Source organism: Poecile atricapillus, chromosome W (genome assembly GCF_030490865.1).
Source record: "Poecile atricapillus isolate bPoeAtr1 chromosome W, bPoeAtr1.hap1, whole genome shotgun sequence".
Lineage (NCBI taxonomy): Eukaryota > Metazoa > Chordata > Aves > Passeriformes > Paridae > Poecile > Poecile atricapillus.
Window position 1 is genome coordinate 87,336,790 of NC_081288.1, and position 72,089 is coordinate 87,408,878.

At 46.7% G+C, this 72,089-nt stretch overlaps 1 long non-coding RNA gene across 1 annotated transcript; it reads right to left on the reverse strand.

The window, feature by feature from the left end:
• Positions 1 to 32,365: 32,365 nt before the first annotated feature.
• Positions 32,366 to 44,622, reverse strand: LOC131592515 (uncharacterized). Its single transcript, XR_009280635.1, has 4 exons — positions 44,409 to 44,622; positions 36,016 to 36,083; positions 34,975 to 35,049; positions 32,366 to 32,679 (listed from the first exon to the last, which is right to left on the reverse strand). It is a non-coding gene; the product is annotated as an uncharacterized LOC131592515 (long non-coding RNA).
• Positions 44,623 to 72,089: the final 27,467 nt, after the last annotated feature.

Sequence of the window (72,089 nt, forward strand, 5' to 3'; positions counted from 1 at the left end):
GTGCCCCCAGGTGACAAGTTCATAGGGGCCTTTGGTCTGCCAAGTTTCTGGGTCCCTGATTAAGACTGGTGGACGCTGTGACAACTTAAATTGATCACCACTGTTAAAATACCAAGCCACCAGAGGACTCATGTTTTCAAAAGAACAATTCAGAAAACTGATGGTAAACATAGCTTTGCAAAGATTTTGCTGTGAAGCCATCCACACGGTCTCACTACTTTGCCTGGCTAGGACTTGTTTGAGTGTCTGGTGTGTACACTCAATCACAGCTTGACCTGTGGGGGAGTGGGGGATGCCAGTTCTATGTTCCACTCCCCACTGCTGGACAAATTCCAGGAACTCCTTGGATTTTTACGCTGGGCCATTATCTGTTTTAATTTTCTTAGGGATCTTCAGCACTGAAAAGGCCTGTTCTAAGTGTTGTTTGGCATGTATAGATTTTTCTCCTGCATGAGCAGAGGCATACACTGCTCCTGAGTATGTATCAATGCTCACATGTACATACTTAAGGCAACCAAAACTGGGGATGTGAGTGATATCTGTTTGCCACACCTCACAGCTTCCAAGGCCTCGGGGATTAACCCCGATGCCTAATGATGGCACTGCCTGGAGCTGACAATTGGGACAGGTAGCCACAATGGCTTTAGCCTGACCCCATGTCAGCTATAACTGACGGATCAGTCCTGGCACATTTTGATGGTATTGCTGGTGACTTATCTTTGCCTGTTGAAACACATCTGGGAGACATTCCTTTTCAGCTGGGGCAGCAAGGGAATCAGCTTTCCGGTTTTCCTCAGTGATTTCACCTGGCAAATCGGAATGCGATCTTATATGCATCACATAGAAAGGATGTTCTCGATATGAAATCAAATATATCAGTTTTGAGAGCAATCTAAAGAGATGTTCGTTCTTAATGTCCTTGAGAACTGCCTGCTCTGCTCTGGACACCACTCCTGCTACGTAGGCTGAATCAGTAACCAAATGAATCAGTTCTGAAAACTTCTCAAAGGCTCTTACGGCCGCAGCCAGTTCAGCTATCTGGGGTGATCCTTCTACAAACTCAACATCAGCTTCCCAAAGCTGAGTCTGTGGATTTCTCCAAGTCATCACTGACTTGTGAGATGTTCCAGATACATCAGTGAACACTGTAAGAGCTTTGAGTGGCCTTCGGCTCCTTTTCTCATGAGGAATGAGGTGGAATTCCTCATGAAACAATTTGTGTGATGGTGCATGAACTGAAATTTGCCCACTATATCTGTCCATAGCAAACTGGAGGTTAGCATTACTCTGCAGCAGGTGCTCAAACATCTCTTTGGTCAGTCTCTCAGGGGAGTTTTTGCCTTCTCCAGAGAGCCTGACCAGATGGTGAATACACATAAGGTCACAACCTGTCAGTTCTTGCAGCCTTACCCTGGACTTTTGGATCAGCTGAGCCATCAGCTCTTGTGGCTTGGTGATAGTTTTGGGTCTTTGATGGGAGAGGAAGACCCATTCTATTATTAAGAGTGGATGTCTCTGCCCCTCGGCCCACTGGAATATTAACCCATGTAAGTGTGGTAATTTCCCCAGGACAATAAATTTGAAAGGCAGCTATGGTTTGAAGCGATGTGCCTGTCTTCCTGTCAAGGCCTTTTGTGCTTTTTCAATTGCATTTTTTGCTTCTGGAGTCAGCTCCCTGAGAGACAGCAACTCTCTTTGCCCTTTCAATAAATTGAGCAGGGGGCTCAGGTCTTCATTAGTGAGACCTAGCCAGGGCCTGACCCAGTTTAGTGACCCGCATAGGGAATGGAGATCTGCTAGAGTTTTAGGATTGCCAATGATTTCTAATTTCTGTGGAACAACAGTCCGTTTACTTATCTCTAAGCCCAAGTATTTCCAAGGTGGCATCATTTGAACTTTGTCTTCCTCCATTTGGAACCCAACAGAGGTTAAAACTTTAACCACTAGGCCAAGGGTGTCTTGCAGCATGTTGTTATTGGGACAGCACACTAACACATCATCCATGTAGTGCAAAATGATGGCGTCTCTTTTTTCAGCATGCACTGGGGACAGCAATGACCCCACATACCACTGGCAGATGAAGGGGCTCGCTTTCATCCCCTGGGGTAATACTGTCCAGTGGTACCGTTTCATTGGGACTTCTCTGTTAATTGTGGGAATGGAAAAGGCAAACCATGGTCCATCCACTGCATGCAGGGGAATTTGGAAAAAACAGTCTTTAATATCTGGCACTGCTAGTAGCCAATTTTTTGGTAACATAGTCGGGGACAGCATACCTGGTTGAAGAGACCCCATGTCATCTATTTTTTGTTTATTTCTCTCAAATCCTGAAGGAGGCGCCACTTATCCTTCCCTGGCTTTTTTATCACAAACAACGGGGAATTCCAAGGGCTGGTTGTTTCTACAATGTGTCCCTTGGCTAATTCTTCTTCCACCAATTTTTCTAGCGTCCCGAGTTTCTGTTTGCTAAGAGGCCACTGGTTCACCCAAATTGGATTATGTCATGGGGTTACTTTGCCTTTAAGCAAGTTGAAGTTGCTGGGGACTGAAAGGAGTCTCTTCTCCTGACCAATTATTGGTCATTACTGGGGATTGACAGCAATTTTAACCATTGAAAAGGGAGATCAACTTGTGAACCCTACCTTAAGATGTAAAGTCAGGGCACTTAGGCTCTCTTTGTTTCCTGGCTTTGAAGGGTGGCGGAGCTCCAGGCCTCCCGTTCCCTGCCCAGGCCATGCGGCCGGGCGGGGGCTGGGTTGGGCCTGCCGCATCTCCCGGCCGGGAGATGGGGCCTGCGGGGGGCTTGCCCCGGGCCCTGGCCGGGCCGGGCCGGTTCCTGGCTTGGCTGCAGGTTTTGCCGTGATAGAATTCACCAGAAACTGCCGAGTAAAGAAAGAAAGGGACTCTGAACCTGCAGCAAGCAGAGACAGTGACCACACTCTCCGGAGCAGCTATGAAGAACTTTCCATCGCAGACGGCTCCAGCTCCTGCACAGGCCGAGGCCACAGAACTATCCACAAAAGCCTGGGCAAGATTTTAACTCTTTCATTACCCAGATGAGACTTGCGGATTAATCTTTTTATCCAGAGAGAAAAAAAGAGAGTGATCAACATGAAAAGAGACTTTATAAACTACCAGTGACAAGAAAGAAAAGAAGCTTCAGGAAAGGTAGAGAATTAAGACTATGCTTTAATTAAGATGAAATATCTTTCTGTTAAAACTATGGGGATGGACAATGAAGTCCTGAAAAGAACTCCTTTAATTCATGTCGGAGTATGGGGAGGAATAGAGTGTTCAAAGTGTAAAATTTGAGTAAAAAGTAGAGTGATTGTGATATAGTGAAGTGCTGGAAATAGTAAAGCGAAAATTGGAAGCCTTGGGGGGGCAATGAGAAAAACTGTTTTCTGGTGAAGCTCACAGAAACAGATGAAGAAGACTTTTGCTTTTGAATAACTCATCCTTAAAATGCCATCCCTAGACTCATGGCCCATACACACCTCAGAGTGATGTGGAATGGGAGGAGTGGGCTCTGATAACAGCAGCTCTGGGCAGCTGATATCAGGGAAAAGGAAAACTATAACAAAAATAGTTTTCTTGTGAGAAACTCCATAAATTAACAGAAAGAAACTTCTGTTTCTCTACAGAGACTGGTGAAAAGACTGTAGAAGGAATTGCGACTGTTTAAACCATCAAAGTTCTAAAGTTTTTGTCTCTGTTGTCATGTGAACAAAAGAATGGTGGGCAGTAAGAAATGAAAAGGTTTTTCTGGAAGTTTATTCTGGTGTTCTTATTATTGTAGTTTGTTAATAAACTTTCTTTATTCCTTTTAAGTTTTATGCCTGTTTTGCTCTTGTTCTAATCCATATCTCACAGCAAAAAAAAAAGCAATTTTTTTGTTAGTTACTGGTTTAAAACCATGACAGATTCTTATCTAGCCAAGATAGCTTTTGGACCGGACGCTCAACAGTGGCCTCTTCTAAAAATCCTGAGGTGTCTCAGGAATTGTTAATTTCACTCCCCACTGGGACATGGTGTCTCTTCCCCACAGGGGGAACTTGTAGTCAATGATAAAAGGTCGGACACTAGCTATCCTACCCTCCGGACCTTCAATCTGGACGATATTTTTAGAGATTTTTGCCAGTTTCATCCCTCCAACACCCTGTATTTTTCCTGCCACGGGTTGCAGTTCCCAATGTGAGGGCCACACCTTTTCAGGTATGATAGTCACATCTGCCCCAGTGTCAATTAACCCTTCTACATCGAGATGTTCTGATTTATGTGTCAGGTTACACCATATAATGGGTTTGTCTTCACCTACCACTTCTGCCCTGTAGACTCCTGGTGCTTTGTCATCTACTGGGACTTCTGTTGGAACAGGGATCACCTGGGCTATTATCTGCCCTTTGGCTACATAGAAGGGTGGTTGAGGACATCTTGCCAAGAGAGCGAGGTGTGTTAGGTCTCCCCTAATTGTCATGGGAGCAACCTCAATCTCTATTGGTGTGTGTGCTGTGTCTCCAATAACAAAATACCTACTATCCAGTCCAGCCAGGTCTTGTGAATTGTCCTGCAAGTCCACTCCAATGACCATCCAACGGTCAGATCTGAAACAAAAAGCTTTAGAAGTTACAAGTCTGAATTGCTTTTGCGGTTGCCAGATCTTATTAGGAAAACGCCCCGCACAATTATGTTTCTGCAGTCTCCCACCCCGCTCTGTGGGTACGGAGGAGCCCGCTGGGCCCGAGATACTGGCCCTCCCCTGGAGAGGAGATACTTCTCTGTAAGAGCGACACAATGTCGCTCCCAGGGGTCTTTGAGTTAGTTATGTTAAACTGTTGTGTTTCATTGGTGTTCCCCCCTGCTGTCCCACCCCGATACAGGTATCTCGGGCTTCCCCCCGCCCCTCTCCTTCCCCATAAATATCCCGGATTTTCCTCTGTTCGGGAGATTCGCTGTTACCGGCACCCTTTGCCGAAGCTTTGCCTGAATAAAAGCTTGTGCCTCGGTGGAACGCTGGACCAGCTGTCTCGTCCCTGCTTCCTGTGTTGCCTGCCGCCGCTGCTGCCGAGCTGAGCTGAGCTGAAATCACTATACTATTACTGAGCTGAGCTGGAATCACTCGACTGCTCGAAGCTGCTCGCATGCGCTTCGGGCCAGCCTTTCTCAAGGCTGCTTCTGGAGAAGTCGCGGTGTTCCGGGCTTTCCGCCGCCGCGGCAAGTGGCGCCTGACCGTGGGGCTTTGAAGAAGCCCTGAAGAAGCGTCCGCCTGCACCTTCAGCTGTGAGGCGAGCCGCCGTTGGAGCCGCCGCCCCTCGAGGAAGCTTGCTTGCGTTCTAGCAAGAAGCGATCCAAGAGGCTGCGACCGGGACCCTCGCTGACCATCTGGGGCAAGGGAAAGCCCCTGAGGACCGGTCGCCAGGTGACCACCCACCCAGCAGCTTTGTTTTCGCCCGCCGGCATCTGCCAAAGAGAAATTGTAAGTGTATCCCGTGAAAGGTTCCTTTTTTTGGGCTTTTTTTCTTTTTTTTTGCTGTTTTACTGCTGGGTGGGGAGTGAAAAAGGATGGGGAATGAGTCCTCTGTATTGAGGCTGACCCCACCTGAGAGGGACTTTTATATCCAAGTTGTAACTACCTTAAAAGCGGGAAATTTCAAGTTTTCTAAAGGGGATTTAAAAAGATTTATTCATTGGGTTTTTAAACATTTTAAGACTAATTCAGACTCTGCTAAATCAGGAATTTTTTGGGATAATGTGGGGAGAAAGTTATATACAGTTCAAGCTAAAGGGGATTTTTCTGTTGCAAAGTTTTTTCCTGTGTTTCAAAATATTATTTTCTCATTGGAAAAAGAGGGAAAAAAAGAAGAGGGAGTTTTGGGTCCCCAGTTAAACCCCCCAACCCCGTCAGCCCCTCCAGGTGTCCCTGAACCCCTTTCCCTATCTGAGAGCCAGTCGGCGGGTGGACATTGCCCCCGGGCACAGGGCTGCTGCCGTCTCCCTGACACCCCCCCACTGTCTCTCTACCCGCACCAGGGTGGCAATGGCCATGCCGCTCTGAGTCTTTCCCCTACCCTTTCTCCTATGCCCTCACACCCGGTTGTGTCCCCCCCAGTTCCTAGCATTAGCACAGATGGCGCCGGCAGCGTGGCCAGCCCCGCCATTTTGTCCCACTCCCACCCCGGTTTTCCTGCCCTCGATGCCCAAAATGGCCACTTTCCCGCCTTCACCCCTTCTCTTCCTGCCGCGTCCTGCTGCTCCTCCCCCCCCACTGCGTCGTTGGGTGTAACCGCGTCGGGCCCTCCCCCATCCATTGGGAAACCCCTCCCCGTCGCGGGCCCCGCTCCTGTCCCTTTGTGCCGGGGCCCCGTCCCCAGCGGCGCTCCCGCTCCAGGGTCCCTGTGCCCCGGAGGTCGGGACGGCTCCGGCCGGAGCGGGGCCACCCCCGCTTCCCCACGCAGCCACAAAAGGGTCAGCTCTAGACACCTGAGCCGGCCCCGCGCTGCCAGCAAGCAGCCCCCATCTCCACTAGGAGATGAGAGCAGTGAATCTTCTTATTCAGATTCTGAGTATGAAGATCACTGGGCTGAGGTGCAGAGGGAAGCCACACGGGCGGGGAACTCAGCTCTGTCCCAGAAAATACTTGCCTTTCCTGTAATAATGAGGAGAGACAGGACAGGGGCACAGGTTGCTGCATGGGAATCCCTTCACTATAGGGAACTGCAGGAACTTTGTAAAGCTGCCGAGGAACATGGCAGGAGTTCACATTTTTTTAAACACTTGCTGGAAGCCTCCTTCTCTGCCCACGTCATGGTCCCGCATGACATCAAAAATATTATGAACTGCCTCCTCTCTCCAGCAGAATACATGTTGTGGGAGAGGCAGTGGAAAAACATTTAAAGCAATTGGCAGATGTTTATGCAAGAGATGCTAACAGACCCAATTTTACTTTAGAGCAATTAGCAGGAGAAGGAGATTTCCAAAAGCCCCGAGATCAGGCCTGGGATCTGCCTGAAGCAGCTTTACAAGATATAGCTAATGCTGCCAAGATATCTCTTTTTACTACCCCTGATGATAAAGTGCCAACGCAGTGCTTCACCAATATTAAGCAGGGGGCAACTGAGTCTTTTATTAAGTATATTGATAAGTTAAAAATAGCCATTGAAAAACAGATAGAGAGCCCTCAGGCACAAAAGGAATTATTAGTAAAAATAGCAATGGCCAATGCTAATCAGGAGTGCAAAGCAGTTTTGCGAGCCCTCCCTCTGGACCCCGAACCAACCATAGATCAGATGGTTGAAGCCTGCACCAAACACTCCTCTGCCTCAAGTGAGAATACAGTGGCACTTGCAGTGGCTAAAGGAGTGGCAGAGGCGATATCTGGAGCTTATGCTGCAGACCCCAAGAGAAATTGTTGTTTTAATTGTGGTGAGCCTGGACATTTTTTCAAAGACTGTCCGGAGAGACATTCTATATAACCGCCAGCCCACCAACGATTCCCCAGACAGAACTGGCGTTCGGGAAACTTCAAGCAGAGCGCGGGACGGCCCCGCGCTTCGACATCAAATCAAATGCCGCACCGTTCCACCCCTCCTGCCAAACCCACCATCCTGTCTCCACGGGGGCCCCAATATTAAGCCCAGCAGGTGGAGCGCTTCAGATGGGAACCCGGCGTCAACTGGTAACTAGACTCTCTTTATATATGAAAGGTGACTGTGTTTACAAAGTCCCCACAGGGAAACGTGGACCGCCAGGCGGTCCCTCTAACATCTTAATACTTGGGGATCCAACTAATTGTCCAGGACAAATTCATACTATTCCTGAAGTCCAGACTATATACCCTGGAGATGAAATTTCCATCTCTTTGGCCTGCATAGACCCTCCTTATTATTTAAAGGAACAGACTCCTGTGGCACAGGCCTTTTTACTTCCTAGTGACTGCCCAGATCATGTTCCCCTCAACCCCAGTGCTATGTGGACACAGATTGTGGGCTCCAGTAAACCCATTGTGGACTGTAGCCTGTTTTGTTGTGGGGAAAGGATTCAGCGCCCAGGAATGATAGACACTGGAGCAGATGTTACCATCATCGCCCGCTCCAAGTGGCCAGACAATTGGGAATTACAACCTGTAGCAGGCATGATTTCAGGAATTGGAGGGATGACAGCCTCCATGAGGAGCAAACGGAATATTGTCATCGAAGGACCTGAGGGACAAATGGCAACCATCAGGCCATTTGTGGTGAGAGCACCAATCACCCTCTGGGGACAGGATCTCTTGTCCCAATGGGGAGCTTCTCTGAGGATTCCCAGCAGGAATTTTTAGTGGGGGTCACTGAGAAGCGCGCCACGCCTACCATCCCCCAACTCACCTGGAAACAGCACCATCCAGTGTGGGTTGATCAGTGGCCCCTATCTGAGACCAAACTGCGCGCACTGGAAGCTCTCGTAGAAGAGCAGCTTGCCAAGGGCCACATCACTGAGACCAATAGCCCTTGGAACTCCCCTGTCTTTGTTCTGCGTAAACCAGGCAAAGACAGGTGGAGACTCCTTCAGGACCTCCGGAAAATCAACGATGTCATTGAAGACATGGGCCCCCTCCAGCCTGGCATGCCCTCCCCTTCAATGCTCCCCCGAGATTGGAAGCTGGCTGTCATTGACATAAAGGACTGTTTTTTCAACATACCACTCCATCCTCAGGACGCCCCCAGATTTGCATTCTCGGTTCCCTCTCCAAACAGACAAGCACCTTTAAAAAGATACCATTGGCTAGTCCTTCCTCAAGGGATGAAAAATTCTCCTACCATCTGCCAATGGTACGTGGCCCGCATCCTGTCACCTGTGAGGACCCTGTTCCCAGATGCCGTCATCCTCCACTACATGGATGACATCCTGGTTTGTGCTGCTGACGATGACTATCTGCACCGGACTTTACAAAAAACTATCCAGACAATCGAAGACGCTGGATTTGAGATCCGTGAGGACAAGATCCAGCACACCTGCCCGTGGACCTACCTAGGACTCCAGATCCGTGAGCGGACCATCGTGCCCCAGCAGCTGAGCATCAGAGATGACCCCAAGACCCTGCGGGACTTGCATCAGCTCTGTGGGTCCATCAACTGGATACGCCCTCTGCTTGGGGTAACAACAGAAGTCCTTGCACCCCTCTTCAACCTGCTCCGTGGCAGTGAAGCCCTCGACTCACCGCGCTCCCTCACACCAGAGGCTCGAGAATCCATCACCAAGGTCCAGGAGGCCCTGTCTTCACGGCAAGCCCACCGCTATGAGCCCAGCCTGCCCTTCCAACTGGTTGTCCTGGGTAAGGCCCCGCGCTTACACGCGCTCATCTTTCAATGGGACACTGCATTGAAGGATCCACTCCTTATCATCGAGTGGATCTTTACACATAACCAGCCCACTAAGACTATCACCACTCCACAAGAAATCATGGCTGAACTCATTAAAAGAGCTAGAGTCCGTCTCCGCACTCTTGCAGCCTGTGAGTTCACCTGCATCTTCCTCCCATTGGCAACTGGAAGTTTGGAGCCTTTGCTCCAAACCAATGAGAGCCTTCAGTTCGCTCTCGATAGCTATTCAGGCCAAATTTCTATACACCCACCTAGCCACAGACTTTTCAAAACCACATTTAATTTGGTCCCCAAATCATTACAGAGCGAAACACCGCTCCAGGCCCTGACGGTTTTCACAGATGGCTCAGGGAAATCCCACAAGTCAGTCATGACTTGGAAGGACCCCAGGACACAGAAATGGGAGTCTGATGTCCAAGTGGTCGAGGGATCACCACAAATTGCTGAATTAGCAGCCGTTGTCAGAGCTTTTGAGAAATTCCAAGAACCTTTCAACCTGGTGACTGATTCGGCTTATGTGGCTGGAATAGCTATGAGAGCAGAACATGCATTTCTGAAAGAAGTCTCTAACCCAAATTTATACAAATTGCTTTCTGAATTAGTATATCTTATCTCTCACAGAAAGCAACCTTACTATGTCATGCATGTGAGGGCGCACACCGACCTCCCAGGTGCCATTGCCAAAGGAAACAGGAGGGCAGATGCCTTAGCCATGCCTTCTAGAGCAGCCAATGTCCCTGACATTTTCGCACAAGCGAAATTGTCCCACCAGTTCTTCCACCAAAATGTGCCTGCACTGATGAGAATGTTCAGACTACCCAGAGACCAGGCTAGAGCAATAGTTGCCACCTGTCCTAATTGCCAATCATTCCAAATACCTGTTGTTAACTCCGGGGTTAACCCCCGAGGACTTAACAGCTGCCAGATATGGCAAACCGATGTCACTCACGTCCCATCCTTCGGGAGAGTCAAATACGTACATGTCTCCGTAGACACCTTCTCTGGTGCAGTGTTTGCCTCAGCCCATGCAGGAGAAAATGCCAAGCACACCATCCGACATTTTCTCCTTGCTTTTGCTACCCTGGGAGTCCCAGAACAAATTAAAACAGACAATGGACCTGCTTACACCTCTCACAAACTAAGAGACTTTTTCAATGAGTGGGGGGTGAAACACACCACGGGCATTCCTCATTCCCCTACAGGGCAATCAATAGTAGAGAGAACCCACCAAAACCTAAAAAGAGTCCTTGATCACCAGCGGGGAGGAACAGAGATCATTCCTCCCATTGAGAGGCTCTGTAAGACTCTATATGTCATGAACTTTCTAAATTGCTCGCCTACAGAGCCTGACCCCCCTGTAATTCGGCACTTCTCTAACTCAACTCATGCCAAACTCACAGAGAAGCCGCCGGTGCTGATCAAGGATCCTGAATCACAACTGACATCAGGACCCTTCCCACTGATTACCTGGGGGAGAGGGTATGCGTGTGTGTCCACACCATCAGGACCTAAGTGGCTCCCAGGGAAAAATGTAAAACCTTACTTAGGCCCTACAAACCCTGCACCAGATTCAGAACTTTCAAAGTCTCCTGAGACCCACACAGGTCCAGAAAAACAGCAGCCCACTGCAGCCTGGAAGCGGAGACGTCGTCGGAGTCCACAGAACCGACCTGCCACCAGACCAACAACCAGACAGAGGCCAAACCATCCTACCAGAGCTGCAACGAGACGACTGCCAACATCACGCCTGACACCGTGACAGTACACAAGTCTTCTTAACTCCCTCCCCCTTCCCCTTCTTGCCCTCGTTGCCTAGCCCAAATTGCCAGCTTACACCCAAGTGCACCTCTGTGCTGCTGCTGGTGTTGGGTCTTGTGTTCCAAGTACACAGAATAACCTTGCTTATAATTGGTGGTTTTGTTCTTGTTTGGTTTTTTTTTGTTTTTTTTTTAAAGAGGGGGGAGATGGGAGAGGAAAGGGAGAAAGAAAATAGCTCCCCCCCTCTCCAAAAATTAAAACTAATCTTCTATGTCCTGTTGTAGAAAATGGAGAGCAAAACCATCCTTGAGTTCCTGATGTCCCTGATTATCTGGATGCTCCTGAAAACATCAGCTGTGGATGCCTGGCTAGTAGCACAGCCCCAGGAGAACGTGTGGATCACCCTCGCAAAGACACTCCAACAAGACCACATGTGCTTGTCCATGGGCAGTGCCACCAACCCTCTAGACCTTTTGCTCCTGGCCCATGGACATGGCTGCGAGGAGTTTAACGGACTGTGCTGCTTTGACCTCTCCAGCCCCAGTGAAGGCATCCACGCCCGCATCCAGAGACTCCAACACACGGTCCAGGAACTCCAAACTGAAAAGGAGCCCCAGTGGCTTGAGGACCTTTTTGGGAACTAAGGGCTCAAAGGATGGGTTGCCTCCCTCCTCAAAAATATTTTTTTTTTTTCTTGGGTTTTCCTAGTTGTTATTATCTTCCTAAGTATGTTTTCATGTTTTAAGAAGCTATCAGCTAACTCTCTAGGGGATGCCTTTTTAATAAATAAAGAAGTGGGAGTTGTGGGTACGGAGGAGCCCGCTGGGCCCGAGATACTGGCCCTCCCCTGGAGAGGAGATACTTCTCTGTAAGAGCGACACAATGTCGCTCCCAGGGGTCTTTGAGTTAGTTATGTTAAACTGTTGTGTTTCATTGGTGTTCCCCCCTGCTGTCCCACCCCGATACAGGTATCTCGGGCTTCCCCCCGCCCCTCTCCTTCCCCATAAATATCCCGGATTTTCCTCTGTTCGGGAGATTCGCTGTTACCGGCACCCTTTGCCGAAGCTTTGCCTGAATAAAAGCTTGTGCCTCGGTGGAACGCTGGACCAGCTGTCTCGTCCCTGCTTCCTGTGTTGCCTGCCGCCGCTGCTGCCGAGCTGAGCTGAGCTGAAATCACTATACTATTACTGAGCTGAGCTGGAATCACTCGACTGCTCGAAGCTGCTCGCATGCGCTTCGGGCCAGCCTTTCTCAAGGCTGCTTCTGGAGAAGTCGCGGTGTTCCGGGCTTTCCGCCGCCGCGGCACCGCTCCCTTTCCTCCCCTTTTCCCATTAAAATAGAGTCTTTTTTCTCTTTCAAGTCTGTCATTTTTATGTCTCTGCGGTTGACAGAAAAGCGCTGAGAATTCAGTTTTTTGGATTTGTTACATCTTCATTCTGGTGTTTCTCTTGTTGCTGGGTTTGAGTACAGTTCCTTGCGAAATGTCCTGGCTTCTTGAACTGGAAACAGATGATGTGCTGCAGCTGTTCATGTGACATCTGTGACTTGTTCATCCCGTGTGTTACAGCTGCTACAGTCCTTGGGTTGTATGGTCCTGGTTTCTTGTCTCGTGCACTGTACAGATCTGCTTTCTTGGCACATGCTTGACTCATATCTGCTATGGTGGGTGAAGGATGGATGGTCAGATTTAAGATCACTTTACGGCAGGCCTCGTTGGCATTTCTTTGTGCCATTTCTTTAATCAGTTCTGCTTGCACTGCTGGTTCTTGTACTTGTTGTTCTATCTGTAACCTTAGATGATCTACAAAATGCAAGAAACTCTTGGATGGAAATTGGTTAATATTAACATAACTGACTTGGGTTTCTAGTGTTGGTATTTTATTGTAAGCTTTTTCTGCTACTTCACAGATTTTATCTAAAATAGGTTTTGTTAGCACTTGAACCTGATCTTCAGGCTTAGACCACCTTCCCTCCCCACATAGGTGTTCAAAAGTAATCTCATTATTTTCTGCATCTTTTGCATCCTGTATTCTTTGCTTGAGTTCATCTAGGAGGTCTTTTAATGACCTGTTTTGCACAAACTTTCCCAAAAATTAAATTCAGTGGGTGTTAGGAGGCACCTGAAGAAATCTTTGATGTCAGCAGGAACTAACTCCTGAGATTTTGAAGTAGCTTTAATCATTCTTTTTAATATTTCACTATTTTTGCCAAATTCATGTTGTATTTTACATATCTCTCTGATATCATGGTAAGCGAAAGGCTGATATTGTCTATTAGCTCTTTTCTTACCAGTATATATCACAGGTTCAGCTGTAGGCATATCCTTATCTTCCCCAGAGCCTCTATCTCCAGGGTTTCCTTGCCCAGCCCCACCCCCACCGGGCAATGGGGATTTTGTCTCACCCCTGGGCTGATGAAGGGATTTATCTGCTTCTGCAGGGGCCCTAGGGGGCCCTGCATCACTCCCGGGCCGGTGAAGGGGCTTATCTACAGCTCCAGCAGGCCCAGGGGTCCAGCCTCACCCCCAGATGGGTGGAGGGTCCCACCCACAGCCCCACAGGGGCTGGGCAGGGACACATCTCCCCTCCCCAGGGGGCAGGGCCAGGACACCCCTTCCCCCGCCCCCCCACAGGAGCAGGGAGCAGGGCCACCCCTCTCACTCTCCCCCACCCCATGGGGACAGGAGGCAGGGGCATGGAGAGCAAGATTGCAACATTTGGGGGTGTGTTTGTAAGATGATGCCATGCTTGAGCAGGGTATTGCAGGTGGGAGGAAGATGTGAGAGAGAAGGGAGGGGTTATGGGAGGAGTGAGGTGGATAGAGGGAGTCATGGGAAGGAGGAGGGAGATACAAGGGAGGTTCTTCCACGTGTGTAGCTGGCACATGGCCAACTCCATTTTCGATTTTAGGCACATGGAGGCTTGGGGATTTCACGGTTGGAATATTAGGGTAAGATTCTCTGATAGTCACCGCAAGGTTATTAGAGCTGGGGGTCTGAATGAGACACATGGCTCCAGAAATGGCACTATTACAGTGCGTTTCTTGAGTTTCTGGATTTGTTTTATGTATCTTTTTCAGCACAGGAGCAGAAGGTATCGGGAAAAAGGTATGGGATACCGGTGAAGGCTGCAATGGCTGTTTTTTTTATGTCTTTTTCTATGTTGATCAATTCTTTTCTAGTTATAAGAAAAATTGAGAGATATTTTGAAGCATTTTTGTCTCCTTCCTCTATTTTTAGAATGAGAATATTGCCAATTTGATTCCATGTAGAGATAGAATTTAGTTCTGACCAATCTAGCTGTGGATTGTTATGAGATAACCACACTGTGAAACATTTTAACTTTTTTCTAGAGAATTTAACATTTATAGTACTTAAAAATTCTTGCAATTTGGATTCTAATTTTGGTTGGGGTGTAGATGTGTTAGATACCCTGCCTGTTATTAAATTTGTGTTTTCAAAACTCGTTTCTATCTTGTTTTACTGCAAAGCAACAAAGCGGTGTAAAGGCAGCCTTTTTTACTATCCCCCCCCACACACACTGGGTTGAGATAAGCTTTCGTGGCTGTCGCTGCCGAGCCACGAAATGTGGCACGGCCAGCACCGCGTGGGAGCCGCGGCTCGGTCCCCGCGCCGCGCGGGGGGGCCTTCCCGCACCGCAGCCACAGGGGCCGCCACCGCCAGTCTCGCGACGCCCCCGCCGCCACCGTGCACCCACCGTCGCTGCGCGCCCGCCGTGCCTGGCTGTTCCCCGCTGCCTGTGGCGACACGTCCCTGCCGCCGGGTCGGGCGCGCCCTCTGCTGATCCCCGGCTCGGCTCCTGCCCCGCTTCTACGTTGGCCTGCCGGGGCGGCCTGTGTGACTCACCACGCTTACGTTGTCAAGCAGTAGAAAATCTCCTGTGTGGATTGGGTTCTCCTGGGCATGAGGAAGGTACCAATCCAGTCCTTGAAAACTATAATCTTAGCTTTTCAAGGTAGCTGACGTGCCCAGGCTTGTGAAACACTTGTGTTTCCAGCCGGTTTTAGGGGGTCGTGCCCTCCCAGGGACGCCAACTGCTATTATAACTGTGTCCCCAGCCCCTCTATTACCACTGTCCACCTTGCAGCGGGCAGGGAGGCTGGGGAGGTAGTTTTAGCTTGCCAGACGAGGCCCTAAAAACGAGGCTCTTTCCCTTTGCTGAGATGGCAGTTACAACTTTATTTTCTTGGGGTCCTTCGGGGTGAGATGGCAGGAGGGAAAGAGGAAGAGGTATGAGAGGCACCCCTTTTTCAGGACAGGGGAAGGGGGTGTGGGAGATTTACACAACCAATAAGGGGACCTGGGGAGAACAAGATAAGGGAAAGAACTTACAAGTCTACATTTTCGGGGGTACATTCTTTGGGTCATACCATTTTTCCTAACTGCATTACAACATAGGTGTTTATACATTCCATTAAAGATATGCATTTTGATGGATGTCTCTCATGGTCAGTGTGGTTGGGAAGGTGGTAACCTGATTATCCAATCCCTGGTTGTTGTCAAAAACCTATAAATACTGAAAGAACAAATAAACATTCTTCTTTCATCACACTTCAAACTGTGTCTGTGTGAATCATTTCATGTCTGACAGTGACAAAATCACAGCACCCTGTTGATAAGGATGAGAAAAGAGGGCCCTCACAACCTGCAGGGGAGCCAGAAGTTGAAATCATCACCGAGTCCCTGACATATGAGAGTCTCCGTAATCTGCAAAAAGACATTGTGAGGCAGAGGCGTGAGGCTTATGCAACCTGGTTACTTCAGGTCTGGGACCTTATGGGTACAGGCGTGCAGCTGGATGGTGGTGAGGCAAGTGTCTTGGTTCTAGAAGACAGGTGTCTGCTAGGGAGAGCAGGAGCCTCCCTTGGGATGAAAGAATGTAGACCCCCTCCCTCCGAATTATTATAATTTTGAAATCAAGGGGGCTTTCAGGCAGAGATCTGGGGATAGGAATAACAGTTCTTTACTAGTATAACCAGGCAAACAAACAACAATAACTACAGCAATAACAAGAAAACAGAACCAGGGACCCCGGGACAGCTTTCTCGGCTGAGACGGGATGGAGGAGAGGCTTTGTTTTCACAAACCCCTCGGGCAGTCAGTCCCGGTGCTCCTGCAGGGCTCCGAGGAAACAGTCGGCTGGGACAGCAGGGACGAGCTGAGATCCTGGGCTGGTGGATGAGGTGTATCAGCAGCTCCACGGCGATGCCTGTCAGGACAGGGGGTGCGAGGCCACCAACAAAGAGGGGAGAAGGAGAAGCAGCAGCTCCTCGACCCAGCACATGAATGTCCTTCCCCGAAGCCGAGGAAAAGCCAGCTAAAAACTGTCCCCACCCTCCTTTTTCTGCCCCCTTCCCCCCCCCCCCCCCCGGGCCCGGCCACTCTTTGTCCTTTGTGAGCACCCCTAAGTACTGGTAGTTAGGTTGTCCCAGCACATAATGGGTAAAAATTCCCTGGCAGGCCAGAACACAAAAATAAAACAAACAAAAAAAAAGAACACCTAACCCTCAACAGGCAAGGAATGTGGAACCCTTGACCCAGGACTCAGGTGTGAATCAGGTATTCGTCAGGGAGCCAGGGCCCCTTTCCCTCTGGGAGTGGCTTTTGATGAGTGTAAGAGAGAGGTTTGTCCACAGAGAGAGAATGGAGGAGCACTATCATAGAAGGGGCTGGAAAACCCTTCAGGAAGGGATCCAACAGCTGAGAGAAGTGGCGGTATTAGAGGTCCTTTTCGGGAAAGGTAGACAGCATGATAATGACCCTGACAAAGTCAGGTGCATTGGGCAGATGTTGTGGAATCTGAAAAATCTAGGGCCAGGTGAATACACCACATCCATTGCAACAATTAATGCTGATAACAACAGAGACAATGGGTTCTGTCGCCGCCAAGCTTAGAAATTTTGAGAGTATGATCCATGGCCTGCTGCAGGCTCAGGTCTCTGCTGTGATTAAGGAACTCAAAGAGGAGATGAGGGAAATGAGGGAAGAGATGAGGAAGAGCAGTTCCCATATGGCACCAGTGCGAGTCACAAGCCCAAAACTCCAAGCCCAACATCCCCCAGCTAGAGAGAGAGGGTACACCCCACGAGCTGAGCTGTGGTTCTTTCTACATGACCATGGGGAAGACATGGGAAAGTGGGATGGGAAACCCACTTCTGCCCTGGCAGCACGAGTGTGTCAACTCAGGGAGGGAACCATTAAGCAGAAAAGTTCCACTAAGGTGAAGGTAGCCTCAACCTCCCGTGACCAAACTGCCAGATATTACAGAAAAGAGGATGATTCCCTTGAAGGAACCTCTAGCATGTATGCCCAGGGAGGAGAGGATGACCAGTGTTAGAGGGGCCCTGCCTCTAGCCAGGAAGAGGCACGGGAAAACCGGGTTTTCGGATGGTGTGGATCCGATGGCCTGGCACATCAGAGCCACAAAAATACGAAGCTTTAGTTGATACTGGTGCACAGTGTACCCTAATGTCATCAGGACATGTGGGGGCAGAACCTGTTTCCATTGCTGGGGTGACAGGGGGATCACAGCAATTGACTCTTGTTGTCGTGCATTTAAAAAATTATGGTATGTCCCAAGGGAAGAACTCACCCTTGGTTTTGTATAATGTTAGTCCCTACCTAACCTCCCTTTCCTTTTCCCTATCCCATTGGCTGTAACTCCCCTGTATCCCCTGACCACCCCCTCCCCCTAGTTTAAGAGATAGCACCCCAGGCATCTTAGTCTCTTTCTTGCTCCAGGTGATCCACTTAAAATAAACGCAGGACCACGTCGCAAAATTCTGAGCCTCCTGTGTCTAAATAGTTAAGTCCATGTTGTATATATTATGAGACCCGCTTCCGCCCGTGTTCTGTGAAGGGCGGGCACATCCCCATGGGGGACAAGAATGGAGTGGTTCTCAAAATATTTGCAACAGACTCTGTTAGAAGCTGAGGTGGGCCTGACTGGGAAGGAGTGGCAGAAACATCCTATTGTGACTGGCCCAGAGGCCCCTTGTATTCGGGGCATAGACTTCCTTCGGAATGGCTATTACAAAGACCCAAAGGGACTCAGGTGGGCTTTTGGAATAGCTGCTGTGGAGGCAGAGGACATTAAGCAATTGAACACCTTGCCTGGACTATCAGAAAACCCATCTGCAGTAGGACTTCTGAAGGGGGAAGAGCAACCAGTACCAGTTGTTACCTCGACGGTGCACCGCCGGCAGTATAGGACAACTCGAGATGCTGTGATCCCCATCCACAAGATGATCCGAGAGCTGGAGAGTCAAGGAGTGGTCAGCAAAACCCACTCACCCTTCAACAGCCCCATTTGGTCTTGTCGTGGTTTTAAACCAGTAATTAACAAAAGGGGGAAAAAAAATTACTTATTTCTTGTTGTGAGATATGGATTAAAACAAGAGCAAAACAGGCATAAAACTTAAAAGGAATAAAGAAAGTTTATTGACAAACTACAATAATAAGAACACCAGAATAAACTTCCAGAAAAACCTTTTCATTTCTTACTGCCCACCATTCTTTTGTTCACATGACAACAGAGACAAAAACTTTAGAACTTTGATGGTTTAAACAGTCGCAATTCCTTCTACAGTCTTTTCACCAGTCTCTGTAGAGAAACAGAAGTTTCTTTCTGTTAATTTATGGAGTTTCTCACAAGAAAACTATTTTTGTTATAGTTTTCCGTTTCCCTGATATCAGCTGCCCAGAGCTGCTGTTATCAGAGCCTACCCCTCCCATTCCACATCACTCTGAAATGTTTTATGGGTCATGAGTTTAGGGATAGCATTTTTAAGGATAAGTTATTCAAAAGCAAAAAGTATTCTTCATCTGTTTTTGTGAGCTTCACTAGAAAACAGTTTTCTCATTGCCTCTCAAGGCTTCAAATCTCCCAGCACTTCACTATACCATAATTACTCTACTTTTTACTCAAATTTACACTTTGAACACTCTATTCCTCCCCATACTCCGTCATGAATTAAAGGAGTTCTTTTCAGGACTTCATTGTCCATCCCCATAGTTTTAACAGAAAGATATTTCAGCTTAATTAAAGCATCTTCTTAATTCTCTACCTTTCTTGAAGCTTCTTTTCTTTCTTGTCACTGGTAGTTTATAAAGTCTCTTTTCATGTTGATCACTCTCTTTTTTTCTCTCTGGATAAAAAGATTAATCCGCAAGTCTCATCTGGGTAAGAAAGAGTTAAAATCCTGCCCAAGCTTTTGTAGATGGTTCGGTGATCTCTGCTGAACAGGAGCTGGAGCCGTCTGCGATGGAAAGTTCTTCATAGATGCTCTGGAGAGCGTGGTCACCGTCTCTGCTTGCAGCAGGCCCAGAGCCCCTCTCCTTCTTCATTCAGCAGTTTTCTAGTGAATGTAGTTACAGCAAAACCTGCAGCCGAGCCAGAGATCGGGCCGGGCCTGGCCCAGCCCGACCTGGCCCGGGGCAAGCCCCCCGCAGGCCCCATCTCCCGGCCGGGAGATGCGGCAGGCCCAGCCCGGCCCCCGCCCGGCCGCATGGCCTGGGCAGGGAACGGGAGGCCTAGAGCTCCGCCACTCTTCACAGTCAGGAGACAAAGAGTACAAGAGAGTTCTGGTTTTACACTTTAAGGTGGGGTTCACAAGTTGATCCCACTTTTCAATGGCTAAAACTGCTGTCAATTCTCAGCAATGACCGATAATTGGTCAGGAGAAAAGACTCCAGGCAGTCCCCAGCAACTCCGACTTTTCTTAAAGGTAAAGTAACTCCATGACAGGTCTGTGCATAAATCTGAAGGAGAATGGAGATTGACTGTGGACTATCGTGCATTGAATGAAGTGACTCCACCATGGAGTGCTGCTGTGCCGGACATGCTGGAACTCCAGTACGAGTTGGAGTCCAAGGCAGTGAAGTGGTACGCCACTATTGACATTGCTAATGCATTTTTCTCCATTCCCCTGGCAGCAGAATGCAAGCCTCAGTTTGCCTTCACGTGGAAGAGAGTGCAGTACACCTGGAACAGACTGCCCCAGGGGTGGAAGCACAGCCCCACCATCTGCCATGGACTGATCCAGGCTGCCCTGGAAAAGGGTGAGGCTCCAGAACATCTGCAGTACATTGATGACATCATTGTGTGCAGGAACATGGCAGTGGAAGTATTTGAGAAAGGAGAAAAAATCATCCAGATTCTGCTAGAAGCCGGCTTCGCCATCAAGAAGAACAAAGTCAAAGGACCTACTGGAGAGATCCAGTTCCAGGGGGTAAAGTGGCAAGATGGACGGCGTCAGATTCCCACTGAGGTCATCAATAAGATCACTGCGATGTCTCCACCAACTAATAAGAAGGAAACACAAGCTTTCTTAGGTGCCATAGGGTTTTGGAGAATGCATATTTTTGAATACAGTCAGATTGTGAGCCCTCTTTACCTGGTCACTCGGAAGAAGAATAATTTCCATTGGGGCCCTGAGCAGCAACAAGCCTTTGCTAAGATCAAACAGGAGATCGCTCATGCAGTAGCCCTTGGCCCAGTCAGAACAGGACCAGATGTGAAGAACGTGTTCTACTCTGCAGCCGGGAACAATGGCTTGTCCTGGAGCCTTTGGCAGAAAGTGCCTGGGGAGGCTCGAGGCTGACCACTGGGATTCTGGAGTCGAAGCTACAGAAGGTCCAAAGCCAACTACACTCCCACAGAGAAGGAAATCTTAGCTGCCTATGAAGGAGTTCAAGCTGCCTCAGAAGTGATTGGCACAGAAGCACAACTCCTCCTGGCTCCCCAAATACTGGTGCTGGGGTGGATGTTCAAAGGAAAGGTTCCTGCTACCCACCACAGCACTGACACTACATGGAGCAAGTGGATAGCCCTCATCACACAACGAGCCCATATTAGAAACCCAAATCGCCCTGGGATTTTGGAGATAAGTACAAACTGGCCGGAAGGTGAAAACTTTGGTCTCACTGATGAAGAGGAGCAAGAACAAGTGACACGAGCTGAAGAAGCTCCACCGTACAACCAACTGCCAGCAAAAGAAACATGCTATGCTCTGTTCACTGATGGTTCCTGTCGCATCGTAGGGATGAACCGGAAGTGGAAAGCAGCCGTATGGAGCCCCACACGACAGGTCGCAGAGGCCACTGAAGGAGAAGGTGGATCAAGCCAACTTGCTGAACTCAAAGCTGTTCAACTGGCCCTGGACATTGCTGAAAGAGAGAAGTGGCCTAAGCTCTACTTCTACACTGATTCATGGATGGTAACCAATGCTCTGTGGAGATGGCTGGAAAGGTGAAAAAAGGCCAATTGGCAGCATAGGGGAAAACCAATCTGGGCTGCTGATGAGTAGAAAGACATCACTACCAGAGTAGAGAAACTGTCTGTGAAGGTCCATCATGTAGATGCCCATGTTCCCAGGAGTTGAGCTAACAAAGAACACCGAAACAATGAGCAAGTAGATCAGGCTGCAAAGATAGAGGTGTCAAAGATAGACCTAGATTGACAACACAAGGGAGATTTGTTCCTAGCTCGATGGGCCCATGACACCTCAGGTCATCAGGGTGGAGATGCCACCTATAAGTGGGTACGAGACCGAGGGGTGGACCTATCCATGGACAGTATTTCTCAGTTTATCCATGACTGTGAGACATGTGCCACGATCAAGCAGGCCAAGCGATTGAAACCCCTATGATATGGTTGGCGGAGGTCCAAATATAGGTATGGGGAGGCCTGGCAGATTGACTACATCACACTGCCACAAACCCTCCAAGGCAAGCGCTACGTGCTCACAATGGTAGAAGCCACCACTGGATGGTTGGAAACCTACGCTCTTCCACATACCATTGCCCAGAACACCATCCTGGGCCTTGAAGAGCAGGTCTTTTGGTGGCATGGCGCCCCTGAGAGGGTTGAATCAGACAACAGGACTCATTTCAAGAACAGCCTTATAAACACCTGGGCTAGGGAACATGGCATTGAGTGGGTGTACCATATCCCCTATTGTTGCCGCTGAAGATGAATAGATCACACGGACACAGGTCGAGGTGTGGTGAAGAGAAGAGAGAGTTTATTTTTCCCTCCAGGATTTATAGGTTTCTGACCACGGCCAGAGATTGGATGGTCAGGATAACACTTTCTCACAGCACTGGCCATGAGAGATGTCCATCACAAGACGTGTAACAGAAAGAATGTACACATATCTATGTTTACAGTTACTGTCCTGGGAAAGTCTTTAGAAAACTATGTTAGCAAGCTCAGAAGCTGAGTTTTCAGGGCGACATCTCACCCTTTTCGGTTTAATAAAAAGAAAAGAAAAAAGAAAAATGAACAAAGAAACTAGCAACATTATAAACAATCAAAAGATAAATAACAGGAAAAATACAATACTCCATACAATCAGAAGGCTGTAATTTCAGGGTGATATCTCACCCTTTCGTTATTATAAAAAAATCCAAAAAAAAACCCAAAGAACAAAAACCCAAAAAACAAGAACCGGAAAAAACAACAAAACTCAAAAATAAATGACACAATTGTCCAACATCAACACCTGCTTGTGGATGGGTCTCAATTTGGTCACGGAAGCAAAAGCCATGGCCAAACTGAAAGGTGCCTGGGAAAACTTATGAAATGCTATGACAGCAGCCTGTAATTCCATCAATTGGGCTGATCCAGCCTCATGACTCTAAAAAAAAACCAAAAAACAAAACAGCGACATCAATGGAAAGATTAATGTAATAAACTTGAGGAGCAAAGATTAATGTAATAAACTTGAGGAGCAGAAACTGCTTGCAGAACCTCCTCCAGCACCTACTGTGCCTGTGGGGTCAGTGTCAGAGGTGACTTTAAAATCAGAGTCCCCCTTTAATAGACCAAACAAGGGAGACAGTTCTGTCGTGGTCAGTCCCATATAAGGACACAACCATGTAAAAGTCCATTAATATTTGGACATCATTCATGCAGTGTCTGCACTGAATTAAAAAATAAATAATTGCACCTCCAAATGCGGGACTGTTTGTCCCAAAATTATTTTGACCCCTCAAATAATTTCAGGGAGGTTGTAGAGACGAGCAACAGGAAACTGCTTGCAAACTCCAGAGAGGGCTAGAGCCCCATATCATCGGCAAATGCCGGCAAATTTTCACAAGCCTCGTGAAATGGCAAAACCTCCATTGATATCTCTGTGTGGGCTCAGCATTATTGATAGCTGGCACCAGAAAAAACAAATTTTGGTCTGTCATCGGGATGCAAAGGAATTGCAAAGAACAATCCTTCAGATCCACAATGAGGACTAGCCAATCAGCAGGAAGCATGGCAGGTGAAGGCATGCTAGCCTGCAACATCCCCATGCTTTCCATCATAGCAGTAACTTTCTGGAGGTGTAGCAACCTCCATTTCCCAGACTTCTTCTTGATACAGAAAACAGGAATGTCCCAGAGACTGGTTGAAACTCCAGATCACTGTGATCCAACTGTTCTTGCATCAGTCACAGAGGGTGACTAGTCTATCATGAGAAAAGAAAACAGAATCTGCTGAACAAAGAGTCAGTCTCAAGTTCTTCTTTGTGTTGAATGTCTCAGCATCGGGTCCAAGGGTCCATCAGCAAACCAGACAATCGTGATGTCCATGCCAGTGTCAAAACCCACAGAAGCTAATCTCTGACAGCATCTCACCAAGGATGGACAGGGTGCAGACCCGTTCAGGATGATCCCTGGCTGTCAGAACAGCAGTCCATGAGCCCAGGGAGGTCCAGGGAACCCGAAGCCACCATCTCCCCGCAGCTGATTCTCAGCGCTGCAAACACAAGACTCAAAAGGCACAAGGTGAGCAAATCCAGGAACAGGAGGGGTGAGTGTGAAACCCATGGCAGAAATGCACTCCAGGAAATCTGAATCAACATCTCCTAGGTGAACAATGGTGCCCTGAGCAGTGGTGTTCAACCATGCCACAAGAAGAGCACTCACGGCCTCACCCACTGGATCAAAGCATTTGGAAGCACATGGAATGCCTGATATGCTCAGCTGCACAGTCATTTTACAGGAGGACAAGGTCCACAGGCCAGCTGAAGAAGCTCCAGCAGCCTGGGACCCCTGGCCTGTCAAGGCCACCGGCTTCTGTCCCGCGTCAGCACCACCGGAGCCAGTGATAAACAGCTCAGGACCTTGGTCTGGCACAGCCGCAGGAGGCGACGGGGGAGGGCTGGCTCCAGCCGCAGGCTCGGGTGATGCCCGGGAACCTGAGGCGGGGGGGGCTGAAGGCAGCTCGGCACAGCCCGTTCCCGGCGCGGGGGGGGCCGGGGCGCCGGTAAAGGCACAGCCGGCAGAGTCGCGGCATTGTCCTGCTCTGCTGCCAGGGGACAATCCGGGCTCGCAGGGGAGAAATCCGGCAGCACGGGGCCGGCACAACCCGGCCCGGCGTCCGCAGCACCCGCAGCACTCGTGTCCCCGCCCCACGAATCCGGCACGGGGCCCGGGCCCGGCCCGTCCCCCACCGCGGGGCAGGGCACGGCCCAGCCGCAGCAGGGACATGGGACGGACCCCGAGGCATCCCCCAGGGCCGGCGCCGCCCCCCGTTCAGGCACCCCCTCATCGGTCTGTGCCGGGAGGGCACGCGGAGGCGGCGACCCCGCCCCGGGCTTCCACCGCCGGGGCGCGGGCCGAGGGAGGGTCACGCCCACCGGTCCCGCAGCGGCCCCGTTCAACCTGCCGGGGGCCCCAGCGATCCCGGGGGAGCCGACCTCGGGACCTGACCTCAGAAAGCCGCACCTTCGCCAGATCCCGAGCAGCCGGAGCAGCCGGGGCTCATAACCGACCAGCAGAGCCTCGATCAGGGAATCGCCTACAGCGTCCCAAGCCGACTGAGAAAAAATCGCTTCAACCACAGGGAAAAACCCCTCAGTTTTCCCGTACTCACACAATTGCTGAAAGTCAGCATACGAAACATCAATTCCTCTCTGATCATGCACTGCACGCCATATCTCCAAAACCAGGCCGTCTGTAAGAGGAAGCCCAAAACCATCCATAGCCACAGGCTAGACAGTACCCTGTAACACACGCGCAAGACACGTAGGGGTTCACCAGATGTTGCCGCTGAAGATGAATAGATCACACGGACACAGGTCGAGGTGTGGTGAAGAGAAGAGAGAGTTTATTTTTCCCTCCAGGATTTATAGGTTTCTGACCACGGCCAGAGATTGGATGGTCAGGATAACACTTTCTCACAGCACTGGCCATGAGAGATGTCCATCACAAGACGTGTAACAGAAAGAATGTACACATATCTATGTTTACAGTTACTGTCCTGGGAAAGTCTTTAGAAAACTATGTTAGCAAGCTCAGAAGCTGAGTTTTCAGGGCGACACCCTATCATGTACCAGCGGCTGGGCAAGTTGAATGTTGCAATGGCTTGCTTAAAACCAGCTTGAAGGCACTGGGTGGGGGGACTTTCAAGAACTGGGAGATTAATTTTGCAAAAGCCACATGGTTAGTGAACACCCGAGGTTCCACTAACCGAGCAGGCCCTGCCCAATCTGAGCCCTTGGAACAACAGATATAAGTTCCAGTGGTACATATGAAAAGTATGCTGGGAAAAACTGGGTTAATTCTGCCTCCAGCAAAGACAGTCCAATCCATGGGGTTGTCTTTGCTCAGGGACCGGGTTGCACTTGGTGGGTGATGCAAAAAGATGGAGAGACCCGGTGAATTCCTCAAGAAGACCTTGTTTTAAGGTGAACTACCCATGACACTGTGCTTGTATCTGTATCTGCATGTACATATGTATATAGTTAAAATAGTATGTGTTCGTGTATAATTTAAAGGTTTAATATTTGATGTAACATTTTAGTATAGGAAAAAATTTGGGGTAGATAATGTTGGGAGTTGTTTTTTTTTTAGTTCTGGCTTGCCTGTATAATTTTTACCCATTAGTTTCAGGGAAAACCTAACGGCAGGTACTTAGTGAGTGCTTGAGAAAAGAGAGTTCAGCCGGGCCCAGGGGGGAAAGGGAGCAGGAAAAGGTGAGGTTGGGGACAGTTTAGCGGGCTTTCTTCAGCTTCGGAGAAGAACACTTTAAGCGCAGAGCTGTTGCGGTGGGGAGAGGGAAATTTCACCATCACCCAGATGGAGCTGCTGCTTCTTCTCCTTCTTCCCTCTTCGTTTGTGGCCTCGCACCCCCTGTCCTGCCGGGACGTGTGGCAGTGCCAGCCACTGCCGCGGAGCTGCTGATACACCTCAGCCACTGGCCCGGGATCTCAGCTCATCCCTGCTGTTCCAGCCGGCTGTTCCTCAGAGCCCTGCAGGAGCACCGGGACTGCCCGCCCAAAGGAGTTTGTGAAGCAAAGCCTCTTATCCAACCCTTCCCATCTCAGCCGAGAAAGCTGTCACGGGGTCCCTGGTTCTGTTTTCTTTCTAATGCTGTAGTTATTGTTGTTTGTTTGCCTTGTTATAAATATTTGTAAAGAACTGTTATTCCTATCCCCAGATCTCTGCCTGAGAATCCCTTGATTTCAGAATTATATTAATTCAGAGGGAGGGGGTCTACATTTTTTCATTCCAAGGGAGGATCCTGCCCTCCCTAGCAGACACATGTCTTCTGAAACCGAGACATGTATATTTTAACTTTGTCTTGTGCAGTGAAGTTCTCCTAACTAATTATTTTTTAAACCATGAATATATTCTGTAAATAACATCAATTGGAAGGTTGTTTTACTAGCAACTGTAAATCATTCAGTATTTTAACATTAGGTTTTAAAACTAATTACTGCAAGGTAACTTCTACTTCCATCATTTTTCACATCAAACATCTTTTAAAAAAGATCTTTTTTTAAACTTTCTAAAGAATCACAATAATTTCTCTAGTAAAACTCAAAAAAACTGCAACTGCACAAACACAACTATTTAAAACACAAAATTAACTCTAAAAGGGTATATAAAAACATTTTAAAAAACCAGTGAATCATGACCTTTTAACAAACTGGGTACTGTCCCAGTGCTTTTTCTTAGAGAGGGAGAGAGGGGGTGAACTGCCCACTCTGATTCTGCTCTGCTGCTGCTATCTAAAAGGTTTGAGTGAAGTCTTCGTCATCCCCCACATACTCTCGCAGAGGGGAAGAATGGAGAGCAAAAAAAACTTCACAAAGTTGACTTTAACAAATGCAGTTCTTTCTCTCAATATTTATCTCCTTGTTCATAGGCAGTGGGAAAAGGAAGTGGTTTTAGAAAAACAGACAATGTTTCATGAAAAGCCTCTCAGGGCCAGGTAGTAACAACGGTGACCATTGCAATTTATTAACTTTTAATTACAATGATGAATTTCGAACTAGATATCATAGTTAGCGATTTTTTGGCTATTTTGTCTCCCTTTGAAGCTGTCTGAGCCACCTGTTTCTGCTCAACTGTTTCTGTAATTGTTGATATTTGTCCCATGTGGCCTTGGAGCTTTTTCTGCACTGCTTTTTCCCTGGGGGTGCCTTTGCTCTCTGCGCACACTTCAGTGCTCCCTCTATGCCCCACTGGTTCGGGTGGAAACCAATCTAAATCTAGCTTGTCTTCTTCCAGGGTAGTAAAGTTGGAACTTAAATAAGATTGTGGTGTTAAAAGAGTCTCCAAAGGTGGAGCAGATAGTTCAGGACGTATCATATCCTGCTGTTGCTAAACAGATTCTGTTCGTTGTTTCAGCGTTTGCTGTGGAGCTGCTTTCCCTTGATGACGCTGAGCTCCACTTGTACTTAATGACTGCTCACTATGAGCATGTAGCTGTTGCACAAGTTTCTCTATTTGTTGTTGCCACCCTAATAGATCTTTTTTCGATGCATCATTATAATTTACTGGTTTTTCTCCTGCCGGTGATTGCCCATCTCCTGAATGCATCGACACGCCTCCATCTGGAGGGAGAGGGATGTCCTGTGGCTTTCCGCAGTGAACAGTAGATAGTGGCTGGCAATCTAGGGCTCTTATTTCTGCTGACATGTGAGGCTCTGCCCAGCTGGGGCTCGCGCCGTCTCCTTTTGGAGACACTGTCATTTCTACATCCGCATTTGGTGGTGTAACTTCCGGCTTGGTCTCTGCTGATGCTGTCCTGCCTGCCCCGGCACACTCCTGAGTTTTTAAAAGTTCCGAGACCAAGCTACACTTCCTCCCCGTGAGCCCCTTCACTGGCCAAACATGCCCAACCCCAAAGAAAGCACCCAGACGGCTGATTTTCTCCATGATAGCTTTTGACCCTCAACTAATCTCCTATGTCTTTCCATTCTTCCCCTGCAAAAGGCAGCGCCTATCATCTTTAGCCCATAAAACGAGCTTTCCAAGATCCATATCCTTGACTGCTTCGCTTCATTTAACGATAATGTTTAGAAGCAGTTTCCATGCTGCCGCAAACTCAACTTCCATGTTGGCAGCCCCCGGGCCGGCGGAGGGTAGAGACCCCTCCTCAACTCTTCCGCTTTCAGCTTCCCCCAGCTGCCCGCATCCGTGTCCTCCCATGTACGAACTTGCCTACCCGGTACTGATCCACGTTCGCGCCTTCCCCCACACAGATCAGCTCCACTGGCCCTGGCCCACATCCGTGTCTCCCCGTGCACGGACCTGCCGAATCCTTTTGCCCACAAAAGGTTCCTATTGGAGCGCCAGATATTGAGAAACCACTCAGACTATTCACCAGGTCTTCACAGAAGTATGGTGAAAGTAGTTTATTTCTATGTTTAGCACACTTTTATAGGGTCCAACAGGGTCCGCAGGCTTAGCAAGCTACTATTGGTTAATACATATTGTTTACATTCTTTTCCCGGTACACAAGGCTATTGTTTTTCTTTATTCTCCCTGCTCCAGGAAAGTTTCAAGGACACTGTCTTTAATATTGTCACCTGGATTAAAGGCTGGCTTGGGCACACAGGCTTTTTCTAAAATCTCATGCTTTTACTCTGTTAAAATGTTTCTCTACAACAGCCTGCTGAGGTTTTTGTTAAAAAAACTGGGAAAACTGGCCCTCAAAAGAAGGGAAATCTAAAGAGAAGGTGATTCATTATTGCATGGAAGCTTGGGGAGGGAAAGGAATTAGAGACCATTTAATCTGGCCCATGTTCGGGTCCTTTGAAGGCTGGGTCTGTCAAGCTCTAGATATGTATGTAAATAGTAAAGAACCCTCAGATCAGGAGGAGAGAGACTATGCAAAAATATGGATAAGATCAGCAGCCAAGTTATTGACTGTTAAGACCAAAAAGCCAGCTGAGACCGAGGACGAGGTTTGGAACCCACTTAATTACCTTCCTCCCCCATATCTGGCTCCTCAGCCTCAAATCATTCAGCCAACCCAACCCCTGCCTCAGCCTGGACAAAACATGAGACCAACGGACCCCCCTAAGGTTACTTTTTCTTCCTCTCCAAGGAGGAAAGTAAGAGAAAAAATTAATAGTGAGAATAACAAGAATGATGACGATAAAGAAAAAGGACTTAACCTTCTCCCATTAAGACAGGTACCAACAGCACTGGGGGTAATCGGGTATGTTAATGTCCCCCTTAACACTGGAAATGTGCGAGCCTTCAAAAAGGAGATGGGTAAGCTGATGGATGACCCCCCTGGGGGTGTCAGACATGTTAGACCAGTTTCTGGGACCCAGTATGTACATGTGGGATGATATGAAGGCTATACTAGGGATGTTGTTTAATACTGAGGAGAGAGAAATGATAAGACAGGCAGGAATGAGAGAATGGGAGGGCAGAAATCCACAAGGGGTACCTGGAAATCAAAAGTGGCCAAACCAAAGACCAGGGTGGGATGCTCAGACAGAAGGGGGTCATCGAAACATGACAGATGTACGAGATATGATAATACAAGGGGTCTGGGAAGCTGTTCCTTGGGGACAATACATTAGCAAAGCATTTGAAGAATGTCAGAAAAAAGACAAATCTCCTACAGATTGGCTCCAAAGGTTACGGAAAAGCTTGCAAATGTATTCGGGGTTAGACTCTAATTCTCCAATGGGAGAAGCATTGTTAAAAACACAATTTGTAGCAAAATCCTGGAAGGATATGCAAAAGAAACTCGAAAAGTTGGAAAACTGGCAAGAGAGGGGACTACAGGAATTATTGAGAGAAGCACAGAAAGTTTATGTAAGGAGGGATGAGGAAAAACAGAATGTTCAAGCAAAAATATTAGTTGCAGCTGTTAGAGAAGTTCAAAAGCAAGAGTGACCCTGAAGCCCTGTAAGATCAGTACAGAACCAGGGAAGCCTGAAGAAGCAGTATTTCCCACAAAAGGGGACATCAGAGAGCCCTCACTGTAGGAATCCAGAAATGGAGATACATTGCTCTGTTTGTCCTATTCTCCAAAAAGGTATTAATCCTATTTGCCACTAACAGAAAGGCTTCCAAATATCCCTGGGTAAACCAGGATTTCTAAAAAATTAAGTAGAAAGTAGTAGAATGTTTAGTATGCCACTGATGTGAAAAATATAGATTTTAGAGTGTTTAATACATGGAGTAAAGATGGAGGAAAAAAGGTGTGGTTTTTAGCTCTCCTTTTTCCTTCTTCTCCATGATTCTGCAGTTTTTAGGAGCACAAAGAGTGATTGGTTGAAAGTTAGTCGCAGTTTTAGTTACGTAAGTAGATATAGAAAACTTATTTGTTAATATATAAAAACAATACACGTGTCTATAGTTAATAGGGTAAAAATAGATATAAAGTTGAGACAGCCACATGATTCGGGGCCATTTTGTGCCATCAGAGCCCAAAGTGTGCCAGGTTGTAGTCTTGTGCAGAAAGTCTGGAAAGACCTGCCAAGTTTTGTGTAACATCCTAATAAACACGAGAAACAAGATCCTAACCATCTTTGGAGTTTTCTTCCTGACCCGGAGAACTGAGGTGAAGCGATCTTCCCTTAGCCCCCTGAAGTAATCCAAGCTAGCTCTGTTGATGGAGGGGTCAGGGAGATCCTTCACGACCAAGAAAAGACCAAAAAGTGCTGCTTCTCCCTCCGGGGTAACGGAGGATGTTTATTCTGGCTGGTTTCCAGGGGAGAAGAGACCGGGTTTCTCCTTCCCGGACTTTTTCAAACCTCGGGAGAGGGGCGGGGGGACATATAACACCAACCAATGGGATAACGTTTCAGGGACAGGGAGGGGAGGGGAAAAACACGTCACAGCTGCCTAGAAGGTTCACAAAGAAACTGAGTAACTCCCAGAAATATGCACCACCACATCTGCCCCTACTTTGATATATGTAATTAAATGAAAGGTAACGAGCTTATACGACTTACTGACCTGAAGTGGCCCACCAATCTCCATTTGCAGGCTGGTGAGGGTTACTCCGGTCTGCCAACTCTATATGGTTGACATCTGAGGTAGCTGAGATTAGCTTAATTATGCTTCTGTACAGTATTTTGCTTAGCACTCCAAACACTAACACCGTTAGCAAAACAATGACTAGCAGTGACAGAATAGTTTTCACTACTGAAGCCCACCACCCCGAGAGTCCCCAGTTTTTAAACAGTCCATTGAACCAGTCATCTGCTTCTTGCTTGACTTGTCCGATCATGCTTTTCATTTCTTGGAGCGTGGCATGGATGTTAGGAGCTTTTGATGTCAGGTTCATGCAGCAGAGACCCTCGAACTCCTGGCACTCGTGCCTGTGGAGAAATAGGAGAAAGTCTATTGCAGCACGATTTTGAAGTGTTGCCTGCCTGGTAATTTCCTCATCTTCTAGGAGGGCACTTATGGCATTAGATGTTAAATTTGTTTGTTTTACCACCCAGCATTCTAGGTGTCCCAATTCACCTAGGGCCTTTGCTGCAGCTACCCAAGGAAGGAAAATGGATGCAGCAATTCTTTTTGATTTGGACCAATGGAAAATCTCTGAGTCACAATTTTCATCTAATTTTGTAACACTTCTCTTTTGAATTTTTTTGGTCAAATTGTTTTTATGGGTCCACTCGCCAATTAGTGTTTGATTGGGTGCTAACAGTGATAGATGCCCTATGGTACACGGCCCTCCAAGGAGACGGGATGGAATTCCTGCCCATGCACGGTCCCCGCAAATGAGGAACAGTCTTTTGGGGAGGCTTTTGGGATGTGTATGAGCTGAGGAGTGCACTTTGATGTAGCTTAGTACACGGCACCACCTTTTTGCTGTGAATTCTTCTTGATGTTGTACTATATGGTGGAATGTTTCTTTATGAGTTGGAGGACTGACCCTAAAGTGTACACAGTATGAGGCTGGGGAGGAACCCAGCAGCTCTAACTCCTGGGGTTCCTGGGTTGCCTTAGGAAAATGGGGTAGCCACTCTTCGACGGGGTTTCTTAACTCTGCTTCTACATGAGTGCTGTGTAGTTTATTACCTGCTTCAGGAGTCAGTGTACTAAAGCTGTGTGTGAATTCATCATGCTGCAAAGGAATTCCTACCAGGCAGGTAGACATAGGATTTTTTGCTGCTGCAGTAGATAGACATATGTTTTCCTGTTGGAGTGCTTGTGCCAGGGTCACCCAGATGTTCTGGCGTGGCTGTGGGACGATCCAGGCTGCTGTCAGGCTGCTCAGTGCGAGCAGGATGACAGCAGGGTTAAGGCTCATCATGGATTTGAGTGGGAAGCAGGTTATTTCTAAAAAAAAAGGAAACAGACATTCTTTAAAACATATTCACAGTTACAGTATGCAGGTCAGAGGCTAGAAAGGTTTCTTCTTGCTCTCTTCAGCGGCGTCTTCTCTTGGAAGCAACAGCCACTTGCTTCCTTCTCTTCTTGCTGGTGCTGGATTCTTTGGAACAAAAGGTTTCACCCATTTCTGAGGAATCCATCGGGGGCCTGTAGGGGTGGATACACACGCGTAACCTCGCCCCCAGGTGACAAGTTCATAGGGACCCTTGGTTTGCCAAGTTTCAGGGTCCCTGATTAAAACCGGTGGATGCTGTGACAATTTAAACTGATCACCACTATTAAAATGCCGTTACAGGAGGATTCATGTTTTCAAATGAGCAGTTTAGGAAGTTAATGGTAAACAGAGCTTTACATAGTTTCTGTTGGGGAGACATTCACACTGCCTCGCTACCTTGCCTGGCGAGGACTTGTTTGAGCGTCTGGTGTGTACGCTCAATCACCGCTTGACCTGTGGAGGAGTGGGGGATGCCAGTTTTATGTTCCACTCCCCACTGCTGGACAAATTCAAGGAACTCCTTGGATTTATACGCTGGGCCTTTATCTGTTTTAATTTCTTTAGGGATTCCCAATACAGAAAAGGCCTGTACTAAGTGTTGTTTAGCATGCACAGACTTTTCTCCTGCATGAGCAGAGGCATACACTGCTCCTGAGTATGTATCAATACTCACATGTACATGCTTAAGGCGACCAAAACTGGGAATGTGAGTGATATCTGTTTGCCACACTTCACAGCTCTTAAGGCCTTGGGGATTAACTCCGATGCCTAATGATGGCACTGCCTGGAGCTGACAATTGGGACAGGTAGCCACGATGGCTTTAGCCTGATCCCGTGTCAGCTGGAACTGACGCATCAGTCCTGGCACATTTTGATGGTATTGCTGGTGACTTATTTTTGCCTGTTGAAACACGTCGGGGAGACATACCTTTTCGGCTGGGGCAGCAAGGGAATCTGCCTTCCCATTCCCCACAGCGATTTCACCTGGCAACGGGGTGTGCGATCTTATATGCATCACATAGAAAGGTTGTTCTCGATTTGAAACCAAATAAATCAGTTTTGAGAGCAATCTAAAGAGATGTTCGTTCTCAATGTCCTTGAGAACTGCCTGTTCCGCTCTGGACACCACTCCTGCTACGTAGGCTGAGCCAGTAACCAAATTAATTGGTTCTGAAAATTTCTCAAAGGCTCTCACGACCGCAGCTAGTTCAGCTATCTGGTGTGACCCCTCTACAAACTCAACATCAGCTTCCCAAAGCTGAGTCTGTGGATTTCTCCAAGTCATCACCAACTTGTGGGATGTCCCAGATGCATCAGTGAACACTGTGAGAGCTTTGAGTGGCCTCCGGCTCCTTTTCTCATGAGGAATGAGGTGGAATTCCTCATGAAACAATTTGTGTGATGGTGCATGAACTGAAATTTGCCCACTATAGTTGTCCAGAGCTAACTGGAGGTTAGCATTGCTCTGCAGCAGATGCTCAAACATCTCTTTGGTCAGTCTCTCAGGGGAGTTTTTGCCTTCTCCAGAGAGCCTGACTGGGTGGTGAATACACATAAAGTCACAACCTGCCAGTTCCCGCAGCCTTACCCTGGACTTTTGAATCAGCTGAGCCATCAGCTCTTGTGGCTTGGTGATAGTTTTGGGTCGTTGATGGGAGAGGAAAATCCATTCTATTATTAAGAGTGGGTCCCTCTGCCCCTCGGCCCATTGGAATATTAACCCATGTAAGTGTGGCAATTTCCCCAGGACAATAAATTTGAAAGGCAGCTCCGGTTTGAAGCGATGTGCCTGTCTTTCTGTCAAGGCCTTTTGTGCCTTTTCAATTACAGTTTTTGCTTCTGGAGTCAGCTCCCTGGGAGACAGTAGCTCTCTCTCCCCTTTTAATAAATTGAGTAGGGGACTCAGGTCCTCATTAGTGAGACCTAGCCATGGTCTGACCCAGTTTAGTGACCCGCATAGAGAATGAAGATCTGCTAGAGTTTTAGGATTACCAATAATTTCCAATTTTTGTGGAACAACAGTCCGTGCAGTAATTTCCAGGCCCAGGTATTTCCAAGGTGGCATCCTTTGAACTTTGTCTTCCTCCATTTGGAACCCAACAGAGGTTAAAACTTTAACCACTAGGTCAAGGGTATCTTTCAGTATGTTGTTATTGGGACAGCATATTAAAATGTCGTCCATGTAATGCAAAATGATAGCCTCTCTCTTTTCAACATGCACTGAGGACAGCAATGACCCCACATACCACTGGCAGATGAAGGGGCTGGCTTTCATCCCCTGAGGTAGAACTGTCCAGTGGTACCGTTTCATTGGAGCTTCCCTGTTAATTGTAGGAATGGAAAAGGCAAACCTTGGTGCATCAGCTGGATGCAGGGGAATTTGAAAAAAACAATCTTTAATATCCAGTACTGCTAGTAGCCAATCCTGTGGTAGCATGGTTGGGGATGGCATTCCTGGTTGGAGAGATCCCATGTCTTGTATTTTTTTGTTTATTTCTCTTAAATCTTGAAGGAGGCGCCATTTATCTTTCCCTGGCTTTTTTATTACAAACACCGGGGAATTCCAAGGGCTGGTTGTTTCTACTATGTGTCCTTTAGCCAATTCTTCTTCCACTAATTTTTCTAGCGCCCCAAGTTTTTGTCTGCTGAGAGGCCACTGGTTCACCCGAATTGGATCATTATCTAGCCAAGATAACTTTTAGATAGGACGCTCTACAGTGGCCTCTATCAAAAATCCTGAGGTGTCTCAGGAATTGTTAATTTCACCCCCCACTGCGACATGGTATCTCTCCCCCACAAGGGGCACTTGTAGTCAATTACAAAAGGTCAGACGCTAGCTATCCTACCCTCTGGACCTTCAATCTGGACGATATTTTTAGCAACTTTTGCCAGTTTCATCCCTCCAACACCCTGTATTTTTCCTGCCACCGGTTGTAATTCCCAATGTGAGGGCCACACCTTCTCCGATATGATGGTCACATCTGCCCCAGTGTCAATTAACCCTTCTACATCGAGATGTTCTGATTTATGTGCTAAATTACACCCCATAATGGGCTTGTCTTCACCCACTACTTCTGCCCAGTAGACTCCCGGTGCTTTGTCATCTACTGGGACTTCTGTTGGAACAGGGATTACCTGGGCTATTACCTGCCCTTTGGCTACATAGAAGGGTGGTTGGGGGCACCTAGCTAAGAGAATGAGGTGTGTTAGGTCTCCCCTAATTGTCATGGGAGCCACTTCAATCTCTGTTGGTGTGTGTGCTGTGTCTCCAATAACAAAATACCTACTATCCAGTCCAGACAGGTCTTGTGAATTATCCTGCAAATCTACTCCAATGACAGCCCAGCGGTCAGATCTGAAACAAAAAGCTTTAGAAGTTACAAGTCTGAATTGCTTTTGCGGTTGCCAGACCTTATTAGGCAAACGTTTTTCACAATTATATTTCTGCAGTTTTTCACCCCCCCCCCCTTTTTATTAAAGGACAGAGATTTGTTTCCACTTCATTTATGTCTGCGCGCTGAGTGGATAAGTGCTGAGACGTGAGATTTTTTGCAAGCTGGTATCTGTGTGTTTCTGTTGTTTTAAAGGACAGTTTTTAGCAAAATGTCCCGGTTTTCTGCAGTGAAAACAAATTCGCTGTTGCTGGTCAGATGTCATCTGTTCACTCCTTGTCTCAGATGAAACTGCAGCAACAGGTCTTAGGGTGGTCCAGGGAGGTCTCTTTTCCTGCGAAAACATCTCTGCTTTCCAAGCACAGGCTGCTGACATCTGTGCAAGGGTTGGAGGGGGATCCATAGGCAAACCTAGAATGACTCTATGGCAAGATTCACTAGCATTTCTCTGAGCAAGTTCCTTGACTAACTCTGCCTGTACCACGGGGTCTTCTAACTGACGGGAGACTTGTTCTCTTAATCGGTCTAAGAATTGCAGGAATCCTTCTGAAGGCATTTGTTTTACATTAATATAACTGCCCTTAGTGTCAGCTGTAGGTAGCTGGGTGAAAGCTTTTTCTGCAGGTGTAGTGATTTTATCTATCACAGCTTTTGGCAATGCCCTAGTTTGGTCCTCAGGTTTTTCCCATACTCCTTCGCCACATAAATGCTCCAAAGTAATAGGATTATTTAGTAAATCTACATTTTGGTGATTAGTTTTTAATAATTCCACCAGTATGTTTTTCAGAAATCGTTTCCATGTGTTTTCCCATAAATCAAATTCAGATGGTGTAAGCAAACACCTAAAAAGATCTTTAATATCTGTAGGAACTAATTCATTTGAGGTTAATGTTGTTCTAACGATGCTTTTAAATATTTCACTATTACGACCAAATTCTCTTTGTACTTTGCAAATTTCCTTTTTGTCTTGGTGTGAAAACGGCTTGTAAGTACGGTTCTGTGGTCTTGTTCCAGTAAAAGTTACTGGAGCAGTAGTAGGGAAAAAAGCTGAGTCACAATCATTTTGTTCTCCATTCCCGGGAGTTGTATTGAACCGGCAGGGGGGAGAGGTCTTCCTGCCCGGGTATCGGGAAGGCTCGCATTCCCCCATGCCCCAGTGGCACCACGTGGCTCTACAGGGGTAGCAAGCTGAGGGGATCCACCCTCCCATCCCCCGGGGTGTCCCCCGGGGCCATCAGGGCATATTGCAGCAGCACAACCAGACCTGCCTTTGGAATGTGGTGAGGCAACCTCGCCTCCCTGCTCGGTCCCGGGCCTGCCCTCCGGACCGTAGGAACTGGGAGGGGCTCTGCCCCTCACCCCCCACTCGGCCCAGCCCCCAGCCCCGCCCCTGGCTCCCACCCCATTTCCAGTCCCCGCCCCAACTCCCGCCTAATCTCCGCCCCCCGGACCACCCCCCGTCCCGTTAGAAGCAGGCAGAGGGGAGGGGTTATGGGAGGGGAGAAGCTTGGGGTCGGGGGCCTGTGGGGGGAAGGGGTTATGGGAGGGGTGGGGGGCAGGGGAAGGACAGCACGTGGTCGGCGCCATTACTGCTCAGCACATGTTCTTGAGTAAGTTTAGCTGACCCCCCCTTCCTTGCAAGGAGGATTTTAAGCTATGTTTTTCGGGGTTTTCTGCGGAAAGGGAAGGGTATGGGCAGGAGTTTTTGTCTGCCTGTAATGCTTCCGACAAACCCTCTGACCAGGGAGCCGAGGGAAGAGGGGGGGAAGAGGGAGCCGAAGGCTTTTGCCTCTGTAGAATTGCTTTCCGAATTAAAAGAAACAGTGGGAGGTATTTGCCAGCTGTGCTGTCCCCCAATTCAACTTGCACTGTGAGTGTTTGCCCAACCTTTTCCCAGTCAGGCAGGGAATCAACATTCAAATCCGGAAAATGCAAAAAAACCCATTTTACTAATTTTCTCAGCTTATATTTTGAGAAATTGATATTTCCAGCCTTTAAAATATTCTTAATATGGTAATATTTATTCCTTTCCTGTGTAGACAAAAGAGTACCTATGGCCAATCTTAAGGCTTTACTACACAGACTGGTCTAACCTTTTTTACCTCCGAGAAAAGCAGAAAAGATCCAAACTGCGGTCAGGGTTTAAAGACCACCACGGAGCCCGGGACACGCTGCCGGTGCACCCCTCACACACACCACGTGTGCAGCCACGTGGACTCCCCTGGTCCTGATACCGGGGAGAGGCTCTGGCACCGGCACCACCACCACCACCGTGACTCGCAAAACCCCACAACAACCGCCGGATCTCCCACACCCCCCCATGCCCCCCCCAGTACCTGTTTCCTGAAGGACGCGTGGTGTTCGAAGAAAAGAAAAAAAAAATGTTCTCGATCTGAGTTGACTCGTGTACTCACTGAGCTACCAACTCGACCCCCGTCAGTAAAGACTGTGGGGTAGGTGACGGTCCCTAGGCTTGTTAAAACACCAGTGGGGTATTTTCTAGCCATCCCAAGGGGTTCTGAAGCCCCCGCGATGGGTGTCACCTGAAGCGATCTTCCCTTAGCCCCCTGAAGTAATCCAAGCTAGCTCTGTCGATGGAGGGGTCAGGGAGATCCTTCACGACCAAGAAAAGACCAAAAAGTGCTGCTTCTCCCTCCGGGGTAATGGAGGATGTTTATTCTGGCTGGTTTCCAGGGGAGAAGAGACCAGGTTTCTCCTTCCCAGATGTTTTCAAACCTCGGGAGAGGGGCGGGGGGACATATAACACCAACCAATGGGATAACGTTTCAGGGACAGGGAGGGGAAAAACACGTCACAGCTGCCTAGAAGGTTCACAAAGAAACTGAGTAACTCCCAGAAATATGCACCACCACACTGAGGTAAGTGGAACTCCCCATGAGGGAGTATTCCGAAGGAGCTCGGCCCAGAGGAGACTGAGAAATCCGTGTGAGAAGAAGTGCAGCAGAATCGAAGAAGAGAAAAAGTTTCACTCAGGACAAATGTCCTGAATGCTATTACTGCAAGAAGAAAGGACATCTAAAAAAGAATTGTAGGAAAAAGAATGCAAGATGAAAAGATCTTTTAAGAAGACTAAGGGGGTCGGGGGCTCTTTATTTTGGGGTCCAAACCACCACCTGAGCCCTTGATAAAATTAGAAATAGGACCCCATAAGGAGGAAGTAACTTTTCTGATTGATACGGGGGCTGAACAAAGTACTGTCCAGAAATTGCCAAAAGGATGCATAGAGTAAAGATACCATGATAGTAGTAGAGGCAAAAGGAGAACCCTTTAAAGTCCCAGTTATTAGAGATGTAGAAATAGAGTCAGAAACATAGATCTGTTTAGGAAATTTGTTGCTAGTTGAAGAGGCAGATTATAATCTATTAGGAAGAGATCTGATTGTAGCTCTAGGAATAAACTTGACAGTACAAGAAAAATATCTCGTAGTAAGCCTGTACAGACTAACTCAAGAGGATGAGAGTAAAATTAATCCTCAAGCCTGGCATGCGCAAGGAGAAGTTGGAAAGTTAGAAATGGAACCTATTTCCATTAAAATACAAAGACCAGAAGACCCAATTAGGGTCAAACAATATCCCATTTCAATGGAAGGAAGAAAAGGGTTAAAACCTGCAATTGATGAATTAATAAAAAGGGGGAATCTGGAACCTTGCATGTCAAGGCACAACACCCCCATCTTACCAGTGAAAACTGACAGAACCTATAGGTTAGTTCATGATCTGAGAGCAGTCAACCAAAGGACAAAAACATGTTTTCCAGTGGTTGCAAACCCATACACCCTTGTGAACAAAATTTTTCCGGAAGACACCTGGCATTGTGTAATAGATCTAAAAGATGCCTTCTGGACTTGTCCATTAGCAAAAAATAGTCGAAATTACTTTGCCTTTCAGTGGTAGGACTTACGCAAAAAGAAAACAACAGCTTAGATGGACAGTGCTTCCCCAGGGGTTTGTCGATTTTCCCAATTTATTTGGACAAGCACTGGAGCAGCTACTAAGTCAGTTTGTGCCAACAGAAGGAATCAAGCTCTTACAGTATGTTGATGACTTATTAATAGCTGGTCAGAAGGAAGAAGTAAGAACAAACATAATAGCATTATTACATTTCTTAGGGAAGAAAGGGTTAAAAGTATCAAAATCGAAGTTACAGTTTACTTGAATCAGAAGTAAAGTACCTAGGGCACTGGATTACAAAAGGGAAAAAGAAATTAGGCCCTGAAAGAGTGGTTGGAATTGTTGCATTACCACCCCTGCGGACAAAAAGAGATGTTAGACTGTCGCTATAGGACATGGAATGATTCACACGGACACGGTTCAATGTATGACAGGGAAAAGTGATCCTTTTATTTTTCCGACTCCAGTATTTATAGATTCTTGACAACGACCAGGGATTGGATAGTTAGGTTACCACCTTCCCAATCACACTGGTCATGTGAAACGTCCATCAAAAGACGTTTCTTAGAAAGAATGTATACACATCTATGTTTATATTTACTTTCCTGGGAAAGCGGCTAGAAACTATGAAAACATGATCAGAAGGTTTAATTTTCAGGGAGACAGACAACTATTGGGACTTTTAGGGTATTGCAGGCAGTGGATTGAAAATTATAGTGAGAAAGTAAAATTCTTATATGGGAAGTTGACTACTGAAAGAATAAAATGGACAGAACAAGATGAAAAAGGATTTAAAGAATTAAAGGAAGCTCTTGTAACAGCTCCAGTATTAAGCCTTCCTGATGCAAAGAGGCAGTTTCAGCTGTTTGTATATGTTAACAACCATACTGCTTATGAAGTATTAATGCAAGATTGGGCCGGAACTAAAAAAACCTGTGGGGTATATGTCAAAACTTTTATACCCCGTAAGCAGAGGCTGGCCCACTTGCCTACAAGCAATAGTAGCAGTGGCACTATTAGTAGAAGAGGCCAAAAAGATCACCTTTGGAGCCTCACTAATAGTATATACCCCCCACAATGTAAGAAGCATTTTGCAACAGAAAACAGACAAATGGCTCACAGATGCTAGGCTTTTAAAATATGAAGCTATACTGATTCATTCACCTGACCTGGAATTATGAATAACTATTGCTCAGAATCCAGCACAGTTCCTATTTGGTGAGCCATTGGAGGTATATAATCATAATTATGCAGAAGTGGTGGAATTACAAACAAAGATAAGACACAATTTAGAAGAAGAAGAACTAGAAGAAGGAGAAAAGTGGTTTGTAGACGGGTCCTCGAGAGTCATAGAAGGAAAAAGAATGTCAGGATATGCAATAATAGATGGAATGTCAGGAGAAGTTGTAGAATCAGGACCCTTAAGTGCTAGTTCGTCAGCATAAGCTTGCGAGCTGTATGCAGTTTTACAAGCACTTAAGAGGTTAAGAAAAAAGAAAGGGACAATTTTTATGGACTCCAAATATGCCTTCGGGGTAGTCCACACCTTTGGAAAAATCTGGGAAGAGGTTTAACTAGCACCCGGGGGCGAGGATTGATTCATGAAAAATTGATAAAACAAATCCTAGAAGCTATTAGGGGACCGGAAACAATTTCTGTAGTCCATGTTAAGAGACACCAGATGGAGATGCAATTTTGGACTAGAGACAATAATTTAGCAGATATGGAAGCTAAGAAGGCAGCACTATTAGTAATAGATATTCCAGAAATTGAAAAAGATGAATTTCAGGAATATCCCTCCCGTCCCACCTCAAAAGAAATTGAAGAATATAAAATGATGGGAGGCGAATGGAAAGAAAACAAATGGAAACTTCCCGATTGAAGGGAATTGTTATCTAGAGATTATACAAAGAAAGTTTTGAGTAGGTTACATCAACAGACTCCTTGGAAAGCACGAGCACTTGCAGAGCAGTTTTTCAAGTTTTTTGCATGTAAAGGAATCTATGAGCTAGCAAAACAAGAAGTGTTAGGGTGTATGACATGTCAGATGATAAATAAGACAAGGATGCGGCAGACTCCATTAGGAGGACGCCCTTTAGCATATCGACTGTTTGAAAGAATCCAAATCGATTTTACTGAACTACCCAAAGTGGGGAAGTATAAATATCGGTTAGTAATAGTAGATCAGTTAACACATTGGGTAGAAGCCTTTCCTAGTACCAGAGTGTCCTGGGGTGACTTTATGATGCTGGTATCCCCAAACACCTTGTTTATATTATATATTAAGTTCTGCACCTTTAAGATTAGCTTTGAGAGCTAAGGAAGTTGAAACTGCTGGAGGCTGATGGGAGTTTCTTCTCCTGGCCAATAACTGGCCATTTCTAAGAATTGACAGTGGTTTTGACCATTGAAAAGTGAGATTAACCTGTGAACACCACTTTAAGATGTAAGTCCGGGAATTTCTTGCCCTCTAGTTTCTGGCTTCTGAAGAGGTAACAGGGCTCCGGCTCAGCCCCTTCCCCCCCCCCCCCCCAGGCCAGACAAGGCCGCGAAGGGGGGGTGGGGGGGGAAGCGAGCCTAGGCCGGTTCCCTGGCTCGGCTGCAGTTTCTGCCGCTGCTGAGTTTCATCAGAGACTGGCGAGTAAAGAAAGAGAAAAGCCATTGACTTGCAGCGTGTTGAGACAGTGGCCACACTCCTCCAGAGCAGCCATGAAATAAATCTTCCATCGTAGACAGCTCCAGCCGCTGCTCTGACAGAGATCACGGGACCATCCACAAAGCCTGGGCAAGATTTTAACTCTTTCATTACCCAGATGAGACTTGCAGATTAATCTTTTATCTCCAGAGAGAGGGGAAGAGAAAGTGATCAACATGTAAAAAGACACCATAAACTATCAAACACAGTGAAGAAAAGAATTAAGCTTTCAGAGGGGGGAGAGAAATAAAGAGATGCTTTAATAAGCTGAAATATTTTTCTGTTAAAGCTATAGAGATAGACAGTAGTGTTCTGAAATAAAACTCCTTTAATTCATGACAGAGTATATTGAGAGGAATAGAGTATTTCAAAGTGTGGATTTTAAGCAAATAGTGAAGTACTTGTGATCTTATGAAATGCTGGAACAGAAAAAGAGAGAAGTAATAGTTGAAGATTTGTAGCCTTTAAGAGGCAAAGAGAAAACTTCTGTTTCCAGAGAAGCTCACAAAGACAGATGAGAACTTTAAACCTTTGAATAACTCATCCTTAAAATGACATCCCTAGACTCATTAACCCATAACACACCTCAGAGTGATGTGAAATGAGAAGAGAGAACTGATAGAAGAATTTCCAGGCAGCTGGCATCAGAGAAATAGGAAACCATAGAAAAAATAGTTTTCTTGTAAAGAACTCCATAAATTAGCAGAAAAAACTTCTTTTTCTCTACAGAAACTGATGAAAAGATATAGAGAGTTTTTTAGCAGATGGGGGACATGATATATTGGTAAAAGCCTGTCTGCACAAACCAGCCTCTGGGTTAAGCCGCAATATTAAAGGCAAAAATCCTTGAAACTTGCCTGTAGAAAGTAAAACAATGTTCCTGTGTACCAAGACAAGAATGTAAACCTGTGTGTACCAACCAATAGTAGTTTGCTTTGCCCGCGGACCCTGTAAAACCCTATAAAAGTGTGCTAGAGATAAAAATAAATTGGCATTCACAATTACTTCTGTGAAGACTGGTGAACAGCTCGGGGGTCTCTCAACATTTGGCGCTCCGACCAGAGACATCCCTGCGGGCAGAAGGGCTTTGGAGTCATCGGAGTGGATCTGGGCGCTACGTTGTGGGCTTGGATCGGCACCAAATAGGCAGCCTGAGCGCGGTGAGACGCGGAGCGGTTAGACGTGGAAGTAGGGCTGCTGGGGGGGGCCCAGGAAGGCAAGGGCGTTGTAGAGGGGTCGCGACCTTCCCCCTTGCAGGGTGCCGTCGGCATGGAGACAGAGTTTGTGGCGGCGAAAAAACTGCTTCTCGGTATCCTCGTTAAACGAGGTGAAGCAGCCAGGGAAAAGGACCTGGATAAGCTCATTATATGGGCAAAAAATCGTGGGCATTTTGCAGTGCCCTCACTGCTTTTTGCAGTGGAAGAGTGGATTGATGTCGGGAATCTGATGTGGGACACGGCAATTACGGGAAAGAGTAAAGACGTAGTAGCCCTCGGTTCGGTTTGGAAACTTGTGTTAAATGCCTTACGAGATATGAAAGCAGAGTCCTCAGTAGCAGCAGCTGCTATAGACGCTATGGCGCTGCCTGAGACAGACACGCCGCAATCACCCCCTGCCGAGTCTACGAGTCGTTTGAGTGCATTTTTCGGGGTGGGGCATGTCCGGCCAGCGAAGGGGCTTACCGGGAGGCAGTGTAGCACCGTGTCGGAACTTTTAAAATCCCAGGGGTGCGCCGATGCGGCTTAGGCCGCGCCGGCGGAGCACTCCGCAGTTCCGGCCGTGCAGGCGGAGCACGCTGCCGCTTCGGCAGCGCCGGCAGAGCCTAAGCCGGAAGTTACCCTGCCGAATGCGGATGTAGAAATGACGGCTCCCCCGGAAGGAGCGGGCGCCAGCTCCAGCCAGGCGGAGCCTGATACGTCAGCAGACACGAGAGCCGCAAAGTGCAAACCGAAGATCTACCCTTCGATGCCATCTACCGTTCACTGGGGAAGACCGCAGGACATCCCTCTCCCCTCTGATGACGACATCTCTATGCATTCCGATGACGGACGGCTTGCAGCGGGAGCAGAGCCAACTAATGACAGTGCAGCGACAAAGAAGGAGCTACTGGGATGGCAACATCAAATAGAGCAGCTTGTGCAGCAGCTCCAAGCTCGAATTGAACAAACCCTAGGTGCGAATAAAGCGCAGCCTCAGCAAGAGAAAGCAGCTCTGCAGCAAACACCGAGACAAGGAGCAGAGTCAGTCCAACAGCTACAGGATATGCTGCGTCCTGAACCATCTGCTCCACCTTTGGAAATACTGCCAACACCACAGCCATGTTCCAGCTCTGTCACCTTGGAGGGAGAAAACAGAAAGCACAGAGCACAGCAGAGGTGGTCCGGCATCATTCGAGATGCAATGCTTGAAGGAGAGTGGCAAGCAGCAGGGGCAATTGCTTGTCCCATTTTGTATGATCAGCAGAATCCACGTTATGAACAGCATGACTGGAAGATCTTGCAGCAAGCCAAGAAGACAGTCACTGAGAATGGCATCAAATCCGAAGCTGCAAACACTGCATTGGACTGGCTGTTCACTTCTGATGTTAACAGTCCCACAGACAGCCAGAATCTCGCACGCCTGCTTTTAACTCCATCACAGCTTATGGTGTGGGAGAAGGAATGGAAGAGGTTAGCAGTCCTAGAAGCTAATCGACCTCGAGATCCAAATGATGTATTGTATGGACTTAATCCTGACATGCTCACCGGTTCAGGAGTTTTCAATCATATGACCGTGCAATTAAACTACCCTCTTGCAATGCATCATTTGTCTGCACAGCTCGCTCGTCAAGCCTTTAATGCTGTGCCTGACTTCAAACCTCATCCTTCCTTCACCACAATACGGCAAGGCCTCACGGAACCGTATTCTCATTTCATCGATCGTCTGTCAGCAGCCCTTAAAGCTCAGAATGACATGACAGAAGAGGCAAAGCAGAACATGTTTAAACTGCTGGCTTTTGAGAATGCCAACTCAAAGATAAAGCCTATTCTTGCCACACTCCCAAAGCAAGCAGACGTGGGAGACATGCTAGATATTGCCCTGCGAGTAAATCAAACGCAGCAAGGACAGCTAGTAGCCAATGCTGTTGCAGAAGCCATCAAGCCAACCACGAGTTTAATTGCTGCCGCTGTTAGCAAGCTAGGAAGCGGATGCAAACCCTTCCTCACACCTCCAGGCATCTGTTTTCGATGTGGCAACAGAGGACACTTGCGAAAATCCTGCCCAGCTACTGTGTGGTGCGATCACTGCCAATCAGACAAGCATGCTATCTCGGTATGTCGCCTTGCAAAAAACGCGATCAAGAGCGCGAGGAGCCGCCGCGCGAGGACACAAGTTGCCGGCCCAACTCTATTCAGCAGCTCAACCCACCAGCAACCCGAGGAAGCCTGGGACTCGATCTGGCAGCATCAATAGATGTCACACTCATCGACACCAGTGTCCGCAAAATCCCAACCGGAGTCACAGGCCCCATTTATTCTGCTACCAGTGCACTTGGTGCTTTGTTGATTGGGAGATCATCTGCTGGAATGGCAGGACTTATTGTTCTCCCAGGAGTCATCGATGCTGATTACACGGGTGAAATCCAAGTGTGTGCCTACACTCTAGCTCCTCCACTTACAATCAAAAAGGGAACAAGAATTGCTCAACTGGTGTTGCTTCAAAAGGTGGCAACTGAGAAAGACATTTTTCGAAGCGCTCCTGAACGCGGAGCCAAAGGGTTGGGATCAACAGGAGACACCGTGGTGAATCTCGTTCAACAAATGAGTCATCGACCAGTAATCGAAATCACCCTGTGCCACAGGTCAAAGCAACAAAGAGTTAAGATGATGCTAGACACGGGAGCTGATGTCACCATCGTCAGCCGAGTCTGGTGGCCAAGAGAATGGCCTCTCCACAGAGCCTTAAGCTCGGTACAAGGTGTAGGAGGATACTCCACGCCGCTGAGAAGTGTACACCCGGTCCAGTTTCGATTTCCTGAAGGACAGACCGCCACCTTATGTCCATACGTCATGCCTTTGCCTGGAACCCTTGGAGGGCTCGTTGGTCGAGATGTTCTCAGCCAGCTCAGAGCAACGCTAATTCTCCCCAACCAATCGCCTTTTTAGTAGTCGCCACTGCTGACAGGCCGCCAACCCCAATGATTCAGTGGAAATCTAATGAGCCTGTGTGGGTTGAGCAGTGGCCTCTATCTCAAGAGCGGCTAGCAATTGCACATGAACTTGTCAAGGAACAGCTACAAGCAAAGCATATCCAACCATCACTCAGCCCATGGAATACTCCAATTTTTGTCATCCCAAAGAAGTCTGGAAAGTGGCGATTGCTGCATGACCTGCGCAAAGTAAATGACCAAATGTGGGCGATGGGTGCGTTACAACCAGGGATGCCCTCTCCCACAATGCTGCCACAAGAATGGCATCTTCTAGTCATAGATTTGAAAGACTGTTTCTTCACGATACCCCTGCAGAAAGAAGACACAGTGAGATTCGCCTTCACTTTGCCGTCAATCAACAAAGAAAGTCCATCTCAGAGATTTGAGTGGGTGGTCCTTCCACAGGGAATGAAAAATTCTCCAACTATGTGCCAACTGTTTGTGCACTGGGCACTGACACCTGTGCGAGCCAAGCTCTCTCAGACAATTATTTATCACTATATGGATGACATCTTGTTTTGTCAACGCGATCCATTTCAAGATGAAGATCTCACATTTATCACCGCCCAGCTCGCAGCAAAAGGCTTGGTGGTTGCCCCAGAGAAAATCCAAAAACAAGCCCCATGGAAGTACCTAGGGTGGATTTTGACATCTTCATCAGTCCACCCGCAGAAACTGGAATTAACTACTCAAATCAACACTCTCAATGATGCACAGAAACTTATTGGAGATCTGCAGTGGGTGCGATCCATTGCTGGTATCCGAAATGATGAGATAGCACCCTTAATGAGCCTTTTGAAAGGTACAGACCCCCAAGCCCCGATTACCCTTTCAGCAGATCAAAAGAACTGTCTCATTTATCTAGGGAAGAAACTGCTTTCAACACTAGCAGACAGACGATTGCCAGATGTACCTTTAGGACTTTTGATTTGTAACCACTCTGTTGCACCATGTGCCATCATATTTCAGTGGCCTGCTTGGCAAAAAGAGAAAGGGGGAGAAGGCCCACCTAAGAGCCGTCGAGGTGCCAAGCAGCCTGCCAAGAAACCAATGTTAGTACAATTAGCAAAGAAAAGTGCAGAGCCTCTAGCAATCCTTGAATGGATTTTCACACCATATACGCCACCAATGAGTATCTGGCAGAGGACAGAAGCAATTGCTTATCTCATCAAAAAGGCGAGAACACGAATAATGGAGATTAGTGGTGCTGAACCGGAACATATCAGTCTACCAATAACAATAGAGAATCTTGAGTGGATGCTGAGACACTCAGAACCAATTCAATTAGCGCTGCTCAACTACCCGGGAACTGTACACAACAAGCAACCTAGAGACCCGCGCCTGCAGATTGTCTTAAAACAGCGGTGGTTGCTACAGCCCAAAGTTGTGAAGCAGCCAGTGAAAGGCCTTACAGTGTATACGGATGCAGGAAGTCGGCGGAGGAAGGCAGCCTGTACCTGGCAAGAAGACTCGAGCTGGAGAAGTAAAGTTATAGATGGAGATGCACACGACTCACTGCAGACATTAGAACTTACAGCCGTCGCATGGGCACTGTCTCATTGGCGAGACAGTAAGCTAAACATTGTATCAGATTCATTGTACGTGGTAGGAGTGGTACAACGCATTGAAGACGCTCTCATCAAACCACCAGATAATAAGCGATTGTGAACTATTTTTTCAAATCAAAAGCGCTATAGAGGACAGAAATGAGCCCTGTTGCATCATTCACATCCGCAGTCATCAAACAGAATTAGGTCTTGGAGAAGGCAATGCAAAAGCTGACACGCTTGTCAGTCCTGTTGTAGCAGCACCAAGAGACTCTTTCGCAGCTGCAAGAGTCATGCTCTCTTTCATCAAGCCGCAAAAGCCTTACAGAGACAATTTAACATCAGCTTAACAGATGCACAAGGCATTGTAAAATCCTGTCCACAATGCAGTCAATATGGAACCACTCTAGGCTTAGGTGTTAACCCTAGGGGTCTTCAAGCCTGTGAGATTTGGCAAATGGACGTAACACACGTGCCTGAATTTGGTCGCCTCAAATACGTACATGTTACAGTAGATACCTTTTCAAAAATGGTTTGGGCCACTGCACAAGTAGGGGAAAAAGGCATACATGTAATTCGACATTTAGTAGCATGCTTTGCCGTAATGGGGGTTCTGAAAGAACTAAAGACAGACAATGGGCCTGCATATGTAGGAACACGAGTTTCTCGGTTCTTACAAAAATGGGGAGTCAAACATGTAACTGGAATTCCCCATGTGTCATCTGGACAAGCCATTGTAGAGAGAGCCCATAGAACCCTAAAAGAGTACTTGAATAAGCAAAAAACACCAGAACAGTTAGACCCTACCATTCGATTGCAGCAAGTGTTATTCACTCTAAATTTCCTCAGTTTAGTTGGAGATTTAGAGCAGCCCCCAGTGGTCATTCACAATAGTCAAGTAAAGATGCAAGCTACCCCAGAAGTTAAATTATACTACAAAAACCCAAAAACAGGTATCTGGGAGGGACCAAGTCCATTATTATTTAACGGGCGTGGTTACAGTTGTGTTTCCACAGATACTGGACCGCTGTGGGTGCCTAGCCGATGGACCAAACCAGCCACGAAGGATCTGAGGAACAATCAGAATGTTGATGCCCTCAGTCAATCTCTGATCGGCTGTCAGCTGACACCACGAGAACAACAAATGTTTCAGGACTGAACTGTGTCAAACCATAGTCTGTTCGTGAGAAATTCCTGTGAAGATCTGAGAAGAATGCAGAGACTCTATCTAATTGTGCACCAAACAAATTTTAGTTGTGTGTTTACCCTTTTGCAAATTGCTTTCACGCTTAGATTATATATATACCAAAGCACGTGTGTTAAAGTAGATAGATAAGAGTTAAGATAAGAGGTTTAATGTGTGTAGCAATTATTAAACTAGTATAAGGTATAAGCATTCCCCCTTCAAGAGCTAGTGTAAGCATCTTTGAAAGTTCATTTAACGATCAAAGTTTTAGCCGTGAATTTGTAAACATGACGCCACTTGCATGGGACAAACTGCTTATGGTAACTGCTGTGTGTAGCCTCAACCAGCTGTCTGCTGACGGATATCCAGAAGCGACAAAACATATGGGTAACTTTAGCACACCTGACTGGTCAGAAATCAATGTGTTTGAGCCTAGCTACCCCTGGAGATCCTTTTTGCACCTGTCTCGTGGGAGTCCCTGAATGGGATCCTCCAGCCTTTAAAGGTTTAGTTAGCAACGAGACTCGACTAAATCGATCGATAATGCTGCAGGAGTGCAACCGCACCATTGGCCTCACATCTAGGCAACTTGAAGCCTGCTGGCAAGCGAAAATTATTGAGGTTCTCAATGTTACCATGAGACCCCCAGAAGAGTTAGATCTGCTAGGTTCTACCAACACCTCAGGTGGATGGATAATATTTGAGCCCCCAACAAAAACCATCTTGATAAAGCAACACAGCGCTGGGCTACAGTTAACCCCATAGTTGATCTCGTTACTGCCACTGAGAGTAAAGCCTTTTACTCGCGATGTAATCTCACAGGACAATTACCAAAGCGCTTACCTAGTTCCATCTTCCTAGTCTGTGGGGATAGAGCATGGAATGGAATTCCTGCTAGTCCACATGGAGGGCCATGTTATCTTGGGAAACTTACCTTGTTCCACCCAAGCTTACATCAATTGATGAATGTGGATGACAAAATGAAAACCAATAGACGGTCCAAGCGAAGCCTAAATGAGTTACAATGTGATGATGTTAGAAACCCAGACTTTTGGAATCGCGGTATAATCTGGGCAACCTCCTTCTTTATTCCAGGAGCAGCTGCCGCCAAGAGCCTAGCCACCCTAAAAAGGCTCGCTTGCTGGACTAGAAAAGAATTAAATTTAACATCCACAATGTTAAGTGAGCTTTCAGCCGATGTAAGTAGTGTACGTCATGCAGTATTACAAAACCGAGCTGCAATTGACTTTTTGCTCCTAGCGCAAGGACATGGTTGTGAAGAGTTTGAGGGCATGTGCTGCTTAAATCTTACTGACCATTCAGTTTCCATCCATAAGCAGTTACGCCAGCTACAAGATGGGTTACATGCCCTAAAAGAAGACAGTAACCCCATTGAGAGCTGGTTCGCCAGCTGGGGCATTACTGGGTGGTTGAAGTCTCTTGTGCTAAAGGGGGGACGAATGCTATTCATTGGGATAATGGTGATAATGCTAGTGAGTTGTATGCTGTCCTGTGTTCGTAGAAGTGTAGTACAAGCTGCATCCAAGGCCTGGTTTGTGCAAAAAGGAAACAGGGGAATTATAGAGAGTTTTTTAGCAGATGGGGGACATGATATATTGGTAAAAGCCTGTCTGCACAAACCAGCCTCTGGGTTAAGCCACAATATTAAAGGCTAAAATCCTTGAAACTTGCCTGTAGAAAGTAAAACAATGTTCCTGTGTACCAAGACAAGAATGTAAACCTGTGTGTACCAACCAATAGTAGTTTGCTTTGCCCACGGACCCTGTAAAACCCTATAAAAGTGTGCTAGAGATAAAAATAAATTGGCATTCACAATTACTTCTGTGAAGACTGGTGAACAGCTCGGGGGTCTCTCAACAAAAAGACTATTTAAAAAAATTGAGACTGTTTTAACCACCGAAGTTTTTTTGTCTCTATGTTATCATGTGAACAAAAGAATAGTTAAGTAGTTGAGGGAAAAAAGAGTTTCTGGAAGTTTTATTCTAGTTTCTTATTTGTTGTAGTCCTCAACTGCAGGATCACGTCCACAGAAGCCACAGGGTTCTGGGGACCAGCATGGAACACCAACGAGACGGGCTTCTGTTCATGAAACCATTTATTCAGCATGGGAACAAACTCAGATCCAGAACAGAGAGCCCTGAACAGAGGCTGAGCAGGGGTTTTTGAGGGAGAGAACTCTTGAGGGTCTCCACCTTTGAGGGTGGAGTTCAGGGTCAGGGACCACTAGAAACACAAGGGAGAAACCCCCAGGGACTCAAACCCAATCAGAACTCCTGGGCTGCCCTTCACAAGAGGTTTGGGGTGGGACAATGCTTATCTGAAACTAATTCTTTGCCTCCCTGAGGCACCTCACAACACTTATTCTTGTAGTTTTGTTAATAAACTTTCTTTGTTCCTTTTAAGTTTTAAACCTGTTTTGCTCTTGTTCTAATCCATATCTCACAGCAAGAAATAAGTAAGTTTTCTAGTAATTTTTTTAGTTACTGCTTTAAAACCACGATATTTATTTGGTGCATTAACCGAGAAACAAAATTAGCAAATCTAAACTACTACAGTACTACAGAGTTTTGCAGCTCTGCCACAGCTCAAACAGTGTCGAAAGTATTGTTGGAAGAGATAATAACACAGTATGACATAATATATCATATTGATTCAGACCAGGGGATGCACTTTACATTGAAAATCTTTAAACAACTGGCAGATGCTTTAGGCATCCACTGGGAATACCACACCCTGTGGCACCCACAGAGCTCTGGATGAGTAGAAAGGATGAACCAAACACTAAAAGATCAGCTATCAAAATTGATGCTAGAGACAAAAATGTCGTGGGCTAAGTGCCTCCCCTTAGCTCTGTTAAACATACTAACAATGCCACACTCCGAGAGTGAACTGTCACCCTTTGAGATGCTTTATGGAATGCCATATGAGCATGGGATGCCAGTAGGGCATCCAAGACTGGAAGATAACCAAATCCAGCCTTCTTTAACAGCCATCAATAAGAATTTTCAGGAACTAAGAAAAAAAGGGTTAATAATGCAAAGCACTCCTTTGGGGTTTGCCATACATAAAACACAACCAGGAGATGAAGTGTTAATTAAAACTTGGAAAGATGTCTCCCTCAAACCTCACTGGGAGGATCCTTTCCTTGTGCTTTGAACCACAGACACAGCAGTACAAACAGCTGAAAAAGGTTGGACACACCATTCCTGAGTAAAGAAGATTGAACACCAAGAGAGAACACCCGAATGGAAAGTGACTTCTCCTCCAGGAAGTCTGAGGATAAAACTGAATTGATATACTAATAACTGATGAAGACAAGACAATGTGTCTAGTACCAGAGTGTGAATGTTATCCTTTTGTTCATTTGAAGTGCTATTATTGTCAAGATATTTGGGTTAAACACGGTAGGTGTGGGTATAAACCTAAAGGGCTTTGTCCAGCATGCTGGGTAGAAGAAACCTCTATAACCAGCAATTCATTAGTGGTCGCTACTAACTTGGGCATATTAGAATTAAATTCCCCAGAGCGGTATAGATTGTATCAAGAAGGGGTGAGAGGTAAATTGAGGTCAAAGGCACAAGTGCTTATAACTGAGTGTTGGCGGACAAAGAAATTACCCTGTAATGCTGATGCAGTCAAAATATCAGTGGGATGCCTTTAAGAGAAAATATGCAGCTCGTTCCACCCATGGATCCCCTGAAGGATACCCCTGCTGCCGAGAAGATGGACTCCCTTGCAGCATGCCGCAACTCTGTGGGTGTAGGCAGAGGCAGAGGAGTGTCGCCCTGAAAACTCAGCTTTTGAGCTTGCTAACATAGTTTTCTAAGGACTTTCCCAGGACAGTAATTGTAAACACAGATATGTGTACATTCTTTTTGTTACACGTCTTGTGATGAGCATCTCTCATGGCCAGTGCAGTGAGAAAGTGTTATCCTGACCATCCAATCCCTCCGTGAATTGGTGCAGGAACAGTTGGACCAGGGTCATCTGGGGCCTTCGACCAGTCCCTGGAACACTCCTGTTTTCTGCATCACGAAGAAGTCTGGGAAATGGAGGTTATTGCAAGACCTCCGGAAAGTTAATGCCGTGATGGAAAGCATGGGGGCATTGCAGGTTGGAATGCCATCACCCACCATGTTTCCTGCTGATTGGCCCATTCTCATTGTGGATCTGAAGGATTGTTTCTTTACAATTCCTTTGCATCCCGATGACAGACCAAAATTTGCTTTCTCAGTGCCAGCTATCAATACTGCTGAGCCTGCACAGAGATATCAATGAAGGGTTTTGCCGCAAGGCATGAGAAATTCACCGGCCATTTGCCAATGGTATGTGGCTCGAGCCCTGTCTGGAGTTCACGAGCAGTTTCCTGATGCTCATATTTACCATTATATGGATGACATTTTGGTGGCTGCACCCACCCAGGATGAGCTGCTGAGGATATGGCCTCAGCTGCTCACTGTTTTGCATTCTCATGGGCTGCAAGTGGCTCCAGAAAAGGTTCAGCAACAACCTCCTTGGAAGTACTTAGGGGTGAAAATTTTGGAACGGACAGTCCAACACCAGGAGATGCAATTTGTGCATTTGGTGAAGACACTGAATAATGTTCAGAAATTGGTGGGTGTTGTTACTTGGTTGCATCCCTACTTGGGACTGACCATGGCACAATTATCCCCCTTGTTTGGTCTATTGAAGGGGGACTCTGATTTAAAGTCACCTCGCACACTGACCCCAGAGGTGCAGCAGGTGCTGGAGGAGGTTCAGCGAGCGGTTTCCACTCATCAGGTTCATCGCATTGACCCTTCCATTGATGTCACTGTGTTCATTGTTACTCCAGATTTGTATCCTGCAGGTATCATTGGCCAGTGGAATGATGAGTGTTCTGATCCCTTGCATGTCCTAGAATGGATTTTCCTGCCCCATGAGCCGCAGAAGACAGCAACGGCGATGTTTGAGCTGATAGCTCGTTTGATAATTAAATGCCGACAACGGTGTTTACAATTGATGGGTGCAGATCCCGCAAAGATTGTGCTCCCGGTACCGCGGGAGGACTTTGACTGGAGCTTTGCAAACAATATTTCCATGCAAAGCGCTCTAGAGAATTTTTCTGGGCAGATCACCTATCATCTGCCCAGTCATAAGTTGCTGCAAGTGGCAAACTTCACAAAACTTTCTTTGTGGCCCAAACATAGTCAGGAGCCTGTGCAAGGCCCCACTGTCTTTACTGATGGTTCGGGGAGGACTGGGAAGGCCATTGCTACCTGGAAGGAAGGATCTGAGTGGCAAGTCTTGGAGAGTCGTGAGACTGGGTCAGCCCAATTGGTGGAATTATGGGCTGCTGTCATGGCATTTCAGAAGTTTTCTCAGGAACCTTTCAATTTGGTCACGGATTCTGCCTATGTGGCCAGTATAGCCCAGCGGTTGGGTCATTCGGTTTTGAAGGAGGTCAGCAATCCTGCCTTGTTTCATTTACTGAAGGCCCTGTGGAGTGCCATTCAGGCCCGGGTACATCCATATTACGTTCTGCATGTGTGGAGTCACACCAATTTGCCAGGGTTTATTGCAGAAGGTAACGCGAGAGCTGACAAATTGGCTAACCCTGCGTGGGTTGCACCTCAGCCTGATACGCTCAGCCAGGCCAAGGCGTCCCATGGATTCTTCCATCAGAATGCACATACTTTGCAGAAACAGTTTCAGCTGACGTCAGCTGAGGCCCATGACATCGTTGAGTCTTGTGACGATTGTCATGCGCTTGCTGCACCTTTGCCGGCAGGGGTAAACCCCAGGGGCCTTCAGGCCTTGGAGCTTTGGCAGACAGATGTCACTCAGGTTGCCGAGTTCGGCCAGCTCCGGTATGTGCATGTCAGTGTGGACACTTTCTCCTCTGCCATGTGGGCTTCTGCTCACACCGGAGAAAAAACCTGCGATGTCATTGCCCACTGGAAGCAGGCCTTTGCTGTTTTGGGCATGCCTTCTACTGTGAAGACCGATAATGGTCCTGCTTACGCCTCTTAGAAGGTGTGGCAGTTCCTGCAGTTGTGGGGTGTGTCACACAAGTTTGGTATCCCTCATTCTCCAACAGGTCAGGCTATCGTAGAACGCGCTCACGGTACGCTGAAACGAGTTCTGCAGAAGCAGAAACGGGGAATGCAGGGCGAGACCCTGCACCGTTGGTTGGGGAAAGCTTTATATACCTTCAATCACCTCATGGTGCCGCAGAACTCCAGTAACCCAGTCATGTTGAACCATCACCTTTCTTTGCGGGCTTCGGATGAGACGCCTCAGCCTCCGGCAAAGGTTAGAGTGAGGAATCTGGTCACAAAACAGTGGGAGGGTCCCTATGACCTCATTGCTTCGGGGCGAGGGTATGCTTGTGTATCCACAGATACTGGGGTATGCTGGGTACCTGCGAAGTGTGTTCGTCCTGACCTACAACCGCAGAGGCAGCATTCGACCGGCGAGCGGGTTGGAGGCCATGACCAAATTGGAAGTCATCGGATGGGTGGGCCAATGGATGAGGACTCAGATGTAGATGACGTGCGTGCCCACCCCGATGGCCCATCCACAAGCAGGTGTTGATGTTGGACAACTGTGTCATTTATTTTTTGAGTTTTGTTGTTTTTTCTGGTTTTTGTTTTTTTTGTAATAACAAAAGGGTGAGATATCACCCTGAAATTACAGCCTTCTGATTGTATGGAGTATTGTATTTTCCTGTTATTTATCCTTTTGATTGTTTATAATGTTGCTAGTTTCTTTGTTAATTTTTATTTTTTCTTTTCTTTTTGTTAAACCAAAAAGGGTGAGATGTCGCCCTGAAAACTCAGCTTTTGAGCTTGCTAACATAGTTTTCTAAGGACTTTCCCAGGACAGTAACTGTAAACATAGATATGTGTACATTCTTTCTGTTACACGTCTTGTGATGAGCATCTCTCATGGCCAGTGCAGTGAGAAAGTGTTATCCTGACCATCCAATCCCTGGCCGTGGTCAAAAGCCTATAAATCCTGGGAGGAAAAATATACTCTCTCTTTCTTTCACCACACCTCGACCTGTGTCCATGTGATCTGTTCATCTTCAGCGGTAACAGAGGAGTACATGTGTCAGGAACCCTGGTGGTTCTGAGTCTGATAATGGGCGGAACTATCAGTCTGCTCTCCAAGAGTTACCCCAGCTTTGAGAAGAAAAGCTCAACCCAAGACTGTGGGCAGTGTTTTAAAAATACCCCTGACAAGACAAAGGGTCATAGAAATCCTGGCATATCGCACTGTCCTGGGGTGACTTTATGATACTGGTATCCCCAATCGTCTGGTTTATGTTATATATTAAGCTCTGTACCTTTAAGACTGGCTCTGAGAGCAAAAGAGGGGGAAAAAGAAGCCGCAGTTTGTGTTAAAGAAAATATAACTCCCACACATCTCGCTCCTGGACTGTGTTGTCTGCAGCACAGACAGACAGCGGGACAGAGCTTCTCCCTGGCTTTTAGTTAGTTTTAGCTAGCTGAGGCAGAAGAATTCCCCGGACCTTTGGTTTTTTTTCCTTTTTCTTGGATCTGTGCAAGCCTGCTCTGGACTGAACACCCAGCTAAACCCCGGGAGCCCACGCCTGTGGCCCACCAGGGCCTGGGCCTCGGCACTTTTCCAGCGCTGGAGGGACTGATAAGAAACTGAGCAAGCCGAGCTACACACCACATGAAAAGGACTTTTCTTCCTAGATTTGCCATCCCATCGAACAGCAAGAGGTTTTATTATTTAATATTATTCAATTTTCTGTTAAATAAACAGCTTTTTCCACTTCTCTCCAAAGAAATTTTTTCCCTTTCCCGGACCGGTTGGTGGGGAGGGGCATTTCCCTGGGGAAATCCCCATCCAGAGTTTTCCTCCCTAATTTGCCCTAAACTAAGACATATACAGATTTTGGCGCCCAGTGCGGGGCGAGAGAAAGTGGAAAAACCTGTACTGATTGTTGGTTGTATTTTTGGTTGTATTTATTCTGTGTTAAGATAAAGCAGTCAGTAGCCATGTTGTTTGGATACATAATATCTCTCGGGGTGGAAGCCTTCATGTCGATCTGGTCCCTAGAATTTTTTGAGGTTTTAATACTTGTCTTTTCCCTCTTTCACAATAGAGGGGCATGGATTAGAATGGTTATTGTGCTGGGCTTGGTGATAATTATTTGTAGGAAGTTTATAGAACTACTGAAGTTTCTGTCAGGTATGTTTGGCTTATGGTTTCTTCGCCCGACCCTGCCTCCCAGTCCCAGTAGCACATTTTGGGAGTTTATTGGTAATTGTACCCAGTTTGTTAGAGGAAGAGCAGGGGATGAGGCTTTTCAGCCTTTTCTTTCCTTTTTCTCCTTTGAATCTGTTATGTCCCTCGTTGAGAATATCCAGTTTCCCCTGAGTGTTAAGGATACCACTTTCCTGGTCACTTTCCTGGTAGTTCAGCTGTTAAGCTTCCTCTATACGGCCTGTAACTTCTCTAGAGTGAGGGCTGAGATATCCAGAGGAGCCAATGAAACCCCTGTCCCAGAAGTAGGCTCAGGTGTGAAAAATCCTGAGTGGAGTAGAGAATGGGAAAGAATTGGCCGAACTCTGGAGGAATTTTCTGATTCCCCAGCCTGGGAATTTTCACGTGAACAAATTCAGAACCCAGATGAAGTAGGGAAATATCTGGAAGAGAATTGCTGTGATGATTCTAAGAAGAAAAATTTCATTGCAATAAGCTGGGCCCTAGTGTATGCTTATCGCACGCTGCTAGATACTGTAGGCCAGGCAGATAAATCAGCAGCTACCCCAGTCACTCAGGCTGCAGCCAAGTCAGCAGCCAAACCAGACAGTGAGCCTAAGCCAGCAGCCAAACCAGACAGTGAGCCTAAGCCAGCAGCCAAACCAGACAGTGAGCCTAAGCCAGCAGCCAAACCAGACAGTGAGCCTAAGCCAGTGGCCACACCAGACAGTGAACCTAAGCCAGTGTCTGTTGCTCCTACCACGAGAGGTATGAAATTCAAAACCAAAACCGATTGGCCAGTAGATGATGATAATGGCGATGAGGGGGAAGGACCCTCAAGACCAGCAACTGATCAAAAATCAGAAGGCGCTGGTGAACCTTTCTCCCTGAAGGACCTTCGTGGCCTGAGAAAAGATTACACTCGACGACCTGATGAATCTATAATTAGTTGGTTAGTCCGTCTGTGGGATGCTGCAGGTGAAGCTACAGTTCTGGATGGCACTGAAGCGAGGCATCTGGGATCCCTGTCACATGATCCGGTTATCGATCAAGAAGTGATGAGGGGGGCTGACCCTTACAGTCTCTGGGAACGGGTCCTAAGAAGTGTGGCACAAAGATATCTGTGTGCAGACGATCTCTATATACAGCAAACTCGTTGGAAAACCATAGAACAAGGGATTCAGCGCTTGAGAGAAATGGCAATAGTAGAGATTGTCTTCGTGGGTGACTTAGGTACTAGAAATCCAGATTTGGTGCCATGTACATCTGTGATGTGGCGAAAACTTGTTCGACTTGGGCCACAAGAATACGCTTCTGCTTTAGCAACAATGAAGCGGGATGACCGAGAGGAGACTGTGCTGGATATGGCGAAGAAACTTCGAACATATGCAGATACCGTGCATGGCCCCATGCAGGCAACAATTGCAGCTGTGAGAACAGATATGCAAAACCTCCAAGACAAAATGGAAGAGAATTTCAAGAAACTCAAGGAAGATCTTCTTCCAGTCTCGGCAGTACAGTCCAAGAGCCCCGGGACCCAACGCAGAAATTCCCCAGATAGAGAGAAAAAGCTACGAGCTGAGCTGTGGTTTTTCCTACGTGACTGTGGAGAAAACATGAAAAGATGGGATGGAAAATCTACTGGTGCTCTGGCACAACGAGTGCGTGAATTAGAAGACAGCAAGACTCAGGGGGGATACTCCACCAAAAAGAAAGCCGCTCCAGTAGCCTGTAGTCAAACTGACAAGTATGATGATGACATGTCTGATTCTCTTGAAGGAACCTCCAAAACATATACCCAAGGAAAGAAGGATAACCAGGCTTAGAGGGGCCCTGCCTCTAGCCAGGTAGAGGCTAGGGAAAACCGTGTCTTTTGGACTGTGTGGATTCGTTGGCCTGGCACATCTGAACCACGAAAATATGAGGCCTTGGTTGACACTGGTGCCCAGTGCACCCTAATCCCATCAAAATATGTAGGGGCAGAATCTGTTTCTATTGCTGGTGTGACAGGGGGATCACAGGACTTTACTTTAGTGGAAGCTGATGTGAGCCTGACTGGAAATGAGTGGAAGAAACACCCCATTGTGACTGGCCCAGAGGCCCCGTGCATTTTGGGCATAGACTACCTCCGAAGTGGGTATTTTAAGGACCCAAAGGGGCTTAGGTGGGCATTTGGGATAGCAGCTGTAGAGACAGAGGGTGTCCAGCAACTGAACACCTTGCCTGGACTGTCAGAGAACCCATCTGCAGTAGGACTCCTGAAAGTGGAAGAACAGCGAGTACCAATTGCCACCTCGACGGTGCACCGCCGGCAGTATAGAACAACTCGAGATGCTGTGATCCCCATCCACAAGATGATCCGAGAGCTGGAGAGCCAAGGGGTGGTCAGCAAAACCCACTCACCCTTCAACAGCCCCATCTGGCCTGTGCGTAAATCTGAAGGAGAATGGAGATTGACTGTGGACTATCGTGCATTGAATGAAGTAACTCCACCGCTGAGCGCTGCCGTGCCGGACATGCTAGAGCTCTAGTACGAGCTGGAGTCCAAAGCAGCAAAGTGGTATGCCACTATTGACATTGCCAATGCATTTTTCTCCATTCCCCTGGCAGCAGAATGTAGGCCTCAGTTTGCTTTCACGTGGAGGGGAGTGCAGTACACCTGGAACCAACTGCCCCAGGGGTGGAAGCACAGCCCCACCATCTGCCATGGACTGATCCAGGCTGCCCTGGAAAAGAGTGAGGCTCCGGAACATCTGCAGTACATTGATGACATCATTGTTTGGGGAAAGACGGCTGAAGAGGTCTTTAAGAAAGGAGAGAAAATCATCCAAGTTCTCCTGAAAGCCGGTTTTGCCATCAAGAAGAGCAAAGTTAAGGGACCAGCTCGTGAGATTCAGTTTCTGGGGGTAAAGTGGCAAGATGGACGGCGTCAGATCCCTACTGATGTCATCAACAAGATCACAGCAATGTCTCCACCAGCCAACAAGAAGGAAACACAAGCTTTCCTAGGTGCCATAGGTTTTTGGAGGATGCACATTCCTGAGTACAGTCAGATTGTGAGCCCTCTTTACCTGGTCACCCGCAAAAAGAACACTTTCCAGTGGGGCCCTGAACAACAACAAGCCTTTGCTCAGATTAAGCAGGAGATCGCTCATGCAGTAGCCCTTGGCCCAGTCAGGACAGGACCAGATGTGAAGAACGTGCTCTACTCTGCAGCCGGGAGCCATGGTCTGTCCTGGAGCCTGTGGCAGAAAGTGCCTGGGGAGACTCGAGGCCGACCACTGGGATTCTGGAGCCGAAGCTACAGAGGGTCCGAAGCCAACTACACTCCCACAGAGAAGGAAATCTTAGCTGCCTATGAAGGAGTTCAAGCCGCCTCAGAAGTGATTGGCACAGAAGCACAACTCCTCCTGGCACCCCGACTGCCAGTGCTGGGGTGGATGTTTAAAGGAAAGGTTCCCTCTACCCACCACGCCACCGACGCTACATGGAGCAAGTGGATCGCCCTCATCACGCAGCGCGCCCGTATTGGAAACCCAAATCGCCCTGGGATTTTGGAGATAATTACAAACTGGCCTGAAGGTGAAAACTTTGATCTCACTGATGAAGAGGAGCAGGAACAAGTGACACGGGCTGAAGAAGCTCCACCATATAACCAACTTCCAGCAGAAGAAACACGCTACGCTCTGTTCACTGATGGTTCCTGTCGCATCGTAGGGATGAACCGGAAGTGGAAAGCAGCCGTATGGAGCCCCACACGACAGGTCGCAGAGGCCACTGAAGGAGAAGGTGGATCAAGCCAACTTGCTGAACTCAAAGCTGTTCAACTGGCCCTGGACATTGCTGAAAGAGAGAAGTGGCCAAAACTCTATCTCTACACTGATTCATGGATGGTAACCAATGCTCTGTGGGGATGGCTGGAAAGGTGGAAAAGGGCCAACTGGCAACGCAGAGGAAAGCCAATCTGGGCTGCTGATGAGTGGAAAGACATCGCCACCAGGGTAGAGAAACTGTCTGTGAGGGTCCGTCATGTAGATGCCCATGTCCCCAAGAGTAGGGCTAATGAAGAGCACCGAAACAATGAGCCGGTGGATCAGGCTGCAAAGATAGAGGTGTCAAAGATAGACTTAGATTGGCAACACAAGGGAGAGTTGTTCCTAGCTCGATGGGCCCATGATGCCTCAGGCCATCAGGGTAGAGATGCCACCTATAAGTGGGCACGAGACCGAGGGGTGGATCTAACCATGGACAGTATTTCCCAGGTTATCCATGACTGTGAGACGTGTGCCATGATCAAACAGGCCAAGCGGTTGAAGCCCCTCTGGTACGGTGGGCGGTGGTCCAGATACAAGTATGGGGAGGCCTGGCAGATTGACTACATCACACTGCCCCAAACCCGCCAAGGAAAGCGCTACGTGCTCACGATGGTAGAAGCCACCACTGGATGGTTGGAAACCTACCCTGTGCCTCATGCTACAGCCCGGAACACCATCCTGGGACTTGAGAAGCAGGTCCTTTGGAGGCATGGCACCCCTGAGAGGATTGAGTCAGACAATGGGACTCATTTCAAGAATAACCTTATAAACAGCTGGGCTAGGGAACATGGCATTGAGTGGGTGTACCATATCCCCTACCATGCACCTGCTGCAGGGAAAGTGGAGAGGTACAATGGACTGTTAAAGACTACCTTGAAAGCGTTGGGTGGGGGATCTTTCAAAAATTGGGAGCAACATCTAGCAAAGGCCACCTGGATAGTTAACACCCGAGGTTCCACCAACCGAGCAGGCCCAGCCCAATCCGAGGCCCTGTATATAGTAGACGGAGACAAAGTCCCAGCGGTACATCTCAGAGGTTTGTTAGGAAAGACAGTTTGGATCAATTCTACTTCGAGTGCAAACAAACCCATTCGTGGGGTTGTTTTTGCTCAGGGACCGGGTTGCACATGGTGGATAATGCGGAAAGATGGAACAACACAATGTGTACCTCAGGGAGATCTGATGGTTGGGTGAAGACCGTGAATTAATTCCCTTGTCTGTATAATGTATGTGTTGTAGAGTTAAAATATATATATATATTAATTTTGATAATAAGTTGACGATATGGGGATAAGGGGTGGAATGTCCTGGGGTGACTTTATGATACTGGTATCCCCAATCGTCTGGTTTATGTTATATATTAAGCTCTGTACCTTTAAGACTGGCTCTGAGAGCAAAAGAGGGGGAAAAAGAAGCTGCAGTTTGTGTTAAAGAAAATATAACTCCCACACATCTCGCTCCTGGACTGTGTTGTCTGCAGCACAGACAGACAGCGGGACAGAGCTTCTCCCTGGCTTTTAGTTAGTTTTAGCTAGCTGAGGCAGAAGAATTCCCCGGACCTTTGGTTTTTTTTCCTTTTTCTTGGATCTGTGCAAGCCTGCTCTGGACTGAACACCCAGCTAAACCCCGGGAGCCCACGCCTGTGGCCCACCAGGGCCTGGGCCTCGGCACTTTTCCAGCGCTGGAGGGACTGATAAGAAACTGAGCAAGCCGAGCTACACACCACATGAAAAGGACTTTTCTTCCTAGATTTGCCATCCCATCGAACAGCAAGAGGTTTTATTATTTAATATTATTCAATTTTCTGTTAAATAAACAGCTTTTTCCACTTCTCTCCAAAGAAATTTTTTCCCTTTCCCGGACCGGTTGGTGGGGAGGGGCATTTCCCTGGGGAAATCCCCATCCAGAGTTTTCCTCCCTAATTTGCCCTAAACTAAGACACGCACCCACTATGACTGCAAAACTGGCAGCAAAATAGGGGAGTGTGAGCATAACCATACTCGGTATAAAATGTGCCAGATCAAAAAACCAGTAATCTGCTATGACCCAAGACCGATACCTAAAAATTGGCGATTAGAGGTGCAATCTACACCAGAGCATAAGAGAATACTGAACCATGCCTTAAACAAACAAGCTGCTGCTGGGTTAGAATCTATTGTTCCCACTTGTAACAAATGTAACCATTCAGTATGGATCGGAGGGAAAATGGAATCAATGTTTATGGCACATTCCCAAGTTAGTGCAACATGCTATAATCACAACCAACTAAAAATGTGCACTGTGGGAGGGAAGATGTATTGGGTTGGAGAAAATCTGAAATATGGTAAAATAGTTTCTCAGCAATGAGCCCGTAATAACTAATCTTCTCCACAGTAATGATGACTGAATTTGTTTATGATATGGCAGAACTTTCTGTTCTGCATGGGATGGAGAAGGAGTAGATCCAGAAAGTAAATTGAAACAGATAACTCAAGAATTAGAAAAACAAAAATCAGAGGCAAAAAAAACCCAACAAACCAAAAGCAAAAAAAAAAAACAACAAAAAAAAAAAAACAAAAAAAAAACCAAGAACAGCTAAAAGCATTAAATGAACAATATGAACAGTTAGAACAACAGTATGGTAATTGGAACCTACCCACCTCAAACAAGAACCTTTTTGTAGATCTAATACAAGAGATTGCTACAGAATTAGGGCTATCTAATAGTTGGATTTGTGGAGGGCTTAAATCAGCTGAGAAATGGCCATGGAAAGGTGAGAGCTTAGCTCCAGAGCAACTTCTAAAATGGAATCATACCCAAATTTCCAAAATATTAAAACAACCCAAACAGTGGGTTTTAGATCACTGAATAATTGGAACAGTTTGTATCAGCAGGGAAGGAAAAAGATATACTGAAGTAGTGGGATACACTCCTTGTATATTCACTTTAGCAGTAAATTCAAATAACAGTACCAAAGCCTGGCAACCAGAAACCCCTGCTGGATATTGGAGTTGAACAAAAAGGACAAATTGTGAATGGAATTGTAACTTTTCTAAAAAAATTTTTTTGGTTTCTTTTTTCTCTTTCTGATTCTGCTGCACTTCTGTACTTTTTTTTCACTCCTGGATTTCTCAGTCTCCTCTGAGCTGAGCTCCTTTGGGATACTCCTTCATGGGGAGTTCCGCTTATCACAGTCCTCCGGGTCAGGACAAAAACTCCAAAGCCTGTTAGGATCTTGTTTCTCATGTTTATTAGGATGTTATCACAAAACTTGGCAGGTCTCTCCAGACTATCTGCACAAGTTCAATTCAATCTGGTTCATTTCTTTCTGATGGTACAGAATGGCCTTGTGGCTCACTTTGTGGCTCACTTTGGCTTTGAAAGCACAAAATGGCCCCAAACTATGCAGTCCTTTTATCTTTATACTTATTCTTATCCAATTAACAATAGACACGTATATTATTTTTCTTAATGACCCATCACCTGTGTGCTGCACTGTGGCATTTTTTAACCAATCACCTACTATCACCCAAAAACCTCTAGAAGAAGAACATGAAGAAGAAAGAAGAAGGAAAAGAAACAACATTCTAAATCCTCCATCTTGTCTTCTGCTTTCTAAACTGTTTTAAACTCTAAACTAACTTTTTCACCCAGTGACTTAAGAAAACTCTAATCTACACACTCACACTTTTAGCTTTTTTTATCTAACTTTGTTTTTATGTATCACCATGAAAACATGCTCATGAATTTCATATTGTATGAAATTCAGTGTTTTTCTGCATCTTAGAACTAAGTATCAGAAACAAGGGCACACACTCTGCGTCTCAAACTCCAACAGGAATTATCAAATTAAATTATGTTGGCACAAAAGCCCTGGAACTAATCCTTACCAATCCTTAAATTGCTTAAAGAATTGCTGGGAGAAACCAGAAACTCTAAATGACCAATGGAAAGCACCTGACAATATACTGGATATGTGGGCAAAAAGCATACAGTGAATTACCCTGCAGGTGGAAAGGATCCTGTACTCTGGGAATGATTTGACCCTCCTTCTTGCTGCCAAAGTCTGAAAGTAAACTGTTAGGAGCACCTCTATATGAGACCCTAGACAGAGAAAAAAGAGAACTAAATCTTGAGTTTCCAAAAGCAGGAGGGAATCAGAAGTGGTGAGAAGATGAGTGGCCTGCAGAAATAATAATAGCTTACTACGGTCCAGCAACTTGGGTTCAAGACGGGAGCTGGGGATATAGGACCCCAATTTACCTATTAAACTGACTAATAAGACTTCAAGCCATGGTAGAAATCATATCAAATCATACTTCTGATGCTCTCAAGTTATTAGCTAAACAGCACTCACAAATGCAAGCATTTGTGTATCAGAAGCGAATCGCTTTAGACTACTTGTTAGCAGAAGAAGGGGGAGTCTGGAAAAAGTTCAATCAATCCGAATGCTGTGTAGAAATAGATGACTATGGAGAAACCATAAGAAACCCTGCAGCAGAGATTAAAAAAGTGGCGCATGTACCAGTTCAAAAATGGAATTCTATCCTTCAAGCTTCTTGGTGGGATCAATTGTTTGGAGGGAGCGATTGCTGGAAAAAACCAGAATTTTTAATATTATGTTCAAGAATGGGGCTATTATTTCTGCCTTGTCTCATACCATGTTATATCCAACTAATCCATTCTGTTGTCCAAAGCATGCAAATAGCAGCAATGCCCATTGATCCTGAGTTAGCTACAATGAAAACTGGTCAATCCAAGAGAACACCTAAAATATTTAAAATAATGGAATTGAAAGAAAATAAAAAGACTTGAGCTGCTGAAGCTCTGGCCAGATTTGAAGCTCAGACACAAATGAATTTTAACAGATAGCATGAAAAAGCATGAGAAAGATATTTTACAAGTAGCATTAAGCTACTGTGCAGCCAAGATATAACTCAGGATACAATAGGCACTTGCAATGATATATGATTGAGCACCCAAATAAAAAGAATAACCAATCTTATGAAAAATTATTAATTGTAAATACTGATTATGAAATTAAAGAATAAGTGAACTTTATCAAAATTTATCCTAAAAGCACAAATTAATGAATTAATAAAGGGAGGGACTGTGATACATAGCATGAATAAATTCGTGCTCAAGTTATAATCTTGTCTGACAAGAATCATAGCATATTTCCAAGAAACCTCCTCTGACGAGATTATAGTGATATGCAGCAAGGCCAACATGAATATTCATCTGCAAGGGGCATATTTCCAAGAAACCTCTGTCCGATAAGATTTTAACAATATGCACTCATAAATATTTGTCTGCAAGAAGTGTATTCCAAAGGACCCCAGAAAACCCTGAAAACATAAAAAGCACCCTGGGACAGTTGCAGTTTGTGAAGCACAGTGGAGAGGTGCTATATAGAGCCCCCCCCCCGTCTCACCTGATGCTGTAAGGCCTGGTACATCACTGAACTGATTTTTGCTTGTGGCTTTTCATGGTTGTATTTTGATTATAGAATAAATTCCTTTTTTATTAATCAAATTTGCTACTTATTTATAACACTAATGATGAACAAACCTTTTACAATCTCTTTTCCAGTCACATAAAAGAAATAGAAAACAATTAAACAATTAAACTAGTAGTAAATCTGTGTGTATACCTAATTCTGTAATGATAAATGCTCTGATTTTCAGACAGCATTATGCTAGAAAGTATAAATGTTTTTGTGGAACCTTTTCAAATGTGGTTGTTTTTTTTTTTTGTTTTCTAACAGTAAGGTAATGAAAACTAATATATAAAGTCTGTTCTTTCTAAACAAAAGTCTTTCAGATAACATAAAGTGATTACAATACACAAAAATACTTTGTGATAGATATTTAATTATATTTTTGATGAGGGTTAGGTGTCCTTTTTTTTTGTTTTGTTTTGTGTTCTGGTCTGCTCATGGAATTTTTACCCATTATGTGCTGGGACAACCTAACTACCGGTACTTAGGGGTGCTCGACAAAGGACAAAGAGTGGCCAGGCCCAGGGGAGGGGGGAAGGGGGCAGAAAAGGAGGGTGGGGACAGTTTTTGGCTGTCTTTCTTCGGCTTCAGGGAAGGACGTTCGTTTTGCTGTGTCGCGGAGCTGCTGCGTTGGAGAGAAGGGAATTTTGCCATCACCCAGATGGACCTGCTGCTTCTTCTACTTCTCCCCTCTTTGTTAGTGGCCTCGCACCCCCTGTCCTGCCGGGACGTGTGGCAGTGCCAGGCATCGCCGCGGAGCTGCTGATACACCTCATCCACCAGCCCAGGATCTCAGCTCATCCCTGCTGTCCCAGCCGACTGTTCCTCAGAGCCCTGCAGGAGCACTGGGACTGACTGCCCGAGGGGTTTGTGAAAACAAAGCCTCTCCTCCATCCCGTCTCAGCCAAGAAGGCTGTCCCGGGGTCCCTGGTTCTGTTTTCTTGTTATTGCTGTAGTTATTGTTTGTTTGTTTGCCTGGTTATACTAGTAAAGAACTGTTAATCCTGTAATAAATTAATCTGTAAATAAAAATTCGTAAAAAGTATAAATAAGATATGTATGTGTTGTAATGATATAAAATCCAAAATGTAAAAAAAATCATTCTCCGGGTCTGGTCGGGATTTCCCTCCGAGAGGCAACAGATTGCAACCAACACCCAGATAACAAACACAAGCAGGCACATCAGCTCAGAAAATAGACAGGACGAAGGGCCATCAGGAGGACAAAAGAACTGGCTCGGAGGAGATATCCATCTCCGGACCTGAACAACGCCCTGCAGATCTCTGTTGGGAAACAATCAGGTCGACAAAAAGACAAGCCCCGAGAAGGTAGTCGTCGCCAGACCTGAACACCCCACCTGTCAAACCGGTGTTGGAGAAGCAATCAAAAGAAACAAAGGGAAAGGCACTGCTGAGATATCCATCGGCACCAGCCCGGATCACACCACTCTGCCTTGATGACACAAATTGAAATACATACAGAATCTCTTTACATATGAGGAGATCCTGTCCGGACACTTGTTAGCTCTATTTTTCCATGCCAGGAAATCCATTCACCAGACAATCAAGGACACTTGGTGAATGGAGCCTGCTTGGAATTCTAGCCTGAGGACATAAAATCTCTATAAAACCCCAGGCCTGAGAACCCTCGAACGTGGATTTGGGAATCCTATACCTCTGGTGTAGACCCTCTCCACCCAGCGCTGCGCTGACCGTTTTATTGTGGTTTTTTCTCGTTGTTTGTTCTTTGTTGTTTATTAATAAATTTCTCTTTTTATTTTTATCCTGAATTTGCCTTTGCATTTATAACATTCCTATCCCCAGATCTCTGCCTGAGAACCCCTTGATTTCAAAATTATAATAATTCGGAGGGAGGGGGTCTACATTCTTTCATCCCAAGGGAGGCTCCTGCTCTCCCTAGCAGACACCTGTCTTCTAGAACCAAGACAATTTTTCACAGAATCATTAAGGTTAGAAAATGTTAGTCTGGAATACAGAGTGTGTGCCCTTGTTTCTGACACTTAATTTTAAGATCCAGAAAAACACTGAATTTCATATAACATGAAATTCATGAGCATGTTTTCATGGTGATACATGAGAATAAATGTTAAAGTTAGATAGAAAAAGCTAAAAGTATAAGTGTGTAGATTAAAAAGTTTTTTTAAATCACTGGGTGAAAAAGTTAGTTTAGAGAACAAGAGACAAGATGGAGGATTTGGGGTGTTGTCTCTTGTCCCTTCTTCTTTCTTCTTCATGTTCTTCTCCTACAGGTTTTTGGGTAGTAGTAAGTGATTGGACAGAGAATGCCACAGTGCATCACAGAGGTGATGGGTCATTGGGTCATTAAGAAAAATAATATACGTGTCTATTGTTAATTGGGTAAAAATAGGTATAAAGATAAAAGAACTGCGTATTTCGGGGCCATTTTGTGCATCAGACACAAAGTGTGCCACAAGGCCTTGTTTGTACCATCAGAAGAAAGAAATGTACCAGATTGCAAAGATTAACCTTGTATAGCCAGCCTGGAGAGACCTGTCAAGTTTTGTGATGACCTTCTAATAAACATGAGAAACAAGATTCTAACGAGCTCGGGAGTTTTCTTCGAATCATAAGAACTGAGATAAGCAGAGCTCCCCATGAGGGAGGATCCCAAAAGAATTCAGTCCAAAGGAAGCTGAGAAATCCAAGAATAAAAAGAAAAATACAGAAGAGATGCAGCAGAAACAGAGAAACAGGAAAAAAGAGTTTTTAAAGAAAGTTACAGAAAAGACCTCCAAAATCATTGAGTCCAACCTTTCACCAATCACGATCTTGCCAACCAGACCAGAGTACTGAGAGACATATCCAGTTGTTCTTTGAACACCTCCAGGGATGGTGATTCTACCACCTCCTTGAGCAGTCTGTTCCAATGTCTGACCACCCGTTCAGTGAAGAAATTCCCCCTGATGTCCAAATTGACACCCCCGCCCCCCCGACAGCTTGAGGCTATTATTTCCTCTTGTCTTACCACTGGCTACCTGGGAGAAAAGAATGACACCCACCTCACTACACTCTCAGGGAGTTGTAGGGAGTAAGAAGATGGTCCCTGAGCCTCCTTTTCTCCAGGCTAAACACCCCCAGCTCCATGAGGCACTTCTTGTGCTCCAGACCCTGCCCCAGCTCCATTGCCCTTCTCTGGACTTCCTCCATCACCTCAATGTCTTTCTTGCAGTGAGGGGCCCAGAACTGGACACAGCACTCGAGGTATGGCCTCACCAGTGCCAAGTACAGAAAGACAATCACTTCCCTGGTCCTGCTGGTCACACCATTTCTGATCCAAGCCAGGATGCCATTGGCCTTCTTGCCTGCTTGGGCCCACACTGGCTCATGTTCAGCTGCTGTTGTTCAGCACCCCCAGGTTTTTTTCCTTGTGGACAGTTTTCCAGCCACTCTGCCCCAGCCTGGAGCTGCATGGGGTTGTTGTGACCCAAGGGCAGGACCCGGAACTTGGCCTTGCTGAACCTCATACGATTGGCCTTGTCCCATTGCTCCAGTCTGTCCAGATCACAGAATCATACAGAATCACTAGGTTGGAAGAGACCTTCAAAATCATTGAGCCCAACCCATGGCCGAACATCACCTCAACTAAACCATGGCACTGAGTGCCACATCCAATCTTTTTTTGAACACATCCAGGGATGGTGATTCCACCACCTTCCCAGACAGACCATTCCAGTACTTTATCACCCTTTCTGTAAAAAACTTTTTCCTAATATCCAACTTATATTTCCCTTGGTGCAGATTAAGACTGTGTCCTCTGGTTCTGTCAGTTGCTGCCTGGAAAAAGAGACCAACCCCCACCTGACTACAACCACTGTTCAGGAAGTTGTAGAGAGTGATAAGGTCACCTCTGAATCTCCTTTCTCCAGGCTAAACAACCCCATATACCTCAATCGTTCCTCATAGGGCTTGTGCTCCATGCGCCTCACCAGCCTTGTTGCCCTCTGGATGCACTCAAGTGTCTCAATGTTCTTCCTAAACTGAGGGGCCCAGAACTGGACACAGTACTCAAGATGCACCCTCATCAGTGCCAAGTACAGGGGAAGAATGACCTCCCTGGTCCTGGTGGCCACACTATTCCTGATACAGGCCAGGATGCCATTGGCCTTCTTGGCCACCAGGGCACACTGCTGGCTCATGTTCAGTCAGCTGTCAACCAGTACCCCCCAGGTCCCTTTCTGCCTGGGCACTTTCCAGCCACACCGTCCCCATCCTATAATGTTACAGGGGGTTGTTGTGGCCAAAATGCAGGACTCGGCACTTGGACTTATTAAATGCCATCTTACTGGATTCCGCCCATCCATCCAATGGTTCCAGGTCTCTTTGCAGAGCCTTCCTACCTTCCAACAGATTGACACACACTCCCAGCTTAGTGTCATCTGCAAATTTACTAATGAAAGACTCAATACCCTCATCCATGTTGTCAATAAAAATATTGAACAGGACTGGCCCCAGTACAGACCCCTGAGGGACACCACTGGTGACTGGCAGCCAGCTGGATGTAGCACCGTTCACCACTATCTCTGGGCCCGGCCATCCAGCCAGTTCCTAACCCAGCACAGAGTGGTCCTGTCCAAGCCGAGGGCTGCAGCTGTTCCAGGAGTGTGCTGTGGGAGACAGTGTCAAAGGCCTTGATGAAGTCTAAATAGACAACATTCACAGCCTTTCCTGCATCCATTAGGTGGGTCACCTGGTCATAAAAGGAGACCAGGTTGGTCAAACATGACCTACCCCTCCTAAACCCATGCTGGCTGGGTCTGATACCCTGGCCATCCTGTAAGTGCTGCATGATGACATTCAATATAAACTGCTCCATTACCTTACCAGGTACTGAGGTCAGGCTGACTGGCCTATAATTACCAGGATCC